The 72,089-nt window shown below is 42.7% G+C and overlaps 1 protein-coding gene across 1 annotated transcript; it reads left to right on the forward strand.

The window, feature by feature from the left end:
* Positions 1-21,141: 21,141 nt before the first annotated feature.
* Positions 21,142-58,856, forward strand: LOC131095427 (arrestin domain-containing protein 3-like). Its single transcript, XM_058043128.1, has 8 exons — positions 21,142-21,421; positions 46,307-46,388; positions 50,846-50,993; positions 52,236-52,338; positions 52,809-53,065; positions 56,048-56,210; positions 57,030-57,184; positions 58,800-58,856. The coding sequence occupies exons 1-8, from the start codon at positions 21,142-21,144 to the stop codon at positions 58,854-58,856; spliced, it is 1,245 nt and encodes a 414-aa protein (XP_057899111.1).
* Positions 58,857-72,089: the final 13,233 nt, after the last annotated feature.

Genomic DNA, 72,089 nt, shown 5'->3' on the forward strand with positions numbered 1-72,089 from the left:
AGAGAAAGTTTTACATTTCTGGTCATTAAAGATGTGGTAATTGAGGGAAGAAACTAAAATTTAGATGGGAGATGTGTTATTGGTCCCAGGGGCAGGTAGCAATTTATTGGGAAGAGTCTTACAAGTGCAATTAAAATAGGAGTTATATTAGAAAATGGGAAAATGACAGCTAGAGTTTTAAAATTAGGCCAAGAGGATGAAAAAAAAAAAAAAAAAACAACAAAGAAGTTTGGCCTGGAGAAAGAAATAGGGGAGGATTAAATATCGACCCCATAAGGGTTACAATTGAGAGAGAAGATTGTCCCATACGTGTACGTCAGTATCCTGTATCTTTAGAAAGATGAGAAGGTTTGAAACCAGTAACAGAAGGACTAATAAAGGATGGGGCATTAGAACCTTGTATGTCTCCTCATAATACCCCTATTCCCCCAGTAAAGTCTGATGAGAGTTATAGACTAGTACAAGATTTAAGAGAGCTTAATAAAAGAACTCAGACTCACTACCCAGTGGTAAAATATCTTAGACACTTAATAAATAAAAGTAGCTAGAAACCCAACCATGAGAAAATTGTAAGAATTTTATTCCTTCTCCCTCCCTCTTCAAAGAGGGAGATCGGAAAATTACCTAAATTATTGAAATTATAGATTGAGGGGTACACACATGTAGCAAAATTTGTGTAGGAAGAGAATAGACAGAAGGAGATTATATAAAACAGACCAAGGAAGATATTGTTAAATTAAAAAAGAATTAGGTTCAAACTAGCCTAAGTAACAGCTTTAAGCTTACCCTTTTTTGAAATATCCTTTATCATTTATACATAAATACAGAAAATGGAGTAGCTCATAAAATTTTAATTCAGGAATGAGGAAGAGTAAAAAATATCTAGTAGCTTATATATCAAAGATGTTAGACCCAATAAGCCACAGCTAGCCAGTATGTATTTAAGTTATAACAGCTACTGCAATCCTAGTAAAAGAAAGTTGTAAGCTTACTTTTAGAAGTAAATTAGTTAGGTTCACCTCATACCGTCTGAAGTGTGTTGAATCAGAGAAAAAAAAAAGTAACAAGAAAAGAAAGAGAGAAGTTGAAGTAGGGAGGAAGTTAAGAAACTCTGAGATGTTGGAATGTGGAGTGATGACATCTTGGTGCTAGAAGAGAGCAAAGTGTGAATGCAGGTGTTTTGCATGAAAGGCAGGGAAGTGTCTTAACACATGGTTGTTAGGAGGTTATTCAATGCCGAACTGAGGTCCAGAAAGGGTTTAGCAGAACGGGCCCTCCTTGAAGAGAAAAGAGGATAAGTTGCCTAGAGAAAGAAAAAGAATGTGAGGAGCACCTGGGGACGCCAAGTTTGAGGTTGACAAGGTTGAGAGGTGTCTGACCGCTCCCTACGAGCGGCGGGGTCTCGGAGGCTGCGGCAGGGACCGATCCATGGAGGTGACCCGCGGCGGTGCTGGGAGCAGATGACACAGTTTTGCCGGGCAGGAGCAGGCTGGCTCCGTGGAGGAACTGCCGGGGTGGCTCCCAGACTGTCGGGGTCCCGAGTCCAGGATGGCAGCGTCGGCCCGGTAAGTGGGCCGAGAGAGAGAAGGAAAGAGAGAGAAGAGAGAGAGGGGGCAAAAGAGATCCAGGGCAGGCCCCCAGGGTCCCCATGCCCGTGGCTGTTCTCCCCTGCTCTGGCCCTGCAGCGAAGTGGCAGCACCGGCGGTAGGGCGAAGAACGGTTGACAGCAAAGCTGTGAAAAGAGGGGGAGGGGGCTAGCACTAAAAGATAAAATCAAAGCAGAGATTGCTGACTCTCCAAACCTCACAAAGTGGTTTGTTTTTCTTAAGTAAGAAGTTTTTTGGTTTTTTTTCTTTTGTGTGTTTTGTTTGCTGTTAAAAAGTAGGTTTTTTTCCTGAAGAATAGGTTTGTAAAGCTAAAACAATTAAATGCTGCTGAAAAAGTAAAAAGCAATAGAAGTGATACATCTCGTGTTAAAATTGGTCTGGCTTTTCTTATTTAGCTAACTGTAACTCACAGAAAGAAGAATTTTCCTCTGCAGCTATTAGCACAGCTGGATAGAAGAAGAAGCTGCTGTGGAGAAAGCTTATAGCTAAACCCAGAAAGTTTAGAAGAAAAGCGAATAGTAAAAGTTAATGCAGTGTTATCTTTCTTTTATTACTATGCTATTAAGAAGTCCTTTCCAGGTACTACTGAAGCAACAATCAGAATCATGGAAAAAGGGTGAATTCATGCCAGCAGAATCAAAGGACTTGTGAAGAAACCTGGAAAATGGACTATCACATTTAAACTGGGTGATACTGAACTGACTTTCCAATGGGGACTGAGTGGTAATAGTTTGGGAAAACCCAAATGATCCAAGAAATGCATAAAGAATAACACTGAATTAAGAAATAAGATAACGCTTATATCCCTGGTTTCAAGCACTGCCTGAATAAAACATCTCCTTGCGGGAGGAATACTTCAGATCAGAGGATCAGGACTGGTTTTTTTTGTATTCTGACCTTAGCCTGAGAATTTTACAGGGGAGAAGGGGAATTACCATTTCCATTAGTAAACTTCATTTGATAAATTCCAATACTGGACATGCTAGCTGGGTTATAAGTAAATGCTTAAATTGTGAGAGTAATTAGTATTGTGATTCACAAAATTGATGCTCTTATTGCAAAAAGTGTTAAAGTAATAACTTTGTTTTGTGGATAGGAATTATTAGTGCCTGTTAAATGAGAGATACCTGAAGAATGGTAAGAGACCACAGTTAAAGGGTGTCAGAAACAATTTGCCTGGAAATTAGTTAAGAGAAAGTGACAAGGAAATAGAGGGCAAGACCAGATTGGCCTCTATATTTGCCACCAAGAAGATCAAATACACCTGCTGTGGGTTGCAACCTCACAGGCATGGGAGGTGGGAGTATAAGCCATACTGGACCTCTGTTATTCCTGCTCCTGGCACTCATTTGTTGTCTTTTCCCTTTCGGGATACCAGCAAGATCATGTCACAAATGCTACAGAAAGCATCACATAGAAAAAAACCAAAGTTCCTCTTTTATTACACACACCCATGTCAACAGCTACTGTTATAACCCATCCAAATTAAGAACCTGTTGGCAAAACAGAGTAAAATTATTGGATTACAAGAAACTTAGGAAAAAGTGGTAATAGATTTGGAATTGAATGTCCAAAAGGAGAGAGATGGATTTGTTTTAAATTTAATCTTGAAGATATGGTTCAAGATTTGGTAAAAAAAACAAATAATAAACTAAAAGGTAAAACCAGCACAGCAATCTAATTCTGTATTGACTCCAAATTTTCTGTTGAGTCATATTACAAGACTCCAAGCAGTTATAGAAATGATAGCAAATAAGGCTGCCCAGGCATTAGAGTTAATATCAAGTCAGCTAAGCCAAACAAAAACTGTAGGGTATCCAAATAGGCTGGCTTTAGACTATTTATTGGCCAAAGAAGGAGGTGTTTGTGGAAAGTTCAATATATCAGATTGTTGAAAATTGATCACCACAGAAAAGTCATTCTAAAAAAAAAAAGCAAAAGAAATCAAAGAAGAAATATATATATATATATATATATATATATATATATATGCATATAATAACCCAGGTACCAGTCCAAAAATTAGAAAACAATGTTAAAACCTTGCTGGTGGGGTAATGTATTAGAAGAAATTAAGATATTTCATTTTATGTGTTACAACTGTTTATATATTTCTTCTTTGCATGATCCCCTGTTTTATTTTGCCAGCATAGTCCAGAAGATGCAAATAGATAAGAAATATTGCTCAAGCCAAATGATTTACAAAGAATAAGAGTGGGGATTGTGAAAAATGCATGTATTATATGATTGGCTTTTCGCAAATATTAAAATGATTGTTATATGTGTTGTGTTAGAAAGAAATGCTGTATTAATTCTCTCAAGTTCTCTGTTAAATATAGTTTTAGGTTATAAAAATTGTTAAAATAAGAACGATGTTACTGGGGTTTTTTTAAAGAAAGGAATGAGGCACTCGCACCAGATAGCAGCCACAGGACACCTAAATCTTTCAGGGAAAAGAATTTATTGCCTTCTTATCAGAAGGAACTAACTTCTTCCCGCCTTGAAGGTGCTGTTAGGATTAGAAGGAAGAAGTTGACAGTAACCAGACAAAACCCTGTGTTTGAATGGAATTTATGCATCATGTATGAAGTGTATGAATATGCAACGGGCTATTGTTCCTAAGGGTTACTCCTTTGTTAGCAGGGGTACTTTTTTGGGCTCGTGATGCCCAGAGAGAGGTACCCGGACGTCCGTAACTCTTTGCTTTTATTGTCTCATATTGTCCTAATTAAATTTGTCCAAATTGTTCTTACTCTAATTGTGTTACTATTCTTTTTAACAATTTTATTACTATTAAACTTTTAAAAATTTTAAAAACAAGTGATTGGCGTTTTTCACAACATCACCACCGGTTCCCACTCAGGGTCTGCTTGAGCCGCAGTCTCCCATTTGTCCTCCTCCCCCTCCGCCTCCCTCTCCTCCCCGGGAAAATTCCCTTGTTCCTAAAAGGGAGTGGCTTCCTCCGGGACTTGGGGGGAGGTGGGGGTGGGCGGGCGTACAGGGGGGCACGAGATTCAGGGGAGGTTTCTGGGGATCCGGGTGGGGGGGGCAGTGGGCTCCTGCCCTTCTGCCCATGGGGAAAAGCCCTCAGTTGCTTGAGGGGGTCTGTAAGGGTGGGTGTTCACCAGATTCAGGGTGTGCAGCAGATTCTAGGTATTTCACATCGTATGTTGCTTTGTAGAGATCTCTACAAGCAGACAATAGCGCCCCTGCATTTGGGTCCTGCAAGGTGATGCAATCATATAATGTCATGCTAGCATCTGTCCATAAACAGGGTTCAAATAGATCTTTTTCTGTAAGAGCTGGGTAGGTTTTCTTTGGCCACAGCAGCAGAGATTCAAATTCCCTTCTGGGGACTTTACCTGTATGCTGCTGATCCACTTGGGATTTGCATTTTGCCTGCCATATTTCCTTGACACAGTCATTAATTGTGTTGATGCCATGTTGAAATCTTCTTTTAATGCTTTTCAGTATCTGCCCAATCAGTAGAATTGGGTGTGTCTCTTGAAAAATCTTTTGTGTTATTATTTGAGATGGCTTCTGGAATATGAGGAAAGGAGACTCTGTTTGTATTTTGTGGGTTTGAGTCCTGAAAAGATGCTCCTCCTTCAGGCTTCGAGGCTGATATAATTCCTTTTCCTTCTGTATGAGGAATTGGTGGTTGCATTTGTTGTTGCATATTATTAGAATTGGAGGGTGCAATATAGGAAGTGGCCAGGGGTGGCGCTGCAGCAGGTTGACCATCTTGTTGGTCGCAAAATGGCGTCGGCAGAAATACATAGGCATTGTTCACGGAAGCGCCAAGAATGCCGCCATTTTTCCGTACAAAAGACGTGTGCAAGGCGCCACCATTTTAGTGTATGGAAGATGGGTAGAGGACGATGCCATTGTTGAAAGGGACAGATCCTGCACACAATATCTGAGCTGAAAGAAAAGGTCTGTGAGGAATTTCTGCCGGACCACACCATGGTATGTAACAGACTGTGCGAAGGGAGAGGCCATCGGTGCTGCCGAGATGCCTGAGGGCATCCAAGTGTTAAAAAGAGAGCAGGCTCCTGGTACTAAAGTGATTTCAGCATTTATTGTAAGAAAAAGAAAGGCCTAAAGCATGGGGGCCCACGGGCTGAGCAGGAGCGTTCCCATCGAGGATGCTGCAGCGCCAGAGCTGGGTCTTCTTTTCAGCAGCGATGTAGCGATGTCTCCGATGGAGCTGCAGACCTTTAGTGGGTCAGAAGCCCCTTTTTATCCTGTTTTTTTGTCCTTTTGGATTGGTTTCTTTTTGGATCCTTCATTTGCATTAAGGTTTAAGGCGCTTGATTGGCCGATTACAGTTCTGTCCAGGCTGGCTTGTTTTGCTTGGGGGGTGGTGCAATTTACTTAGGTGTGTTATGGTACTTTGAGTACCATATTTCTAATAAATACCCTTGTAATCTTTTTACGATATAACAACCAAACTAACAGTACATGCTTTACAATTATCAACTATTTTACAACAGTTTCTAACCTATTTTTAACAATTCCCCCCTCTAAGTATTTGATCAGGCTTCCAGTCTGCATCAACCTTTTAAAATTCAACTTCTACTTTTCTCAGTTTCTCGCACTGTTCAAGCATATCTCTGGCATTCTGATTATTCTGTTCTTTTATTAACATTACCTTTTCGCCATTTTTCCCTTCTACATTACCTTGCAGCATGATGCTGCTTTGGACAATGCTGGTTACTATCCGGACTAGACATGGAATTGCACATGGTAGAAATAGTACACTTGCTAGTGCACACACCACAAAGAAGACCAATTTCTCCCACCATTTACTGTTCCAGGTGAACAGGTGAACAAGTTGTCCCACCAATCAGATTCTCCAAACAAGGGGGTCCATTTTTGTGTTCCAACATGGGTTAGTTTTCTAATATTTAGAGTAATGTTTGTAATTGCATGACTATGGTCATCGATCTCTAGGCAGCATTCTGAAGTATTAAATTTCCCACTGATCCCTCCTTCCCTTGCGAGGAGATAGTCCACTGCCAATCAAATCTGGTAAATTACTGATCGTGTTTGTTGTTGCTGCTGGTTTAAGAGTGGTCAGAGTTGTTGCATTGGACATTATTTTAAGTATTGCTTGTAAATGGATGATTTGATTGAGCATATACACTGGGGTTCTGTGCCCCCAGGATCCATCTTGAGCCCAGGTAGCCGGCCCATAAGTATCAATAATCCTTTCTGGGGTCCAAATTTCATTGTTCCAATTTTGGGTTCCACCAAATAAACTCCTTTTTTTTCTGGACAGATCATCATATACTGGGACTCCCAGGTTTGATTTCGCATTCTTAGGCAGTAAGAAAAAGAATTATTTTATTGCTCCAATTGTGCAACTCCTGCTCCACCCTCTCAGTAATTTCACATATGCCGTGTTACCACAGATCCAAAATAAATTTTTAGGTGCATCCCAGAAATTAGAATCTTGATTTGTTATATGTTTCCAGAATTTGGATAGGGTTTCTATGGCCCAGAATGGGTTCATATAATCTCCTAAGCATTCAAGCATTTTTTCTTTTTCACTGTATACACATCTACTTTCAGTTGTTTCTATTGACCAATATTAATGGGGAGTTTTTGGGATCCACCTGGTATGTGTCATTTGCTGCCAGATATCTTTTACATGGAGTTTATCTTACTTCAATAGTATACATTTTCCTTTTTCTCGATAGACACTCTTCCCCTGTTATTGTTGATTTAAGCTTCCACTCTCTTTCCCTTCTTTTGGGTACTACTATGTTTTTTCTTGATGTAATCCATTTAAAAATGTCTAGGGGACTTAAACTGATACCATCCCATGGCCTAATTTCACTTAAGTGTGTCCCCCTGCACACCCAACAATCAGATGAAATTCTTTTGTAATTGTTTCCACCATAACAATAAAAAGATTCTTACCATATATTTGTCCCTCTCTATCCCTTTGTCTTTTCAATTGCACTTCTTTCTCTTTGAATGTATCCTCTAAGTTGGTTTCACACTCTTGTTCAAAACATACCCATCTTTCTTTCATAGGGCACTCTCCTGACATCCTCTGGCTTGGGTCTGCAATATTTTTAGCCGGCCAATATATTTTATCCTCTTTACAGGTTGTTAACTGGGAGTGATCGATACATTTGGGATTCATGTTTGTGTGTACTCTGATTAATACACTTGCTGTATCTCCTCTATACAAGGGCTAGTAAAACTTCTCACAAGTGTTTCCTCCACTTCCACCAAAGTCGATGAGTAGTAGTGTTAGCGTTCAGAAACACATAATCATGAAAATGATTATGTCAGTGCTTTTATTTAGAGCTCTGGGAATCGGGGTATTTCAACCCAAATCTGATTCTGACTATACATTTGAGATGAACATGTTTTTATATTCTATCGTTATATAACTTTCATTTTAATTATTAAACTTATATTGTTCTATTGTATACATAGACTTCAGCCAAGCATAACCCTCTTAAATTTCCAACATAGTTTCTCATGATTCTTTTTATTATACAATAATTATATTTAATTACTAAACAGTCATCACATCTAGCAATTACATAATTTATCATACTGCTTACGCAGGTGCAACACAAAGCCTAATATTTCAGAGTCTATTTTAACATTTTCCAAGGGCCCCACTATCAGTAGCATTGCTGCCAGTGGGAGTCTGGTATGGGCTGGCCTCCTCACCTCTCACTCCACAGGGGTTTTCTCGGTGCCCAGAGAGTATTTCCCGGAGGTAGTTCCTGATCCAGTCTTGCCTCCCACCTCTGGTTTCCCCTTCTTCTGCAGACATTCTGCCATGACCCTTATCGCCCCGACTCCCTTCCCTCAATTTGCTCCCAATTAGGGTTGCATGGAGAGTGCTCTATGGAACAGAAGCTGAGATATTATTTTGACTGCAAATTCTTAGCTAAACAAAACTTATAGTATAACTATAACAAACATTAACAAACTTTAAGGATATACAGATAACAATGTAGATTTTTCCCGTGGGGGGTTGTGTTCAGGGTTGCGCTTCTTTCGGTGTCTTCCTCAGGACCAATTTCAAGTCTTTATCGTCTCTGTTGGCTATAGTCCATTCGCTTGTCTCAGCTGGGGGTTGTACTGGACCCTTCACTCGACTTGCATGAGTTCACCCCTGTAGCAGGCACAGGGCCTGCAAGGGCCCCATGGCGAGCAGAAACCTATGTATAGGAAATGCCAAATCATGGTGAATAAGCTAGAAGCCCCTCTTCTGCCTTTGGACCCCTGCTTATCTCTCTGTAAGCCTATAGGTAACTTTCCTTTAACCCTTGCTATTGGACAATTTCTGGTCCCTCTGTATCCTATATAATGGGCTCTTTTAGCCTATTTCGGATAGAAGAGCTGTCACTGGAACCCTTCTCAGACGACCCAATAAAGACATCGCTGTGGAACTTTAAACAGCTTTCTCCTCTCTCACCTTGTGTCTGCCTGCCTGCGGCACCTAGCAAGCTAAGAGCTGAAATCACAATGAGCTGATAATCACTAAAGAGCTGATATCACTTAAGCTTGCTAAGGTTGCCAGCGGCCAAGAACTGCTTGGCTATTCCAGCAGTCTGTCCCGTAGAGGACTGAGCTATCCGGACCCGTGCAGCCTGCTTGGGGACAAACCTGAACCCAGCAGGAGGCTGCATTACACACCTGCTCCTTTGTTCTTACTGTGGTGTTTGTCGTAAGCAGCACCTGGAAGGGGCCTTCAAAGCGAGCAGTTAGTGGAGGGTTTTTCCATGATTTAATCAATATCCAGTCTCCCAGGTTAATACAATGTATTTTACAGTCCAGCGGGGAAGTTTGGGGAAGGTAGCCCCTGTTCCTTAGTTCTTCTATGGTTGTTGTTACTGTTTCTATATATTTTTGCATTGTCGTCCCCCCCTCTAGATGTTCCCTAACTTTGTACGGGGTAAGCAAGAAAGGCAGCCCAAGCAACCATTTCATAAGGCAAGACCCCCTAGATCTGTTCTGGGTATGGTTCTTATTCGTAATAGGACTAGTGGTAAACATTTGACCCAATTCCATTGGGTTTCTAAGACCAATTTTGTTCAGATATTCTTTAATGTTTGATTCACCCTCTCGACTCTCCCAGAACTCTGAGGGTGCCAAGGGGTGTGTAACTCCCACTTTATTCCCAAGGCCCTGGTGATTTGTTGCAGAACACTGGATGTAAAGTGGGGGCCACAGTCCAAATCAATAGTATTTACCAGCTTGTATTTTGGAATAATTTCTTCCAAGAGAACTTTTGTCACAGTTTGGGCTGTCTCCCTTCTCATGGGGAAGGTGTCAACCCAGTGGATTAGATGGCCAACTATGACCAATAGGTGTTTATATCTTTGGGCTGGAATTAATCTTCCTACCCCCTGTCAGGGTCTGTCCTAGTGAACAGATGACCTGATGGTTCGTAGGAATGATCTCAGAGTGCAAAAAACAACATGGTACAAGGGGGTTTGCAGTGATAATCAAAACAAATGCAGTTTTATTGAAATAACTACAGCAAAAATGCGATAGAGGGATTAAGGGAGAGAAAAAGATAGAGAAAGAGAGAGAAAAGAGAGAGAGAGAGAGAGGGGGAGAGGGGATATAGCTACCAACGCAGAGACGAAGTCCTTTAGTCCAGTCCAGTCGAGGGTCCGCCTGCTACGCTGGGGAGATCTCAAAGGCTCTAGCTAACTCAGAGGTTTTTATTATTGAAAATTGTGAGGGGGGGGAAACAGATACAATAGGGAACAGATGTAACAGGTAGTCTATGTTCTCAGCAGTAAATGACAGCCATTGTGTTCTCGGTCCAGTGGTCACAACCTGCAAGCAAACATCTCGCTTTGGTCAGCTTGCCTCCCCCACACACCTCCCCTGGGCTGGGGGTGTCAGTCCCAGTCCTTGGAAGGAGCAGAGGGGCCTTTTCATGTCTCAGTCCTCAATGGTGAGGCTTCTTACATCTCAGTCTGTCTGTCACGGTGGTTGTAAAACAGATGAGGATCTTCTGTGGGAGACCACCTGAAACTCAGGAGAAGTCCAGCCAGGCTGAGAGGTGGGAAAGCTTCCAAAGCTGCTATTGTTGCAAACGGGGCACGGTGCCCCCTTCTTAGCATACAGCGAAAACAATAGCTTAACACTTAGCTTTCAGGTCTCAGGGCCCTTGGCATGTGACTTTTCTCCTTCAGAGACAGATATTCTAGACGGGGGGGGGTAGGGGGGTCTTCTCTTCAGTGGTCTCCCAAGGATGATCGATCATGAGGCAGATGAGGGAAAATTTGGACAGACTCTCACACCCCCCTACTTAATGGTGCTTCCCTCAGGGGATACAGCCTGTCATGATTTACCTCTGCCCTTACACTACTTTTTGATCTGGTATTACAGTAATTGCCAGCATCTGAATGGTTACTCAACTGGCTCACTTATTCTTTGTTATCACTTTGGGAGGGTTCAGTTGTTAGGTTGGAGGATATATCCAGGGTTTTTTTTCTCGGGGAAATATGTTGTATTCTGACTTACAGGTGAAGCAAGCTGCAAGTTAGTGGGGGTACAAAGCAGCAGGGAAAAAGCATCAAGGGGTGGATATATATGGGGGAGTGGGGTTGTTGGAGGAGGTAAAAATTACATGGAGATTCCCTGGAGAGATAGAGGAGAGGCAGGGATCACTGGAGGGGATAAAGATAAGTTTTGAGAAGCAGGAGGCTGGGAGTTAAGTGGAGGGTAGCTTGATAGGAGGGAGAACTGGTGGGGTTGCATAGTCCAAGGGATCCCACCTTTTTTGAATAACTCCTTCGTTTTCTTAATCTTTTTCCTCTGATTTCTGCTCTTTATCCTTTTTCAGTTTGTATACCTTAGAATCTCCTTTTAAGAATTTCACCCAGCAAGTAACATACTCTACTTCTTCTGAATTAGGGTTTTCTTGGTTACATACTTGCTGATATAATAAATTACATAACCACATATCTCGACTTCTGTGGTAGGTAGGGACAGGCGCTCCGGAAGATTACGCGATGTCACGGAAAGGCAGGACCCCCTGTTCCCCTAAGATAAGAGATTACCCTAGGAGTGTGGCCCCACTAACAGTAGTGCTAGTAACTTTCCATTCCTTACCCAGTAATTTTCCATTCCTTACTAACCATAGATAATAAGGACAGACCCCCTTTTGACGTAGAGAACCCCTTAGACTATAAAACCCCACGAGAAGAAGTAATAAACGCCTTTGACCGTCCACCACATTGGTGTCCGCGTGTTTCATTGGCCCGAACGACCCTGGGGAGTTTTGGGCCGCCGTGCTGATCCTCAGAACCAGGTCGCCTTGCCTTGTACCAGAAGGCAACAGACTTCTATACCAGGGCCACTGTCACAGACATCTTTTCATTAAAATCCTTTCGTTAGGATTTTTCCTGCTGAAGCTGAGAAATTTCAGCAACTAAGTGTAAACAATGGTTATCTGCTGCTGTGGAATGCAACAGGTGGATCCGTGATTGGTCTCCTGTGGATGTTTGGATTTACTGACCTCTCACGGCAGAGCTGGGTCTCGCTCTCTGCTGAGACACAGACCTTTGTTATTCATTCTTTTCTATTCTTAGCTTAGCTAGCCTTCAGAGAACTTTTCCTTCTATTTCTTTTAGTATAGTTGTAATATATATCATAAAATAATAAATCAAGCCTTCTGAACATGAGGTCAACATTCTCGCTTATCTTTTCACCCTGAGAACCCTTGTGACCACTGTCACAGGCCACTTTAAGGATTTTTGCTGTAATTTCCTCTTTGGCCAATGTTTCACACAATAATAAACCATCCTTACTTGATCTAACTTTCTAGTTGTTTCCCACTTATTCCAGTCATCCAGTAAATCACCTAGGGGGCTTCCAGGAGGAATCTTCTTATTTTTTCTCTTTGATCGCCCTCCCCGTGTACTGGGGGTCTGACCCATAGTGATTTTTAGTTACTATAAGCTTTCGGACTGGTAAATAAAACTACTTACTGTTACTGGTCCTTTAAAAGTTCTGTTTTACTCTTGTTTTACTTAGGAGAGAATCTCTTTCCAATCTCTTTCTGTTTATGCTGAAAGGTCTCCTTGTAGCAATTGACTTGGGTGCCCCTGGGCACTCTTATCTGGCTCCTTATCTAAGGAGTACTTACTCTTTTTCACTCACACACACACTGCAGGAGAGACACTATCTCACATTCAATTACATGTCCATTCACACATCAGACCTGTTCATTCATACTTCTCTGGTTCTTGGTGCTTTGACTTCTCAGACCACATAAGGTACTTTTTTCTGACACCTCAGAACCGTCTGTACTGACACACTAAGTTTCCCCACTGACCTAGGTTCAGCACTCTGGAGTTTCCCTTTTCCTTTTATTGAACAGGGGAAGGAAATATTAGCAAACCTCTAAGGCTCACACGAAGCAGATCCCTGTTGTCAGAGAATCATTGGTTCGTGTAGGGCCCCACCCTGACTCCTTCCACCTCCCCCAAGGCTTGGCTATCCCTCTTCCCTAGAGATAGTTTTGGAGTCAGGAGTTCGGACGTCCGCACCTTGCCCAGGCTGGACTTCCCACCTTCGTACCCTGAAGAATGTGCCACACAACTACTCCTCTCAGCCATGCTGCTAAAAAGTCCTATGATACTGCAGCCCTCCTCGCCTGGGGTCAGCCTCTGGGCTTCAGTATTGCTGAGTCTCCGGGAAGGACTCAAACTGATCGCCTCTGGTGTCAGTTCACTAAAGAGACTGATCTTGCAGATCACTCACACCTTTATGCCACAGCCCCCACCCGCCTGGAGAATGGCTTGTTTGCATGTGACTCACTCTCTCTCACCAAGGCCCTCTACATCCTAAGAGGGACAGTGGCTTGTCAGGCTTTAACGGGGCCTGCCCCTGGATGCCAGAAAAAGGAGGATTGGAGGGGAGTCATTTAATCTTCCGTTTTTCGCTTCCCTCCGTTCCCAGATGGTCTCCTCGAGGAGATCTGAAACCTCGGTATAAGAGGTCCACACTCCGGGGCTCCGTGCCGCTTGGGCTTCTGGCTCCGTCTTGTAGTATATGGTAGAGATAATTCATGCTATATATGTATAAAATATTGTAAAAGTCCAAAGTTATGTCTTTGACCACTCTGGCTGGGAGCATAGTCTTATTTTTATTCAACTAGTTCCTGGACAGCGTTAATATCAGGTCTGTTAACGTATGAATGGGACCTCATGTCTGGCCATCATCGATGACTTACCTGGCATCTGCACCTGGGCAGATAGCATCTAAACCAGCCTGGACCATGATTAATGGAATGTCTCAGCTACTCACAAGACCTGCACCTGAAATGATTTCATCTGCCCTGCTCAGGAACTGGCGTCACTCTACTACATGTGAATACAGACTCTGCCTAGATACTCAGACATTTCGTCTGGACCCTTGGACTTACCTTTGTCTGATCCTGCACATGTATAGATGCAGTTCTACATGTAAAGAGAGACAAAGAAACATTCGGTTATCCCTGCCTCAGGCAGAATAAACTGTATATAAGCGAGCTGCTCGAAACACTCAGGGTGAACCTCTTGGGGAGACGCTGTCACTTTGTCAGTCGAACCTTGGTCCACCCAGCGCCCGCACCCGGGGCTGACGCTGTCTTGGCTGTGGTGGTTTTTCAAAATTCTATTTTTTTTGTTATTGATCTAATAAATCTTTGTTAAATTCTTTATAAATTTGGCTACCAATTTGATAATTTATACCAGTCTCAAACACACACACACACACACACACACCCCCACCCCACCCCCCCACCCCGGTCCCCTGCCTGTGGATGGGTGATACTTACCAGCTCCACTGTGCCTCATGCGTGCCTCAGGCCTCTCCCCCTGGATACCTAGGCAAGGTCCCTCCGTGGAGGAGATAGGCGGGCATCCTGTCCTTCAGGTGGGTGAGGTCATATCCCAGCGAAGCCCCCAAGCTGTTAAAAATGAGATCAGGCTCTTGGTACTAAAGTGAATTCAGCATTTTTTATAAGAAAAAGAAAGTCCTAAAGCATGGGGGCCTGAGGGCCGAGCAACGATGTAGGGATGTCCCTGATGTCCCAGATGGAGCAGCACACCTTCAGTGGGTCAGAAGCCCCTTTTTATCCTGGTTTTTGTCCCTCTGGATTGGTTCTTTTTTGGATCCTTCATTTGCATGACGGTTTAAGGCACTTGATTGGCCCATTACAGTTCTGTCCAGGCTGGCTCGTTTCGCTTGGGGAGTGGTGCACTTTACTTAGGTGTATTATGGTACGTTGAGTACCGTATTTCTTACAACTACCTTGTGAAAAACGTCAATCGCTTGTTTTTAAAATTTTAAAAGTTTAATAGTAATGAAATGGTTATAAAAATAGTAATATAATTAGAGTAATACAAATTTGAACAATTGTGATTAGGACAATATGAGACAATAGAAACAAAGACTTACGAACAGTCCGGCTACCTCTTTCTGGGAAAAATAAGCCCGAAAAAGGACACCCGCTAACAGAGGATTAACCCTTAAAAACAATAACCTGTTGCATATTCATACACCTCATACATGATGCATAAATTCTATTCAAACACAGGATTCTGTCTGGTCAGTGCCAACTTCTTCCTCCTAATCCTAATGGTGTCTTCAGGGCTGAGCAAGGCAGGAAGAAGTTAGTTTCTTCTGATAGGAGAGCAATAAATTCTTTTTCTCTGAAAGATTTCGGTGTCCTGTGGCTGCTATCTTGCTGCGAGTCCTCTCTTTAAAAACAAGTATCTGACATAGCATAGTTTCTATTTTACATTATGTTATAACCTAAAGCAAAATTTACACACTTCTTAAGAAAATTAATACAGCATAACTTTCTAACATAACACATATAATATTAATTTTAATATTAGCGAAAAGCCAATCATAAAATATGGATTTTTCACAACCCTTTTAATCCCTTTTACAATATAATAACCAAACTAACAGTACATGCTTAACGATCAACTATTTTACAACTGTTTCTAACCTATTTTTAACACAAGGACCCGGGAAGACCGCGTCTATTGTCGTGCGGTCTGTTGGCATTTGAAAGAAAGCAGGCAGGGAAGGAAGAATCCCCGCCGCGGCGATGGGCATTAGTGAACCACCGATTGTGATTTCTGGGTCTGTTTGTAACCCTCGGTCTGGAATACGAACTGTCTTCCCGTTCGCTTGTTCCAAGTGGTTCCTGTTCTCCCGCAACCTCTGTTTGCCCCCAGCTTGTCCCCATCAGGCTCTGCGAACTTGCTGAAGGCAAAGCCGTGCTTGTTACATTTAAAAATTGCCACGGAGCTGCTGGGGCCACCCCGCTGGACGCTATCCTACCTGCACCGGGCTGCGCTAATTCCTTATTTTTCGCTGTTCGCGGTGGCTGCGCATTTTGCGTAGCCTGATCTGTCTGTGCAGTTCCTGGCTGCGCAGATTGCGTATCTTGTGAGCATTTCAGGGTTTTAAACTGTTGTGCACGGGGGAGCGATCCACTCGCTCTCGGGCTGGTCCCCAGTAAGTCAGGGAGTCCCCTGTCTGTGGGGAGCGCTTCCGCAGGTTTAAAATGTCCCCGTCCCCTGGGGGAGCTATGGTTAGCGACCTCTCAGGCTCTGCTGACGCTGCTGGAGCGGGATCAGGGGGAGCTAAAATAGAGATTTTTGGAGTTCACTTGAGTTAGTAATATGAATTAGGCATTTAAAATTTAGCCTGTAGAACTATGTGTTGAAATTTAACCTTTTTACTTAAGAAACCTCTGCCATGGTACAAAGGGCATAGGAAAACGCAAATTTCGGAAGCTTCTTGCATAAAGAACAATACCAGAGGAGACCAAGGGATGCAAAGAACCCAGATAAAGGGATTCCTCCGTCTCCAAGCTGATCAAGGCCGACAGACGTACTCAGATAAGCACCAAGGGACCAAAAGTGCACGCGCAAAGGAGGAAAGTTCAAAAGTTGTCGTGATGAAGACCACAGTCTTCAGCCTCAGAGACTACCGAGAGACCCCCGTGCGACCACCACAGCAAACAACGCATGCCCAGAAGGGCGTGGATGTAATTACCATGCGAGGCGAGGACAGGCAGGGCCAGGGCTTGAATATGCATGGAAAGTTGTGCAATGTATTGCATATGGAACACCTTTGTGAATAAACATGTGGGTCAGGCTGAGGCTCGGGGCACAAGTTTTCATGAGAGCTATCTCGCTTGCGCCGGGCGCTGACATACATACCCACTTCATAACTATCTCTGGTTGTGGAGTCTATTTATTCCACGTATCACTTCAGGCTACCCCTCCCACCGCTTTTGGCTGCGCGGGCTGGAGGGGAGAGGCTGCTCCAGGCCGTGGAATGACGTCCGACCCACTCGATCTGGGTTCCGCCCTTTGTGCCGTAGCCTGGGGCTCGAAGGCGGGAGGGGGTGGGACAAATCAGACGTCTACTGGGTGCGGGGCCGCCCCTGCTGACCGAGGGGGCTGGAGAGACCCTTCTGACGTCGGTTTTGGCGCTTGGACGCGGGCAGGAGCTATGGGTGGACCATCAGGTAACAGGGGGGTTGCCATCCCAGCTCCGGAGGCTGGCTCAGCCGTTTGGAGCTGCCCCCAAGGTGTCGAGAGGGGTGGGGAAAGCGATGGCTTCCCGAGCCCCTCCCGCTTCTATCTCCGAGATACGCGTAGATGTAAAGAATTCAAAAAATGCCATGTCTGCTTCGTCCACCTCCCCCACCAACAGTTTCATCTTGGGAAATCCCCCTGGTTCCCTTTCGGGCTTTGCCTGGGCTGCATCACTCCCACTGCGCACCTCTCCCGGACCAGGGGATGACTCCAAGACAGCATTTATAGGGATAAGACCTCCCTCTTGTAATTCAGGGGGAAAAGGGGGGGGGGGGGGACAGTCTTTCCTCCTGTGGGGGCCGCAGGTCCCTGGTTTCCAGCCTGCGAGGAAACGCCCTGCAGCCACAGAGATGTTTGCAAAGCAGCTTCTGCAAAGGGTTTCTTACATTTTGCCGCATGTAAAACTTCATGCACAACTCTACCAACAAAAAGCAGTCTCGCAGCATTTTTGCCTTTATGCATAGCCACGTGGTAAAGCTTAGTATTTACATCTTCCCACAGATTTGGGTCAAATAAGACATTAAAAGAAATTTGGGCACACCTCCCTCACCCAGGATGACAAAAGTTCCGGTTCCTGTCTTGAGACTCGAGTGAGATGCTATTTCATCAATATTTCTAGATTATTTAGGACATCCGATTCAGTTTGTGAGGGGTTACTCCCCATCCTGACTCCTTGACAGCTTACTGGACCCTAATGGGTCTGCTGTTCATGGGCCTGGTCTGTTCCGCGACCTGAATGTTACGGGAATTGGCTCCTTCCACCGGGTTTTCCGAATGTCCAAACACCAAGATGTTCATCTGCGGAGAAATTTTCCTGTGTCCTGGTTTTCATCAAGGGTTCCTGGCACAGTTTCTTCTTACTGAGCTGCCACTTTTACACGGAGGCACCAGTTATCGGTTTCTCTGGACTGGATTGAAGGCACTTGAGACAGTAGTTCATGTTCGGACTCAGGTGTTTATTATTTCTTATCAGTGAAGCAGTCTCACAACCATGAGTTCTGCAGCCTTTCATTAGCAAGGAACAAAATGGCTATCTCGTGTTACAAGGTCTTTTAAGACTAAACTATCCAAATAAGAAATGACATCTAGATTATTTTCCCTTTTAACCCAATAACTGATCCCTCTAAGCCTGCAATGCAGATTTCTCTGTCCAATTAAAAAACATCACCCAAACCCATGAAGAAGGAAGAAGGTAAAGAAGAACAACCTGCCTCCACCTTAAAACCTCCATTTTTCTTCACATTTATTTCTATATTCTAAAATCCCAAACTTTAAGTTTTCCACCCTGTGATATTACACACTTGTAACCAACTACACACCCGTAATCCCAGTGCAATCAATCAATTTTGGAAGTCTTCTCCACAGCCTCAGGTCAAATGCAGTGCACTCTTGTGGGTCTGTGCCTTTAAGCACAGAAAGTTGAAAATTCTCAGCATCCAGGGTCCCAACATAGAATATAGGCTTTTCACAAATATTAAAATGGATTTTATATGTGTGATGTTAAAGTAACTTTGTTATAAAGATATCGTTTTTATTTCTGTTGTTAATTAAGTTTAGACATAGTAGTGAAATAGCTATGCTTGTGTAAAAATGCCTGCTATGATGGAATAAAATCCAATGAACACAGGATGAGGACACCTGCTACAGATATGCCAGCTATCAGCTATTACCGCGCCTGAGTGGGTCGCAGCTGGTGCTAGAGAGACGGTGAATCTTGTATCTTGATCAGAAGGCTTGATTTATTAAGATATTATATATAATACATTATGACTATACTAATAGAATATAGAGAGAGGTTTGCAGAGCAGCTAGGCTAAGCTAAGAATAGATAGAAAGAATCCATAACAAAGTTGTGTCCAGGGACTCAGTCCCCCAGCCTGCACTGGTGATTGGCCCTCAATTATAAACATAGAAAATGAGCCAATCAAGGTGAATCCTATTGCATTCCACAGCAGCTGATAACAATTGTTTACCTTCCCTTCTGAGGCCTCTGCCTTCCAGAAGACACAGAAATCTGAAAGAAAGGATTTCTGTGGAAAAATGTCTGCGACAATCAGCACTCACCGTTTGAAGGCAGTGTGGACCAAGGCCCAAACTGGAATTGATAAAGAGGAGACAAAACCATAGCCAAGAAACACGCATGATCTAAAAAGACAGACCCAAGGAGGGGCCGTGTAAAATAGTTCCTGGAAAATGTAAACTAGTTTAGAGATATGCATAAGGATCTATGAATATGCAACAGGCTGATGTAATGGAAAAGGTATTTAAGGGGTATCCCTAGATGTAAGAGTGTGGTCTTGGCTAAGTGCCAAGATACACCTGGCTGTAATAACCTTTGCTCTATGATCCTTTTCTCCTATTGTCCTTTATTAAACTTTTTAAATTTTCACAGGAGTGTGAATGTGTTTTTCACAACAAGCCTGGGGATCCTGGCTTGCTGATTGGGAGGTGTCTCGGAAGAAGCTGGCAGCTGAAATCGGGCAGCAGTCGGTGGGCACCAGGCCCTGGATTCTGGCAGTAGACGGCATGGGTTCTCCCCCTCAGCCGGGGGTTGCCTGGCTAACAGTAAAGAACAGAACCATTGTGTCAGGGAATTGCTCGGCACGGCACGTTGCTCAGTTACAGACCTTGCCCAAAGCTTTTGTTCGTGAAGGGGCCAATCCTGGCAAAATTGTAGGCAGGCCTCGGCAGGTGAGCGGGGCATGGCTGCCTTTGCCGGCCTCCCCCTGCTTTGCAGCACCTGCTGCATTAACTGAGGAGTGAGGGTAAAAAAACATGGCATTATGCGAAAGTATACATTTAAATCTCTATCAAGTTTTCTATTTTAATACTTTTACATGTAATTAATATGAATCTTCCTTTAGGGTCTGGCTTCTTTGCTGCTGATGTTGGTTTTTGCCCCCTTTCTTCCACTTCTTCCATTCATGGAGTTCAGACAGGAGGGTCACAATTCCTGTCCTTCTGGTTCTGAGTTCATGGTCACCATGTACCTCTGTCAGTGTGGATCTGCACAAAATTTTAAGTGCATAGCAGTTACCTTTGATGCTTACCTTTGGCAGGCCCTTGAAGAACTGCAAAGTTTAAAGACCCAAATCTTGCTAGCCAAGTGGGTATTGCTATGGATTTTTTTTGTATATGCATTAATAAGGAAGGGAATACTCTCACATAATTTGGATATGGCTCTATAGTGTTCTCTCGTTTATTATTTTGATACAGATGATGTATTTTTAAGGTCGTTGCATTCTTTACTGTTAGCCAGGCAACCCCCGGCTGAGGGGGAGAACCCGTGCCGTCTACTGCCAGAATCCAGGGCCTGGTGCCCACCGACTGCTGCCCGATTTCAGCTGCCAGCTTCTTCCGAGACACCTCCCAATCAGCAAGCCAGGATCCCCAGGCCGTGACAGATGAGATGAGATGAGATTGAGATGACCCTGTGGACAAGGAGCCCTAGCGCCCCCTCCCCCCGACGTTTTTCTCTCAGTTCTTCAGTACGTATTTCAATACCATACTGCGAACTCGTAGCAGAGCCCTGACTCCACCAGGGAGTGCTCTCTCTGCATGAGATGAAAGCGATAACACAAAAAAAAACCGAACGCGGCAGGAAAGACAGGCAAGCGGTGGAGGAAACCGCCGCTACGACTCGCTTCGCGCATGAGCGGGGGTGGTTGTTTTTCACAAAGCTGTTCTTAAAGTGACCTGGCAGCGTGCGGGCCAGCTGCCTTTGTACGGATATCGTAGTGTTGGGCGGCTGTCGTTGTCTTCTCAGCAATTCCGATGAAGCGTTCGTAGGGGACACGCTGATCTGGTTGGCAGGCTCTACGCAGCAGAGGCGTTGTTCAGTGTAACGTGAAGGTCGCGTTTTGTATGAGACCTTGATTTTTTTTTGTTTTCCTTGCAGTATATTTTTATACATTTCGTTAAAAATCATGGTGCTGGGGAAGGTGAAGAGTTTGACAATAAGCTTTGACTGTCTCAGTAACAGCAATATCCCCGTGTATTCTAGCGGGGACACAGTCTCAGGAAGGATCAGTTTAGAAGTTACTGGGGAAATTAGAGTGAAAGCTCTTAAAATTCATGCAAGAGGACATGCAAAAGTACGTTGGAGCGAATCTAGGAATGCTGGATCCAACACTGCCTATACACAAAATTACACTGAAGAAGTCGAGTATTTTAACTATAAGGACGTTCTAGTCGGGCGTGCAAGAGGTAAGCTTTTTGCTTATTCATTCATTACATGCAGACATATTTCCAGAAAAAGATGTATCTTTGCTTGGTTTATCCCTCCTTAATACGCAGTCTCAGAGTGTTCACTATTTCTAAAGATGAGGAAATGCTGGTTACATTCTTAGGTTGTATTTTTGACTATTTGAACATTTACTTAAAAGCATGTTGAGGTGCATTTTCAAAGTACCTGAAGACAGGACTTTTAAGAAATACCTGCCTTTTAACAGTCTTTTCATAAGGATTTACATTGTTTTTTAATATGTGTTTTGTAATATAAAATTCCTTTTTTTTTTTAGCAATATTAGTGTGATTTGTTTCTCTATGGGGAAAATAGCTGTTGAGTCAAAACCAGATATGTAGTAAATAATTTTCTTGGTAGCATCCTATCAAATCATAAGTGTAATTAAGATGTACCATTAGACGTTTTGACACATAACAGATACAGGTCTGACTTGCAGAATTATTTTTGAGGTTGATTCATTGTTGGCAGATAAAAGATTTCCCGTGGATTACTTTGATATGCTATCACTACTGCACCCGTAATTTTCCATTTCTTCCTTTGTTCTAAACTAGTATACTTGTAAATTACTTTAATTTCTTTTATTCAACTCCTCTATGGGGGACCCAGATGTAAAAATCTGTCTGAAAGGCCAAATAAGAGGCCATGGTTGTATGAATGGAGCATCGCTTCTGAGTTGAAGAGTTCTGGAACCTGCATTCAATGAAAACCTGGTCTGCTAAGCTCCTATAGAAATGGAAAGTGCCCTGCAAATTCCCTTATTTTGGGGTATGGAAATGGGGTATTACATTGTGAGTGGGACTGTGGGTCTTAAATTTGCTAATCTATTGTTTGCATAGTTACGTTGTGAAAGTACAAGGGACTCTAAGCTTGTTATTTCTGAAGTTTCCACCCTTTGTCCTTTGTTAGAAGCGGTTCAATCCTGTTTGGGGCCTGTCCCGGGAAGAAGGGAGGGAGTATTCCTTCTCTCTGCATATTGGTTGCACAGTCCGGTGGTGGTAATGACTCAATTCTTAGAACGAGAAAATGTGTTGTTTTGACTTTGTTGGGGGCGGGGGGGGTTGTTGTTTTTTTGTGTGTGTGTGTCTTTGTTTTGTTTTTTTATTTTTTAAGATATTTACTGCAGAAATCTTCTACAAAGCAGTTGCTATTGATTTTAATTATGCTACCATGATGCAAGCAAGCTCGGGTCGCTCATGAGATGTCTTTCCAGTTGTCCTGGTTTAGGACAAATTAGGGGAAATCTCCAAAAGGGAGCCCCCCAAAACAAAACAAACCTCCAACCACCCCTCCCCCAACACCGGGTTCGGGAAGGAATTTCTCGGAGGAGCAAAGTGGAAAACAAAACCTATTTATTTACAAGTAACAAAAGAACACTCCCCAACACAAGAAAAGGAAAGAAACAGACTGTGTATGGTGAGGGCTTCAAGCTTCTCTTGCAAGCTCCAGGTGTCCTGGACGTCTCAGGTCAGGTCCGGAACCGGTCCAGTATCTTCAGGGGAGGGTAAGAAAGAGGGAACAAAAGAAAAGAAAAAAAACAGCGCAAAAAGCAGAAAGCAAGCAAGCAAAGCGGCTAGCCAAGCCAAGCAGCAAAAAGCCAAAAGCCAAAAAGGCCTGGTCAAACACTCCCCCCCTCTCTTCCCCGCCCCGCCGCAGCAAGACGGCCGGGGGGGGGGAAGAGAGAAAAGGCACAGCTGCCAGACACAACACACGATATTGGGATAAAGGCTGTCAACCCACGACACCAGTTCACATGTTCTTTATACTGCTGCCTTAGAAATAATTCTCTCACGCGAAAAATTCATTCACCTCTGGCTTGCAGATGACAGAAACAGGCAAGCATGCAGGAGTCACTCAAAGCAGGATGTATCCTTGCAAGTAAGAAAGAGATCCTATGCTTCTGTCAACTTAAGCAGACGCAATGACTTTCTATGTGGCCTGTAGATCCAAATGCTGACCTCGATAGTAGGTGCTTGGTTTTGTCTGGAAAGGGAACAAATGGTGGCAGGGAAGGGACAGATCTGACGCATTCCAACACCAGAAGCAAGACTGGTGCTGCATGTGCAGCACGTACAATCTTAAGCAGTTGTCCCGAGACACCACTGTCCTTCCCTTGGCTGCAGGCAGGACTGTGAACACTCGCTGCACAGAGTGGAGTTTAACTCTATGCCTTGTACCCTACCATAGTCTGGAACACCACTCCCTGTCCCTGCCTTGTCACTGGCCTGCTGGGGTTTGTTAGCCTGTTGCCAAGGTGATGCCAGCCGCTGATTGTAGGGGCCTGGGACATGGGGGAAGTTCCTTTGCCCGCTCTCTAGTGTGTGCTGGGAGGCGGAGCGAAGTGGCTGCAGAGGGCACATTGCCTTTCTTGAGAATGCCCACCTCTGGGGACAGACAGAAGTATTCAAGCTCCTGCCGTGCACATCCACTGGGCCAGCAAGGAGTTGTGAGCAGGGGCGGCCGTTGGGACACACGGCCCCACGGCCTCTTGCATCGCTCACTCAGTTATCTCTCCTGGCCCATGCCCCTGGCCAGCACGATCTGTAATCGCATTTCAGTAATGGTCAGCACATGCTCCTGAGAGAAGTGCAGGACTGGGGTGTCTACACGGGGCAAGCCAGCAGCATGGCCCTGTGGTATGAGGAGAGTGGATGGTGAGGCGTGGGTGATGGCCCTCCCCCTTTCTCCTTACCTCTGTGGTAGTCAGGCCAGACTGTGAGCAGAGTTGCTGAGCAAATGTAGTGGGGTGTAATGTAGATTGTATGTATATGAGTGGTTGGTAGGGGATGTGCTCGTGCCTGTTTAGGCCAGTCCTGCTCCAGCCTAGTCTGTGATTGACAGCTCAGTACTTGCTTACCATAATTCTGCTGCTGCTGTTCAGGCTCAGTGGGACTGCTGATCTGACAGGAAGTGAAGAAGGGATGAAAAAATGTATGTGCAAGGAAAACGCTATTATTTTTAATTAAAACCAAGCAAAGCCGTCCAAGCGTTTAACAACAACAGCAACAAAAAGCATTATACACATTGCTTTACTCTTTCAGTGTATTGAAGATTGTTATTTTGTGACATTACATGCTGCAGGGGCATTTACATAAATAGTGTTCTAGGGGTTTTATATTTTTGCATAGGTTTGTTTCAGCATTTCTGGTGCACTAAAGAAATTGGAGCATCAGCACTTTTGTAGAACAGTGAGAACTAACAAATCTTAAAATGTAGCAGCGTTCCTTCATGATACTTCAGACAATAACAACAGGAAGGGTCTTTTGTGTAATCCCACTATATGTGCCTTTATTATGCCAACCCTTTTGTATATGAGATGCTCAATTGTTTTATCTAAATAACTGTCTGTACTGTTGGAATCAGCAGGATTTTTTTTCTGGGTTCATGGTAATTATATCGGAATAAACCACAAATTTATTGGAGCATTTCAAGCAATACAAGAAATCATGACTCTAAAACAAGGTCAGCTTTCTCATTGAAATTAGGAAATGTTTGGGTCTTTGCTATCCAAGCAAAATCGAGCTAAACTTTGAATTTTTGATACATTAACTCTTAACAACATTAATTGGACAGCTTGCCACTTCTTGTGCCCCTGAATTTTTTTGGTACTTTCTAGGCGGTGCTTGTGCACTTTTTAAAAAAATCAATTTTTGGACACTTGCTATTTAGGCTTTAGGAGGAAGCTGAATTACTAAATGTAATCAATTAATGTAGCAGAAAATACTAAGATCACTTAATACTATTAGAGAGCTCTATTTAATTTTAACTAGAGGTCATATTGGAAAACAGTTTCCAGTACAGATCTTTAAGGCAGACCTTGAAATGGCAGCACTTACAGCTATGTTAGTACTTGGATTTAAGATTGTTAAAAATGACCAGATAATACTGGCTTTCACATTTATGTATTAGCTTTTGCATGTTGTTATTGATTATAAGTATTTAGTATAGTAAAAATCATAATTCTTTCTAGCTGCTTGTTAATATATCATAATCAGCTTAAGTATGCCCTGTATTGCTCATAGAAATAGTAGTGTAATGAATATAATATCTATGTATCTCTTATAGAAATAGTATGGTAATGAATGTATTGTACTATAGACCTTAGTAAAACATAAGATGTGAAAAGGGCTTTTTGTAACTTAGACGAACAGTGTAAGGCCATACACCGACTGACCTGTCCAAGTGATAAGATAACCATGACACAAACCAGAGCACTGGAGGACAATTAGAGAATACCATGTTAAATTTAAAGAGGACATAGTTATTGGAATAAGATCCCAATATTACCGGATGGAACATGCCTGGGCTCGTCTGGCCCCTGCTGCTTGGACAGAGGTGGCAGCTGTGGTATTTCACCACAGAGATTCCTCTGGCTGGATGGATGTTGCAAGTAGGCACTTGGAACAAGTCCAGGCTAATAAGAACTCAGTTTTACCTCTGGTGAAAGTCCTTAGGCTAGGTGAAGAGGAAAAGGAGACGGATTCTGCGGAGGGTTTAATCCAGATTTTTATTCCAGGGTCACAGATCTCTGAATCTTGTAACAGCTCCACAGAATAACCGACCGCATGGCCTCAATGTCCATTAAAGCCCACAGGGAGGGGGGAGGGAAAGGATAGGTGAGCCACCAACCAGGTGGGAGGGGGAGGGTCTCAGGGGACAATGACACATAGACAGGCCAATGACCCTAGGACTGAGAAGCATCTTTTGAACTTCTGCCTATCACACGACGCCCTTGCTGGAATGTTAAGATTGACGGACAGCACCTAGCAAGGGAGCAAGGTGGAGGGGAAAGGAGAGGTTGGCACACCTGGGGGACTGGGAAGTCTAAAACAGGAAATTGCAACACACTGCAACATCTCCCCCTAGTTTTGTTTAAAAAGAAGAGGACTGGGTTTGTGATGCAGAGTGCTCGCCAAACTATGGTTGGTGAATCGGTTCCTCCTCTACAGGACGGTCAGTGTTTTCCACTGAGGCTTCCATGTCATCCATTGGAGCACTAAGGGCTTCCAAATGGTAAACTTCAGGAGGGGGAGATGAGCTTAAAATTAACTTGAGAACCATGCGTTTGATTAGTCCAAAAACAATGCTAACAACTACAACAAGAACTAATATAAACAGTACTAAAAACACAGTTTTCAGAATAGATCCCAACCAGCCCGAGAGTCCCCAGCCCTTGAACAGTCCACTCAGCCAGTCGTCAGTTTCTCTCTTGATGTCGCTCACCATGGTTTTCATCTTGTCGATTGTGGCATGGATGTTCTCTGCTTTTGATGACAGGTTGAGGCAGCAGAGATCTTCAAATTCTTCACAGCAATGGTTGTGCAGAAGGAGCAGATAGTCTGTGGCTACCCTATTCAGAATGGTGGCTTGCCTGGTAATTTCCTCATCCGATAAGAGGTCACTCAGGGCAGTAGAAGTGAGATTTGCCTGTTTTGCAACCCAACATTCCAATCGGCCTAATTCTCCCATGCTTTTTGCTGCCGAGATCCACGGCAGAAGGACTGTAATTGCAGTGGCCTTAAGTCTGGACCAGTGAACAATTTCCGAATTACAGTCAGGGTCTAATTGCCTTAGGTCTCTTTTTTGGATAGCCAATGTATTAGATTTGTTCGATTTGGGGTTAACAGGCTCAGCTTGCCAAAGGTACGTGGACCTCCAAGCAAACGAGGAGGGAGACCTGCCCATGCTCTGTCTCCACATATTAAAAACACACCTCTTGGGAGTTCACGAGGCTTATAATCACCACCTGATGAGTGCATGACTAGGACTGAATTTTCACACCAGTTTTTGTCTGTGTAGTGTGAGTTGCTAGGGTCAGGATAAATGTTTTGCTTAGCTTCATTATATGCTAACTGGGAATTGAATTTAAAGTGAATGCAAAAGGTTGCATTCATGGAGCCTAAGAGATGGAAATCTTGTGGCTCCCTTTTTGGCACTGGCAACTTTCTCGCCCACTCCTGCAAAAACAGTAAAGGATTGTCAGCAGGGTAACGGCCAGGGGAAGGTGGGAGTAGGTTCACTTATTTAAAGCACTCCACATTTCATTTGGGAACTCTGAGGATTTGAAAGGAACTCCCACCAGGCAAGTTGACAGGGGTCAGAGGCTGTCGCTGTGGAGAGACAAATGTGATCTTGTCCAAGGGCTGAGGGACTATCCAGGAGATCGCTGGAGAAATGATCGCAAGTAGGACGAGGAGCAGCCTTGGTCTCATGGTGTCTCGAGACTGCACACGAACAGAGGGATCTAAACCGATAAAAGGAAACTTAAGACAAACATATATTATGAACTATTCCAGATAGGCTTAAATGGAATTCCCTCCAGAGAACGCGTGCGGCATTTCCTTCTCCAGGCAGCATTATCAACCTGGGGTGCTTCTGTAGATTTCTCTGAGACCTTGGGAACATAAGGCTTTACCCATTTGGAAGGAACCCACTTTAAACCAGAGGGGGTGGACACACAGGCATATCCACGTCCCCAAGTAACCAATTTGTAAGGTCCCACTGTTTTCCAAGACTCAGGGTCCTTTACTAAAACCGGAGGTTTTTCTTTCATCAACCTATGACTGCTCCCCCCAAAGTGGTGTAGGATGGGTGGATTCAGGCTGTCAAAAGAAAAGTTCAGAAAACTGATTGTGAACAGCGCCCTGGACAATCAGATGTGGGGAGGTTCCACCTTCAGAACCTGATGTTGCTGGTCCAGGACTCTTTTGATATCACGGTGAGCCCTTTCTACTATGGCTCGACCTGTAGGGGAGTAGGGGATGCCAGTTTTGTGCTCTACTCCCCATTGCTGCAGGAAGCTCCCGAATTCCTTGGATTTATAAGCAGGCCCATTATCAGTTTTCAGCTCCTTGGGGATGCCCATGAAAGAAAAAGCCTGTAAGAGGTGCTTAATGGCATCGATAGATGATTCTCCTGTGTGGGCAATGGCATAGACCGCTCCAGAAAAGGTATCTACACTAACATGAACATATTTCTGCCGTCCAAAAGACTGTATGTGTGTTACATCTGTTTGCCACAGTTCACAACTGTTCAGTCCCCTTGGGTTTGCTCCCGTACTCACTGTAGGGAGTGCATGTTGTTGGCAATTTGGGCATGTGGCCACAATCGCTTTGGCCTGTTCTCGAGTGATGTGAAACTGACGAACCAGGCCAGGTGCATTTTGGTGGAAAAGCTGGTGGCTGATTTTTGCCTGTTCAAAAACATTTGGGAAAGTGGCCATCACTGCAGGTGCAGCAAGAGCATCTGCTCTTCTGTTGCCTTCAGCGATAAACCCTGGCAAGTCAGTGTGTGACCTGACGTGCATCACATAAAATGGTTGCTCTCGGTGGGTGACTAACTTTACAAGTTTTGAGAGCAATTCGAAAAGTGCGATGTTAGACACTTCTTGCAGTATTGCTTGATCTGCCCTGGATACTACTCCTGCCACATATGCAGAATCCATAATCAGATTGAATGGTTCTGAGAACTTTTCAAAAGCCCTAACAACCGCAGCCAATTCAGCAACTTGAGGTGAACCTTCCACCTCAGCAATGTCCGTCTCCCACTGCTGGGTTTGAGGATCATTCCAAGTCATAACGGACTTGTGGGACTTCCCAGACCCATCTGTAAAAACAGTCAGAGCCTTTTTTAAAGGTTTCCTACTTAGAGCACTTCTCAATTTCAGAGTGAATTGAACATCTTGTTCGAACATTTTGTGGGCAGGCCTCTGGACAGAAATTTGTCCTGAGTAGGAATCTAGAGCAAACTGCAACACTTCATTTTCTCGGAACAATTGTTCCAACATTTGCATAGTATTTTGGCCCGAATATAACTCAACTGGAATGTGAATGCACTCAGAGTCACATCCTGCTAACTCCCTGATCCGGGTCCTTGCTTTCCGGATCAGTTCTGCTACCAGCTCTTGAGGCTTTGTCATTCTCTTGGACCTTTTGTGACTGAGGAAAACCCATTCTATGATCGAGAGAGGGTCCCCCTGGTCCTGGCCCTTTTGTGGTGTTTCTTTTGCCTTAGGTGTTTGTTTTTCCTCCCACTGGAAAATGATTCCATGGAGGTGTGACAACTTACCTAGGATGATAAATTTGAATGGCAGGTCAGGCCAACATCGGTGGGCCTGTCTTGTGGACATTGCAATTTGAACCTTTTCTAGAGCTTTCCGTGCCTCTGGGGTAATGGACCTAGGAGCACCCGGGTCCTCTCCCCCTTTCAATAAATTGAAAAGAGGGGCAAGGTCTTCATTAGTCAGACCTAGCCATGGCCATACCCAATTCAAAGACCCACACAACTTGTGGACATCCGCAAGGGTCTTGATCTTTGGATTGATTTCTAGTTTTTGGGGAACAATGGTCCTGTTTCCAATTTCTAAGCCCAAATATTTCCAAGGTGGCATCTTTTGAATTTTCTTTTCCTGGAGCTCGAACTCTGCAACAATCAATGCATTGATCATTAGGTCAAGCGCATGTGTAAGTAAATCATCTTTGGGAGCACACACAAGGATATCGTCCATATAATGATAGATGATGGCCTTTTCTGTGTCTGCACGCACTGGGGAAAGCAGGGAAGAGACATACCGCTGGCAGATTGCTGGCAAGACCTTCAGTCTCTGAGGAAGAACTGTCCAATGGTACCATTTCATAGGGGCTTCCATGTTGATGGTAGGGACCGAGAATGTGAAACGCGGTGCATTGTCAGGGTGTGGGGGAGTTTGGAAAAAACAATCTTTTATATCAATAGCAGCCAATTTCCAATCCTGGGAAAGCATAGTTGGGAATGGCATACCAGGTTGGGGAGAGCCCATATCTTTAATGACATTATTAATTTGTCGGAGGTCGTGGAGGAGCCGCCATCTCTTTTTGTCAGCCTTTTGGATGACAAACACTGGAGAGTTCCACGGGGATGTGGTCTGCACAATTTGACCCTTTTTTAGTTGTTCTTCCACTAGCTCCTTGAGCACCTTTATTTTTTGTTTACTGAGTGGCCATTGTTTCACCTCAACTGGTTTGTCTGATTTCCACTTCAGTTTTTGGGCGGGGCGCTGTTCAATGACTGCTGTGCAAAAATGCTGTGGAGAGTCTGGAATATCAATTGTGACACCCCACTGGGCCATTAAATCTCTCCCTAACAATGGTTCCAAATAATCTAACACAAATGGACAGATATTTGCCAATTGTCCATTTGGTCCCTCAATTTGGATGACGCTCTTGGATTGTCTCGCCAATTGCAGACCTTCTACACCTCGAACGTCACCAGCAACGTTTTGCAAAGGCCATTGTGCTGGTCAGTCTTGTACTGGGATCACTGTGCAGTCTGCATCTGTGTCTACAAGCATCTCAATGCGTTTGGACTCCTCACCCCCACTGACATTACACCAGATTTTGGGTTTGTCCTTCCCAATAACTTGGACCCGGGCGACTGTGGACCCTTGTTTTTTGTGCCTTCAGGTAAACACGGCACAGGGATAGCTTGGGCAACAATTTGTCCCTTGGGAAGAAACACGGGTGGGTTGAAACAGTGCAGCCCGAGAACGAATTGCTCAGGATCTGATGTTGTCATTCCTGGAGCAATTTCGATCTCTTGTGGTGTGTGTTTGGTGTCCCCAATGACGATGTACTTACAATGAATTCAGTGCCAAGTACCCTTCTGTTCTGGATTGACGGAGCCAAAATGCCAGTCAGTGCTTTTCAGGTGGAGTGACTCTGTCAGCTGCAACCTGTAAGGCTCATTGACAGAATATGTGGCTAACATGGGTTCACCTAAATCATAACAAAGGTTATTTTGTTTCACTTGCAACAATGGACCAGCAGACATGGTCTTTGAAGCATCTGCTTCACTTACAGAAATATTAACATTACTGCGTGCTTGGTTTATTTTGCTTCCCTTATTCCCTTGGCCTGCTCCTTTTGTGTCTGCATGCCTGGCAGGCTGGCGCTCCCCTTTCAGTTTTTTTGTTGTTGTTGACCCTGTGGGAGTGCTTGCAGTTCTTCTCCCCTGCTATTTCTAAATTCATCAAATTGTTTTTTCAGGGGGCACTGGCTACTCCAGTGCCCAAGGTTATTGCAAAGCAGGCATGGCTTTGTGGGGTCAACCATTGCTGGTCTTCGCTGCTGCTCAGGGTACTGCTGTGCTGAGGGAATGGGCGCAGGGCTGGACAACGGCGACATGCTGAGGTGGTCTTGGCAGCATCCTTGGTCTGGTGTCTTCAGCAACACTCATCAGAGGCACTTTCCTGTTACAGACTAGAAGCATATTTTTTAGTGGGGGGGGTTTCTAGGGGAAGACTCAAAATTGCCGCTCGACACTGCTCATTTGCATTTGTAAATGCCATTTCCTCTAAAACCTCTTCCCTTGTATTCTCTTTTTAAACTTGTATTTCAATAGCTCTAGTTAAACCTTTGTACAAATTTCAAGAAAGCCTCTGATGGTAGCTGCTTGATCTTACTATAAGGCTCAAAAGGCCCCTCGGGTTGGAGGGAAAATAATGCTTTTTCAGCTGCCTCTTTGACTTTCTCGAGTGTTTCTACAGGAATTACTGTTTTGCGGAGATATAGCCAAAAACTCCACAACTTTTGTGAAAGTTGTAAAGCCGGTATGTTTATTACAGCGCTGGACGCATGTGGGAATCGTTCCCCTAAAATGACATGTGTACTTCTGGGAACTTCAGGTCCCTTTTTCTCCTCCTCTCAAATACATATGCATATAATTTCAAAATAGGTTTATACATATTCATTTTTACAAATTTCGTGTGACATTTGCCGCTAGTTCTTTATCAGAAAGAATTCCTGGGTCAGGTTGACTTGCTCTCACAGCAGTCTCTCTGTCTCTCTTTATCACTTTCTGTGTCTCCCTCCCCGCCCCCTTATCTCTGTCCTTCACTGAATCCCTGAGCCTAGACAGCCTAGGCCTTGCAGTCAGGCTACATAGCTATGTTTCAAACTACAGACTTAACTCAAAGATGTACATTTCACCTAAATCAAAATGGATTTCTACTCTGAAAAATTTTCCACTTTGCCTCATTCCCCTCTTTCCTAAAAAGGAGGAAGTAAATTCTTTTACTTCATGCAAATTCTTATGACAATAAGAATACTTTAGTGCTTTGCCATTTACGTTTGATAAGGAAGTTAACACTGTTAGGTGCTGTAGTATTCTCCAATTCCAAATTAGCAATATAATGGATAATCCTAAACTTATTTTAACTAATATTAACAAAACTACAATGGGATGACACAACTTAATAAAGATTCCATTTGCAGTTGGTGACCACCTAAAGATCACATCCCACCAGTGGTGATCTGCATTTTGTTTTATTCTCTGTAGAATTCTGGTTATTTCTTTTGTATCATGTTGGACAGTAATTAAGGTTTTCTTTCCACTTCCTTGGATTTCCTTCCTGATCCCCAGTAGGTCTTGGTGCTTAATTAATTGTTTTACTAATGTAAGGTCCATTCTAATAGGAGTAGGTGATAGTCTGTGGTACATTGTGTAATTGGTTTTAATCAACTGGTGGGATGTCACTCGGGCTAAGTATGAAAACCCACACCTGATAATCTTAACAAATTACAAATACAAAAATTAAAATTATTTCTGCTTGACGAAATAACATCATTGTTATCAATCTTTATAGCAGCACAAGCAGATCTCAGGCACACACAACTTTTATCAGTATACACGAGCACAGTTCTCTGGTCAGTGGCTAGCTGAATTTTGAAGTGGCAAATACTCTGTTCAGTGTCTAGACACACATCCTGGGCATTAACAGTATTGCTTTCACAAATGAATTCTAGCTGTTCTCTAGTAATGCAGGACTCTAAGTTTACTGTTTGCTACTTTTCATTCACTTTTTGTGCCCACATTCTATGTTCTGAAGGGTAGAGCATTGTTTTTTCATTATTTAATCCTAGTGCAATGATGGGATGGATAACATAAACAGTGGCATTACGTATGGTAAGCAGAAAGGCAGTGGTCACATTAGAAGCAGGATCATAGGTGAAATTTACCATAGTCTACCAGGATTGAAACTTCCTTTCAAAATCTATCGCATTATCCCAGACAATTTTCTGAATTTCAGCTGGAAAATTACCTTCACCCCTTTCTCGTAGATCAGAGCTGCTGTTGCCTGCATCCATAACTGTGCTTGTATAAAACTGAAAGCTAAAGACACATTATCTTGAACTGTACTAAATGCTTCTACCATTAACTTGTGGTCTTGGTCCCTGGTCTTTCTCACTTTGGCAGTACTTTTGAAATCTGCCACTGGCTAGTTCCTAATGCTAATAGAGATCACTGTAAAGGCTGCTTCAATTTTGTTAGGCCACTTGCTGCAGTGGCCAGTTTATTCATCAGTATTTCTGAATCAATTCCATTTAAAACTCCTAATCCTGTCCCTAATATCCCAGTTAGATCCTTTCTTATTCTGCTCCTGAGGTATACCTGTCTTTGTAACTATGTTGTCCAGCCCTCAAAGGATGTTCTTAAGAAAGAGGAGCAGGCTGGTTGAATTTTGGAGATGTTAATTTGCGTTAGCAACTCAACACATTTGAGAGACCATTCTGGATTGAACAATAGTTGTTGTTTACTCACATTCTTTACTACTTAGGGACCTATTTCATGCACTTCAGGTTCAAGTTTGGGTTGAGTCTGAACTATTTGAGTCTCAGTGTGGGTTGTATAAGGTCCTGCCGTTGTAAAAAGTGCAGTGTCTACTTTGAATTTAAATGAGAGTCTGATAGCATCTTGAGTCCAAAGGCAAGTCACTTCTACGGGCTGTATCAAGGTGAAATTACACCAACAGTCTGATGCACTTAGGCTATCACAAACTTCCTGGTGTTTGTATACACCAGGAGAGGTGGAGACACTAATTGCATCTGGTCTCTCATAAGCCTTCCTATTGGCCACTAAGTACTCTTCTTTGATTTCTTCTCCTCTGATCCCTTGAAGTGTCCACAGTTCCTGTTCGTGCCATTCTTGTTCCTCATATACCTGATTCTCGTGGATTACTACAGTGAATAGGTTTAAATCCTTTATCTCAGAAAGCTCTCCCATAGATCCAGTATACTGATTAAAAGACTGGGACCAAGGCCATTCAGCATTGCTTTGGATAGAGGTACTCTCTAGTTCTAAAACTTCAGTTATAATTACATACAAAACAATTCTGTAAATCAAAGTATGAGCTACTCCTGACCGCAATATACTCGTTTTGCCTGAGTAAGTTTTAGTCTCAGTTCATTGTCTCCTGATGTCACTCTCCAAGGGGCTTCTGGGGCCTTCTTCACTCGAGAGTGATGAATCCAGGCATTCTGCTCCTTGATCTTGATTGCAGTGAAGGTGGTGAGAAGTACTTGCAGTGGTCCCTCCCACTGTGGTTCCAAAGTCTTTTCTGCAAGAGACTTAACATATACATAATCTGCAGGCTGTATGTTATGTACTGGTCTGTCTAGCTCTCTGCTACAAGTTCCAGCCACGTGTTTCTCAATTTCTCTGAGCTGTTTGCTTAAAGACACCATGTAGGTGGCCAGTGTTATCACCCCAATGTGGGTGGACATTCCCTTTGTATTCCATATGGTCTTCCATAAAGCATTTCAAAAGGACTCAGCTTTCCTTTAGCCCAAGGTTTAGTTTGAATTCGCAATAGTGCTAGTGGAAGAGCTTGGGGCCAGGGTAGATTAACTTCCTGCCCCAGTCTTACAATCTGCTGCTTAATCAAATGATTCATTTTCTCTACCTGGCTGCTTGATTGGGGGCAGTATGGAGTGTGAAGTTCCAAATCTATGCCCAGGTGGCTACCAATCTGTTGCACTACTTTGGAAATGAAATGTGATCCTCTATCTGAGGATATTGTGGCTGGAACTCTGAAGCGTGGTATTATTTCTTGTAATAATACCCTGGTCACCTCTTGAGCTTTGACAGTTCTGGTGGGGAATGCTTCTGGCCACCCTGAAAACATATCTGTCAATACCAATAAATACCGATACCCCCCTCTCCTTGGGAGTTCTGAAAAGTCAATTTGCCACTGCTATCCAGGCCCATGGCTTCTCTCAATCTGACCAAGTTTTGGCCTGGGGGTATTTTTGGGGTTAGTCTGGAGGCAAGGATCACACTGTCAGTTTACCTGAGTAATAGCGGCATATAAATTCCTGACGACAATTCTTTCAATCAGATGTGTGTTCTAGAAAGCCTGTGGAAACTACTACTTCAAAGTCAACACTTCATTTTGATGCACTCTGTATCACTGGCAGCCTTGGTCATTTTGGGAAAGGAGCCACACTATAAAAGCTTTTAAGTAATTAGGCCCCAGTGTGTTTTCTAGTGCTCCTCCTTCACTAGTGACCACAAAAATGGGAAGGGATTACTAGCTCTCTTTCAATGGTAGCCCACCCCTTGTGGTTGTATGTCTCTTTTGATTAGTATTATTGTATTCTGGCTTACCTTCGAGGAAAATCTGTCCATGATTACCTCACCTTTTGCTGCTTTCTTTGCCTCTCCATCCGCCAGCTCATTTCCTTCCTCCAATTCTGAGGTCACTCTCTGGTGTGCCTTAATATGCCTTTTCAGGCAGCTGAACTGCTTCCAGCAGCCAGATTGTCTCTTCTTTAGCAGTCCCCTCTCCTTCCAGATGGCTCCATGTGCATGGACGACTCTGAATGCATACTTCGAGTCTGTATAGATATTTATTTTGTTTTCCTTTTGCTGTTTCTAAGGCATGGGTCAATGCATTTATCTCGGCCTTCTGTGCAGAGGTACTTTTTGGTAAGGGTCCAGACTCTATTTCCTCTCTGCAGGTAGTCACTGTGTACTTAGCATGTCGCTTTCCACTGGCAATGTAGCTACTCCTGTCAGTGAACTAGGTCTCTGCATCGTCCAGAGGAGTGTTTTTCAAGTCTGGCTAGCTGGAGTAAGTAGCTTCAGTGGTCTCCAGGTAATCGTGGTGTACTGCTTCTCCTTGATTACACTGAGAAAAGAAGCTGGGTTGACAATATTAGTCACCACTATCTTTACATCATCTTGCTCTACCATGACGGCCTGGTATTTCAGGAACCTCTGTGGTGAGAACCAGTGGCTGCCCTTTACTACCAGTACTGCGGACACTGTGTGGGACACTAGCACAGTCATTTTTGTCCCAGGGTGTCGCTATAGGACACGAAAGAACACAAGCGCACACCGCTGTTCTCAAGGTGAAGGAAAAAAGGAAAGTTTATTTTCTGACTCCAATATTTATAGTTTTACAAAAGTGACAGCGGATTGGAGGGTGACAGTGACACCTCTCCAATGACACTGGTCAAACCAACAGTCCATCAACTCTCTCCTCCTCCATAAAGGAATGCAAAGCAATGAGTTATTTACAGAAAGTGTGTGAGAAAGTTCACTACAAGAATGTCAACATCAGAAGGCTTAGAAAATCTTAAAAAAACAGGGTGACACTAGGGTAAACTTGCGTGCCTCTTGAATATTCAGCATGACTGCTGCTACAGCTCTGAGGCAACCTGGCCATCCCTTTGCTGTTGCATCTAGTTGCTTAGAGAAGTAAGCAACTGCTCTCCGGTATAGACCCAAGTCCTCAGCCAGTAGTCCCAGGGCAATTCCTTTTCTTTCATGGGAAAATAGAAAGAATGGTTTACTTACATCTGGAAGTCTCAAAGCTGGATCTGACATGAGGGCACTCTTTAGCTGGTGAGAGGCCTGTGTGACTTCTTTGTCCACTGGAAATCTCTGTTTCCATTAGCAATAAGAGCATAGAGGGGTCGGACGAGCAGTCTATAATTATAAACTCACAGCTGGCACTATATTGCCATGCCTAAGAAAGTTTGGAGTTCCTTTGTTGTCTGGGATTTTGGGGTATGGCATATGCCTTCCCTGCCCTAAAGTCCATTGGCCAGCACTCACTTCATACCCCAGGTAGATTACTTTCTGTTTCACTACCTGTGCCTTTTTCTTTGATACTCTGTAACCTTCGAGTCCTAGGAAATTTGAAAGGCTTACCGTCTAGGCCACACACGCTTCTTTTGTCTGAGTGGCTACTAGAAGATCATCCATGTGCTCCAACAGCTTCTCTTCTTGTGGAGCTTCTCGGGACTCTGGGTCTTTGCAAGTTGTTCTCTAATCAGAGTGGGGGAATTTTTTAAGTCTTCATGCACATGGACCGTGTGAGCTGTGTTTTGCACTGCTTCTAGGGCTTTCTCATTTGAATGCAAAAATTTTCTGGCTGGCTTCATGGATAGGGAGGCAAAAGAAGGCATCTCTCAGGTCCAAAACAGTAAGCCAGGTTAACTCAGGTGTTAAACAAGTTAGTAAAGTATATGGATTTGCTACCACAGGGTATAAATTCTGTGTTATCTTATTGACAGCCCTCAATCCAGGACTATCAATTATTGGGCTGATTTCTTCCCTATCTTCTTTGAGGGGGTACTGCTCAATTCTCACTGGTTGTGTTCCTTAAGCTTGATTACTATGAGGGGGCATTTTTCACCCTCCCTGGTACAGCAGAAGCCCATACCCCCAAAAATACTTATTTACCTATTCTAATATCTCTTTACTAATGTCTTTCTTAATTTCAATGGCTGTTAATGTTAAGCCTAACATCTTTATATCATTTGCCTCCAGAGTAAACTTTCTCATTTGAGAATGTTTAGCGAATTGTACAAAAGCTTCTAAGTACACATAGTACACGTTACTTAACAGGTTTGCAAAAGTATGGCTTCTCAGACTGGCTAGTTGTTTCCCACACTACAACATAAACATTCTCCACAGGTACTAAAGCTTTATTTAAACCTGAATATATGGCCCCTGTATCAACTAAAATTCCATCCCTTTCTTTCTTTTGATCTCACTGCCTCTCGCAGAGGGGTTTCTTACCTCCTAGTTCTGGATGAAATTGGACTGCCAGGAGTGGGATGGGTGCGAATGGGTATGCCTTTGGAGCCTGAGTCCTCTTCCCTTTTGGGGAGGTCATCCTTATCTTTCCTCCCTTACCTTAGGAGGAGCCTTTAACAAATCATATGTACTCATTTTGTGAACTGTAATCGCTTTGTGTTTCAGCATGATAATCTTTGTCTGACTTCATGCATTGCTATCTTATGCTGCATGCTGAACAACATGTTTGATTTGCCTTCTCTTTGCCTTGTTTTCCTTTTCAAGGGTCAAGACCAGTGGATCTGAGGGAGATCTGATCCCACAGTCCCTTTGCCATTCTTGGTGATTTTTTAAAACAAAAAACATATCAGCATGCAAAACCTCATCCCATTTACCTTCCCGTCTTAAAAACAGCATTAACTGCAATGAGGTGTTATACATCTTTTTATTTTCTGAGCCGCCCCTACTGGCAGCCTTCTCCCAGTGAGTCCCTCCCAAAAGGGGCTCGTTCAGGAACCTCTTTGCTCTGGTCAGTTCTCATTATCTCCTTCTCCTTATGCTATCTTGTTTCTCCCCAAGCCTCACAGTGTCTTTTCTCAGTTTTTCCTCACACACAGATCTCCAGGTGGCAGATATCAGATGTGATTCTCCCCACACAAGCTTTAAGATCTCAGGTTCTGAATCAGCTTGATCAGGAACCTTTAATTTACACTTAAGACACAGAACAGCAATACCAGCTCCTCTCACAAACTCTGCATTGCACATAAGGTGCCAGCCTCTCAATGCACCAAAAACTCCCAGGAATTGCCTGCAGGCTATCCCATTTATCACTTCAGCGTTTATCACTTAACCTCTATGGCAGGTTGTTCTCAGTCCAAACTTACCATATTACCCACTGAAGTCCCATAAACTCATTCATCTCTTCTATCTAAACTCTGGTTTACAAAATGTCAGTCTTTTCTAGTTTTCTTCTTGCACAATCTAATTAAAGCATTGTTTCCACTGACACTCACTTTACTACCTTGCAAAAGGCTGTGCTTGTTATGGCAAAAACTCTGATATGCTGTCAAACACAGACCCCCCCCATCTCAAATTCACTAGAGCTAAGGCTTGAATTGCTGTGTGGGAGAAATTCTTGGAATTCCTTTAATTCACTTTTACCACAGTTAAACATAAATCACCATACCATAGTTCTTCTGTGTAAAATGCTACGCTTGTTGCAAACAAAATCTTAAAGTCTTCACAAACACCACTATACAATCTGAGAATCAAATTACCACAATGCGGTGGAAGAAAATCACCACACACACTCACTGGGAAAGGGCATATCTTTTAAAGTGCCCACTTTTCTCAACACAACATAGCATACAATAATTCAGCATTTACCCACATCAGCTTTCTCCTGACACAATCAAAATAACAGCACACAGTAAAATTCCAGAGAGCCTGCCTCAGCTGGCGCCTCAATCCTCACCCGGCCGCTTCAAACACAGAGAGAACTACCCCCCCACACACCATTGGTGAACTCACTTGTTCGCTCTCTCTTTCATACGCCACACACGCGCACGATTACAGACACATTAACATTAATTACACAATGCAATATCCATACAATAATATAGTGTCCAGACACCACACACACACACAGGTTCACTTGACCCACCCCCAGGGGCGCTAGCGGTCCACCCTATCAAACAGTGAACTCCCGTCTCTAGTCCAGCTCTATCAGCTGCATCCACAGGCCGAGCACTCAGATGTCTCTGAGTGACTTACTCAGCTGTCCTATCTTTACTCAGTTGTCCTATCTCTCTTTTCCTCCGGGAGCCTCTAAATACATACCATATCCTCCGCACGCCAGCAGGTCCTTGTCTGTCCATGCAGGAGGCAAGCCGAGATGAGCAGAGCCCCTCCAGGAAAATCCTGGGGCATGTCTTGGAGGTCCATCTATACCCTCTGCCTCTGCGGGGACAGAGAACTCCCATCTGGGGTGCCAAAATGTTTTGCGGAGATATAGCCAAAAACTCCAGAAGTTTGCGAAAGTTGTAAAGCCAGTATGTTTATTACAGCGCTGGACGCATGTGGGAATCGTTCCCCTAAAATGACATGTGTACTTCTGGGAACTTCAGGTCCCTTTTTCTCCTCCTCTCAAATACATATGCATACAATTTCAAAATAGGTTCATACATATTCATTTTTACAAATTTCGTGTGACATTTGCTGCTAGTTCTTCTTTATCAGAAAGAATTCCTGGGTCAGGTTGACTTGCTCTCACAGCAGTCTCTCTGTCTCTCTCTATCACCTTCTGTCTTCCCGCCCCCCCCCCCCCCCCTTATCTCTGTCCTTCACTGAATCCCTGAGCCTAGGCAGCCTAGGCCTTGCAGTCAGGCTACATAGCTATGTTTCAAACTACAGACTTAACTCAAAGATGTACATTTCACCTAAATCAAAATGGATTTCTACTCTGGAAAATTTTCCACTTTGCCTCATTACGGTAGCTTAGACTGAGGGTAAAGACCATTGGCCCTCACCGGAGAGATGCTCAATGGTAATTGGCAAGCCATTGGTATCTTTCGCTGTGTTTGGTTCAGCATGCAAGCCTGGGAGAGCTTCTTTTAGCAGTTGTTTCCATGCTAATTTCCATAATTTGAATTCTGTAGAGGTCATGAGGCATGAGAAAAGCTGTTTTAAATCATGCGAGACTACTACAGTCCTACTCAGTTCAGAATTTAAAAGGCCACGGAAATATGGACTTTGTGGGCAATACTCCCTGTGTGATTTTCACATCTCTTTAATAATTGTCATCCAAAAGAGCTCCAATTAGCAGTTTATGCTGCTTCCCCTTGTGCTGCAGGCTGATACGTAACAGGAGCGAATGACAAATTGAGACCCTGTATTGGGTCTGCAGTTTCCTGCCCTGTATCACTTGAATCGGAAGCATTTGGAACACCAATACAGTTGTGGGGAGAAGCAGTGGGCGTGCCCCCACCGTGGGGGCTCGGGGAGGGGGCGGGGACGCCTGGTGATGTCACATCGGCAGACGCCCCCTGGGAGGAGTAGAGGGGTGGAGCTGAGGGTACAGCAGGTAAGGGGGGGAGGGGAGGTGTCACAAGGAGCAGGAGGGGAGGGGGATGGGGAAGGAATTTTGGGATACTTAGGGGGATCTTGGGAAGAAGACGACCAGGTATGGGAAGGTGCCATGTGGCATCCTCCATCTTGTGGAGCCCCTAGGGACTTGGTGCCATTTTGGGGATCATTGCTCTCCGAAAAGCTAACACGTGCTCTGGGTTTCAGAGCAGGGGACACAGGAGTTTTGGGAAAGGTTCCATGCAGTCTGGCCAGGACCTTGTGGACAAAGGAACTCAGGCATTTTAAAGTGCTCTGGGAGTCGATTTCCCAGGGCATTAGCAGAGTATGCTCTCTTTAAAACTGTGGGATCTCAGCACCTCAGGACTGAGGTGCAGAGAGACCGAGACCACCCTTGGGGGGCTCGGGAGTCCTGGAATGTTGCCAGAAGTGTCTGGCGGCAGGACTTTGATCCTACACAGGAGATGACACCTGTATGAGGACTGGGAGGATTTCACTGGGGTGAATGGTGAAAGGATAAGTTAATTAAGGTGTAGAACACAGGGTTTAGGATTTCTGTACAGGGGGGTCTAAAGAAGTAAGATGGAGGAATTGGGGTGTGTCCTGTCCTTCTTCTTCTTCTTCTTGGCCTCCATCTTCTGTGGTGATGGTGGCACTTTGGGATTGGTCTTTACTAGAAGTGCACCGGTTAATAAGAGTAGAAGGTATTGGAGAAAAATCATAAATATTGTACACGTAACTTCGGGTATAAAGATAAGTGACCGCCCCAGGGGTTGCGGAGTGTGCCCATGGCTGACTTGCTGTGCAGACCTCTGTTGGGCTGAAAGAAAATCTTTTAGATAAACAATTAATAAACACTGAGACCGAAACAAGATCAGAAGTCTCTCCTCGTCCTTTGAAGCGCGGGCTGTCCAAGGCCACTCTGGGCCTTTCCAGGTCTTTGAAACAGCCGAGAAACCGAGCAAGTGGCATCCCTGAGCTATCTCCGGACATAAACCGGTCATAAATCAGCCAGCATAGAGAAACAGAAAACCGACAAGCATAAATCAGCCTAAAACAGCCAGCAAAGAGACACACTGAAAATCTACATAAAACACCAAGTTTTGGGGTAAGAGGTTTAGAGCTGCGAGGGGGAGAGACAGGGAGAGCAGGGGTACATTGATTAATATTTGGCTTTTTCTCCAGTTCCCTTTGAGCAAGGCTGTTCGAACCTGTAAACGCCAGAAAAGGAATTTAACTGAAGATATATCCCCAGACTGTCCCAAGGTTATCAATTCATTTCCTACTTTATCCCAAAATTTAATATTGTGGACTTCTTCAGGGGAAATTTATGGGAAGTGTAGAAAAAGCCACCGTATAAACTGTTTCAATTTTCCTTTAGAGAACTTTATATTTCCACTGACTAAAATCGTAACAATATGATAATACACTCCTTTTTGTGCTGTGCTTAACTTTGAGCCCATTTTAGATGTAAAAGGCACAATATAAAGTTCCGCGGACCGAAAACAAAGCCAAATCAACTACCGATTTCTAAAAAAAACCACAGATAAGAAGCGATAACTGTTATAGGTTAGTTGCGGTGGGGAATTAATCACCGACTAATAAGTCGAAATAAAATGAAATTTATTAATTGATAGAGCAAGTGATAATAGGCAAAGTCAGTGCCCCGGGCACACTGGCCGACAGGAGAGTCTCTGCTCTAACACTGCCGCACTCTTCTGATTTTCCGTGGAGTTCTTATACAGTCCTGCTTCTGGGTTGATGTGTAGTACTCTGCGTATTCTTCTTTTGTGTTTAGGTGGTCATAGTCCACCTCCCGGGGTCTGAAGATGAAGGTTGGTAATTTTCCTTTGTCTGATTCCTGGAATTTTAGGCTCAATCTGCTGAGTTCCTGGAATCTTAGGTTTACTGAGCAGATAAGCTAATACTGTGTTATCAATCATAGCAAGCCCATCACCCATATTAAGAGTTTACTAAGCAGATAAACAAGTGTTTGTGAAACCCATTGGTTTTAGTTTCACCTTCCTTATCCTTTTAAGTCCGGAAATTTACTTAAGCAAACAAATTGAGGTGGTGCAACAGTCTTACTGGAATAACTTTGTCAGCTTTGATGAACAAACTTAAAGTTTTAACCCATTACAATAACGAGCAGACGTTAGCCTTTCACAGTGCAAGAGCTTACACTACTTTTAAAATTGCCGTGGCAGCAGCATGGAATCGGAACCCACCCTGCTGCTGCGAGGGAGAGAGTAAGCCTCCCCTGCCGGCTCCATGTGGTGAAGCCGAAACTGGGGCCGCCCCGCACCGCGTCTAGAAAGCCGAGAAAGCGCCTCCCGTGCACCGCGCTGCAAAAGCCACCCCCAATCACCGAGAGAAGCAGCCCCCCCTCTCTCGCACCGAGAGAGAGCAGCCCCCCCCGCGCCACGTGTAGAGAGGCCCCCGCACCGAGAGAGCTTCCCCCGGCCGAGAGAGCTAAGCACGCTGCGCTGCTGAGCCGGAGGGAGGGGCAGGGAGAGCTCCCCCGCTCCTCCACCGGCGCCGCGAATTTAGAAAGACAGCAAAGCCACGCCGCAGTGAGTTATGTCTAACAGGGTATCACTCCCGCTCCGCAGGGCTGCGCAGGCTATACTGCAAGAGCAAAAAGGAACAGAACTCACAGCAGAGACTGTTTTTCAAGCTTCTACCCCCTCTAAGGAGCAGAAATACTCACCGAAATCGAAGCTGTTGCTGGCAAGGTCAGGCAGGGTGTCTCTTCACCAGAACAGGACCCCACGGGCAGGAGGGGCTCCCCTATTCTCCCCTGGAAAATTTGCTCGCCAGAAAGGAGCTGCACTTTCCAGAGGTGCTGAGCAGTCCGCGAAACTTCTTGTGGATTCAGTCCCAAAGTCTCTCTGGAGAGCTATGCAGCCATAGCTCTTCCAATGGGTGCTTAGCTGCCTAAAGTCTTTCCGAGGTTCTGAGATGACTTCTTGGGGCTGCAGATTCGATCAGCCGCACGGTTGGGCGCCAAATATTGGAATAAGATCCCAATATTACCGGATGGAACGTGCCCGGGCTCGTCTGGCCCCTGCTGCTTGGACAGAGGTGGCAGCTGTGGTATTTCAGCACAGAGATTCCTCTGGCTGGCTGGATGTTGCAGCTAGGCACTTGGAACAAGTCCAGGCTAATAAGTTAAATAAACAGGGCCAGGAGACTTCTTCTCCTGTGTAATGCCTTTATTAAAAAGTGATCAGCTCAGGATTGGGCGGCTCGACGGGTCTGCAGCGTCCGTCGTCTCCCAGGGCGACTCAGAGGAGGAGGATATGCGCAGCTCTGTCCACCAGGGGCAGAGCTGGGGATCAGATCCTCTTGGGAGCCTTCAGGGCTTGATCCCATAAGATGTTGCCTCGGTCCGGGTCTCCAGACCCCCCAGTCCTGGCTCGGGGGATCTCGAGGACAGGGTGAGGAACGATGAAGGTTTCCCGCATCTCTGCAGGCTCAGCACTTGGTTCCTCACGTCCAAACATCACTCCAGTCTCTCAACTCTTAGGTGGCTCGTTGTTTTTGGGGTTTCTCCATGAGTTTGGAGATGGGGGTCCCACAAAGCATTCTGGTCTTGCGAGTCACTTTGCATAAACCCCCCCCACCTTCTCAGGTGTCTTCCCTATTCTGAGAAAGGTAAAACTTAGCTTCGGGCAAGGTCCCCACCCAGGAGAAGGGCCATTACCTCGCCCCAGCCAGGGCTTTTACTAATACAAAAACAACCATTAACGACAACGACCCGTGATTACAATAACAAAACACACAGAACTTGGGCAGGGCCAGTGGTCTGGCTGCCTTTTTGAAACTTTTTCTCATAAAAAAATATTAACCGAGTTTTTGTTCATAACAATAAGAACTCAGTTTTACCTCTGGGGAAAGTCCTTAGGCTAGATGAAGAGAAAGAGGAGACGGATTCTGCGGAGGGTTTAATCCAGTTTTATTCCAGGGTCACAGATCTCTGAATCTTGGTAACAGCTCCACAGAATAACCGACCGCATGGCCTCAATGTCCATTAAAGCCCACAGGGAGGGGGGAGGGAAAGGATAGGTGAGCCACCAACCAGGTGGGAGGGGGAGGGTCTCAGGGGACAATGACACATAGACAGGCCAATGACCCCAGGACTGAGAAGCATCTTTTGAATTTCTGCCAATCACATGACGCCCTTGCTGGAATGTTAAGCTTGACGGACAGCACCTAGCAAGGGAGCAAGGGGGAGGGGAAAGGAGAGGTTGGCACACGTGGGGGACTGGGAAGTCTAAAACAGGAAATTGCAACACACTGCAACAATAGTAAATCCTTATCAGAGGATGTGAAACAGCAGAATGTAGACACAAGAAGAAATAAAATATATTGACCTGACACCCAGTATGTCATGCATATAAGCTGGAGTGAGAAGAAGCCAAACAAAGAATTTCCTAAAACATCAGAAAGGTCAAAAGAAAGTTTGAATAATGTATGAAAAACACATGAATATGCATGTACCCCAGTCAGATGTAAAGGTATAAAGATAACACTCTATGTACTGGTGTGTTCTTTGGCTGTTGGCCAGGAGCACCCCAGCGCTGGAAATATTGTCCCTCTTTATCCTATAATTATTAAACTTTTAAAAATTCCAAGGAGTGAACTCTGTTTTTCACAAGATCATAAATTAAAACAAGTTAACTTCTGCTTTTATGTCAGACAAGTCTTGGAATCTCACCTAAGGTTAAAAATTCTGCAGCTATACATCTAGCAGTTAATACAAATGGACTGGAGAGACTTAAGTGTTTCTGAGACACTGTATTCTTAGTATTGTAAAGAATGTATAAATCCCTCCTATGCTGGAAAAGAAACCTATATAATATTTTGTGCTGTGTAAAATGTTCACAGGTGGAATAGCATATTGGGTTTTTTCCTCCTAGATGATGGCAATTTGGAAGAAGGCTTTCACATCATTCATTCAGGAAGGCATGAATATGCATTCAGCTTTGAGCTTCCACAGATGTAAGTACTTACATGCAGTACACAGCTTGTGTGAGAGAAGGCTAAGATACATGCCTGCTTAAGAAAATTTCTTGTGGGGGGAGGGAAACCTTTTCAGTGGTAGTAGGAGTTGTGCTCAGACATGTAGTAGAGGACAAAATCTCATTAAACTGAAGAGGTTGCTTTTAAACTGGTTAAGAGTTGTTCACAAAACAGAAGCTCATTTTTGCCCACTTGGTTACTCTTTCTTTTGACTGAGGTATGTTGGCTCCTTATGGAGGATTGGACCCCTTCACAGGAGAAGTGAGGGGAACTGGTGTCATTTGAGTCCTGCAGAGGGGCTGAGGTATCTTCTAAATTAAACAAGATTTTACTGGAGCCATGCAGGCCATCAGAACCTAGTGATAACAGTTTAACTGTTCAAGCTCAGTCTGAAAGAGATGTGGCAGGCTTAACTGCATTTGAACTAAATAAGAGTTTGCTTGGCTTTTTTTCTATTTCAAATAGTATGTATGTACTCAGGCTGACCTCTAGACAAAACAGCCAGGATGGAAAAAAAACCAAATGGATGGGTGGATGAAGCAAGAAACATTCCCATACCTAATCCCGCTTTACTCAGAAAGCAAAGGTGAAGCAAGAGTGATAGCAGAAGTCTTAAGATAAATTGCCACACACACACACATTTGAGGATTCTAATGTATGCATTGTGAAGGGAAGATTTATACATAGAGGAGTTACCAACATGGAAATTAGCTCAAGCACAAGTTTCAGGAAAATTAAATATGAAGGAACAGAGAGAGTCTGGAAATAGATGAAAGAAAGGAGGTAGGAGGAGCCTTCTACTGTAAAAGCCAGGTACCAAAGTCATTAAGGTTAAAAAAAATAGGCAGAATATTAGACTGATACCTAATTTTAAAGCTAATAAAATATCTGCTTGTTAGAGGGACTGGCTTTAACAGAAAATAAAACATCTGCTTGTTAGAGGGACTGGCTTTAACAGAACTTGCAGATGATAAATGCTTTTACAGATCAGTTTCCGCAAATAGCGCAGGGCTTTACAGTCGATATTATTAGAATGCTGAAGAGGATGCATATATATGGAAACTTAAAAATCAATTTAAGGTTCAAATGAAAAACTCTTCTATAAGAAGTGATAAGGATGATACTGATATTCCCTTGAGTTGGAAGAAATGTTCAAATATGACCACTAAAATAGCACAAGAATTGATTAAAACACTAAAGGTCTTGTCAAGTGACTTGAAAGAATAACTATGAAGCCATCTTTGATAATACAGGAAAAAATGAAGGCTGGTAGGAAAAGGCCTGAAGAACACTAGTTTGACACTGCCTCCTTACCATTTCTTACTATTTTGTATCCATGGAATATTTCTAAAATTTATTTAAAACAAGACCAACGTGGTGATTTGACCTCACTTGCCTGCCAGCCCTCCATGCAGTTGCTCTCTCATTCTTCTGCATCAACAGGCCAGGGAGAGAAAATAAGATGGACAAGCTTATGGGTCAAGATAAAGGCAGTTTTAATAAAAAAACACAAAAGCTGTATGTGGAAGCAAAGGAAAAATAAGAATTAATTCACTAGTTCCCATCAGCAGGCAAATGTCCAGCCACTTCCTGAAAAGCAGGGCCTCAGTATGTGTAGTGAACGCTCCATGATATGGGCTATTATGAGGCAAGTTTTCTCCATCCCAGCCAGACCCAGTGCAACCAAATACAAAGCAATAGTGAAAAGAACAAATATGCTGACTGGCCTTACTGGTTTTTGTTTCTTTTTTTTTCTTAAGGATACTGCAGCAGGATGAAACACTGAAAGTTGATTAGAAAATCCTTTCATTTGCGTTATTAAGAAAAAAAGTAAACATTTCAGATATGCAAATAGAGATGTCAAACTTGTAGCAGAATGATTCTTTCTAGTAAAGTAATAGCACAGCTAATATTATTTGATATAGAAATTAGGGAGGGAAGCTTTGCCCATTACTTATATTTTATTATGATGCATTTCAAACATAGTGCAATATAAAAATTCTCCCTGGAGACTAAAGGATGAAAGTGTTAGGAAAAGACAAGTTACAGTTAACGGGACATGAAGGGAATATAAAAATCTTATGTCCTCCATCTTATGATGGGGGGGTGGGAGGGGGAAGAAGGAGGAAGAGGATAAAAGGGTAATGCTGAAAGGTTTGACATCCCTATCTGCATATTTTTTTTTCCCTCTCCAACTCCCTAAAAGGATTTTGTCATTCAGTGTTCAGAGCAGAAGAATAGTCTTTATCTTCTATGTGTGCGTGTATATATATTAAGATGATGTCATGAGGGTAAAGGAAAATTAGATGATGCTCAAAAACTCTTCAGAACTTTACATAGAAATTTTTAACTACTGTACTTAAAGGAAAACAAACTACAAAAGCATTTAGTTATAGTTAAACCACTGAGATACCAGCCAAGTAAATAATACACAGTTATTTACAGAATACAATGTCCAAAATAATAATGGGATGGTACTAATGCTAATTTTTCTTGGTGGCCTTAATTTGACCTTAAAAGGGCATGCTTTATTCTACACTTGAAAATGGCCTGTAAAGGAGATGTGTATTCTTCTGGCACTTTTCTTGCACAATTCCTTAATTGCTTCTTAGAACTTCTACAAAACTACTGTTGAATGAATCGGGGATGATATATTTCCCTAACTTTAACATTACGTTTTTCTGAGATATGGGAATGTTGCAAATAAGTTATGCTTATTATGATACATTAAAAATACAGTTCTTCATATGTCTTGGTTTGAAAGGCAAGTGTCTGCCAAGGAAGGCAGGAACCTCCCTTGGAATGGAGAATATGACCCCCTTCCCTCCGAATAGCTTTGAAATTAAGGGGCTTTCAGGGAAACATATGGGAAAAGGAATACCAGTTCTTTACTAGTATGTATAACAATGCAAACGAACAACAACGACAGCAACAACAAACAAAACCAGAAACCCAGGAACAGCCTTCTCTCGGCTGTCAGGCACCTTCCCCTTTGGTGTAGTTATGGTCACAGCCGGCAGGGGCACTGATGGCTCCTCTGCTGGGAAGGGCAGGTGAGATGATTTCCCCACGGCTGCAGGGGGCGCTGTGGCGTGACATCAGTCGTCTCTCTGCACGTGGACAATGGCGGGCACAGCCGGCAGAAGGGATGGGAAAGGGGCTTCCTTTACAAACCCCCAGGGGCAGCTGATCCTGATGCCCCTCTGCATAGCAAAAGGAGCTGTAGCAGGGACCTCGGAAGCAGCAAGCTGGAACAACAGGGACGAACAAAATCCCGGAGTGGTAGACGAGATGTATCAGAAACGCTGTAGCTGGAGCCGCCGAGCATCCTGGCAGGCAGGAGGTGTGGGCTAGAGTGTAGCAAAAAACCCGGAGCAGAGGTAAAGAAACGGTGGGGGCCAGGCAGTGGCAGCCCGGCTCCCAAATCCGGCAGGGAGAGGCTCCCTGGGAGGGGGAAAGGGCTCGGGATCCCGGGGTTTCCCCTGAGGTACCCAAGCAGATGGTGAGAGCCCTTTTTTTTTAGTGAGGTAGGGTGTTAATAATGTGAGAAATTATACTCACTTTTAAAAAAATTTAAAAGGTTTATTAAAACCTTATCAAAACTACAACAGAAGACTGAATAGAGAAAATATTACGGCGCCGAGAGCAAAGGATTTTTCCCGCCATGTGCTCACCCAGACAATGGAGGTTTTGCCTTTTAACCCTTTAGCCCCTCCCAAAGTTCTGTCCATCGATTCCTTCTTCGCTGTCCAGTGGTGGAGTTTGCTTCCTTAAATCTTGATTGGAGGTCAGATGTTGCCATCGTAACAAGCCGACCCTCCCAAATATCCCGAACCCAGGCCACTTCCTGATAACAATGCAAGAGAGGAGGGGTAAAACATGAGTCTTTAAAACTTCTCTTCACATATATACATGATATTTGCCTTTTAATTGTGAGAGTCAACCATCGCATTACTCATCTGTGACAATAACGTCCCAGTTCAGTGGCTGCTTTCACGATCAAAGGCTCACCCACGGCAGAAGAAGCAGGACAGGGCTGGGTTACGGCGGCAGCAGCGAATTCTCCTCCTTCCCCCCCCCCCCCCCCCCCCCCCCAGTGAGCAGCAATCACCCGACTCCGAGAGAGCTAGAAGCTGCACCCTACCCCTTCCCTCAGCCCAAATCTCACTATATCTCTGCCCTTTCTAGGAGAATGCCCCCTCAGCTACGATAGTAAAGCCAGCTGCACTCCTCCCCCTTCTCTGTGGTTACTTCTTTTGTTTCTCTTAAGTACCGGCCGTTATTGTTTCCTAGCAATAAAAATGGGAGAATATTCCCTAAGAGAAAGAAACAAAAGGAAAAATCCTAAACCTCAACAACATACTAATTCCAAATCTGATCAATTGGACTGGAATGAGAGAAAAACTTTACTCGATTTTGACCTTTGTCCTGCACAGACCACTTGCTACCTCATTCGAAGGCAGACACGGCAGTGTGCGGTATTGGGTGAAAGCTGAATTGCATAGGCCTTGGCTTCTACCAGTAAAATTAAAGAAGGAATTTACAGTCTTTGAACATATAGACATCAACACTCCTTCGTTACTGGTAAGAACTGACAGAAATACTCATTCCTTTTCTGGCATAAAAATAATGAAGTATAATAAGTGAAAGAACATCAGCATGTAACTATACCTAATATTTATTTGCTAGTTTAAGTACAGCTCTTCTTTTAAGTATTATATCAGTTTAACAACTCTTTAACTGCTGGTATTTTGAAGGCTAAGTTATGCTGTACTTGGAGTTGCTTGATCTTTACAAGATGTAAAATGCATTTTTCAGTCTAAACTGATGCTACCAACTTGTAGACTCTCATTAAGGAAGAAATTTGGTGAACTGGTCCTCTTAAATTATAAATAATGAATAATCTATGATGGAACAATGCAATGCTTAATATTTTAGTTAGAGACTGCAAACTTAAAAATGCAAAGGAGAAATGTTACTGCAGTGCATAATTGGTAATTTCCATATGGATCGTTTTCCACTGATGGGGAGGAAACGATTGCAATTCTGTATAATCCTTTTCTGAAATATCATTTCATTAAAATGACTTTAATATCACAACTGCTCTCAGTGAGGATTTGATTTCAGTCTGGCCTAAAAATCCTTTTTTTTTATTCCCTTCTCAAATTTTAATCTAGAGGGGAAAGAAAATCAGAAGACCATTGAAACAGATTTCTTGTGTGTATGGGTGAAAAATCAGCTTGCAAAGGGACGTTGTAAAAACTCCATGAAAATGGAGGGTCTCTCATTTGACTTTAGTGGGCTTTAGTTCAAACCCTAAATCCTGGTGTTGTGTAAAATATGTCTTTTTAACATAGATGAAACAGGATTATTCAGAAACTGAGGAAATAGCAGGAGTAAAGATTACAGTAGTTTAGCTTAGTTATTTTGTTTTGGAAATGCAGCATAATGGAAAGTGTGAAGATGTTCTAATCTGCTGTTAGTTAAATTAAAAGCTCTGCAGCATTATGTTGGGATGTGTAGGCTATGAAGCCTTTTGTTTTAACCTATACAGTATTTTCTTTTAGTATTGTTGTAATTGTAGCTGTAGTATGGAGGATCACAGAAAAAGCAATACAAATACACCAGTGGAATTAGGACAAACACTGTATCTGTATAATGTTGTTTAAACTGCTTGAGACTTTTCCTATGAAAGCAGCTTTGTTTATCAAAATATGTAATAATAAGCACATTATGAAAATTATTATTTTCCTGTGTTGGTTTAAATACCCGATGAGATTCATGGAGCTCGTAATTTGATGGACAGTACTTTTCTTCTTCTTGCAGTCACCCCAAGCAGGCACAAAAGAAAAGACTCTATGTTGTTGGCTTTGTACCTCAGGCCCAATATCTTTAAGTGTGAAAATTGAAAGAAAGGGCTACACCCCAGGTATGTGATCCTATAATCAATTCTGTGTGATTTTCCTTCCTTTTTAAAGCTGGAGTCTGTACTACTGTTTTAACATAAATGAAACATTAAGGATATTTGTACCACATCAGTCTGCATTTAGCAATCTTCTCTGCATACCCTGTTAACTAAGAGAGCGCAACTTGTATCTCTAGATGGTTCAATGACCTCATCTGTTAGACTGGCATGTTTTGGGTGTTAGACTGGCTTTTTTTTTTTTTTTTGAATGTGTTGTTTTCATTTTCCTTTTCAAACAGCTCATGAGGATCTTGTTTCTATTAGCATCAGTGGATGTGGTTTTTGTAAGGTAGAGCAGTGATAGCAGCATTGTTATAACAGTATAAAGAATGTGAAAGTTTGCTTAAACTGCCTTGTAAATGTAAGGAGAAATTGAAATTCTGGTGTGTTTTGTTGAGTTTTTGTTTTGGTTTTTTTTTTCCTTTTTGTTTCAGGTGAATCAATTCAGATCTTTGCAGAGATTGAGAATTGCTCTTCCCGTATGGTAGTGCCAAAGGCAACCATTTACCAAACGCAGGCATTCTATGCCAAAGGGAAAATGAAGGAAGTCAGACAGCTTGTTGCCAACCTCCGTGGGGAATCCTTGTCATCTGGCAAAACAGAAACCTGGAATGGCAAACAGTTGAAAATTCCGCCTGTTTCCCCTTCAATCCTTGACTGTAGTATAATCCGTGTGGAGTATTCACTGATGGTATGTTGGGCAGTCTGTTTCACTCGTGAGAATGAGTAGCTTCCAACATGCCATACAAATTTCTAGCACAGCATTTTGTGATGATTAGTGTTATAAATGATCAAATTGTGAGCCAAAATTATCAAAGATTTATTAATTTGTCTGTGAGACCGAAATTCGGTCTTTGAAACCACCACAGCCAAAGAGACAGCGTCGAGCCCGGGATCAGCGCCGGGTGAACAGGGATCTGACCTCCCGAGTGTCAGAGTTCCCCCGGTTCACACTCGCAGCTTCACACAGCGAGGTTTCATACAGTTTATTCTGCCCGATGCAAAGATGACCAAATTTCCTTTGTGTCTCTTCACATGCATCACTGTTGCTTTCCATGTACAGAGGTGGACAAAAGCCTCATCCAGGTGTGCCATTGGTGTCAATCGGCTTCGGAGGAGCTGTGTATTCAGATGTATCAGGGTGGCACAACTGACTACCTTGATAGATGCAATCGGCAAGGCGATAATCGCTTTCTAATCGCTTTCAAGTGGCTCCGGAAACCAACGATCATCGCCCCGGAAGCTTCTATTCTTACGTTAAGGCATCGATTGTTATCTAAACGTGCATCCAGGAACTAGTTGAATCTGAATTAGACAGCTGCTCCCGGCCAGAGTAGTCAAAAGACATGGTTTGGATTTCACAATATTGTTATACTATACATTAATAGCATGAATTATCCCTACCATATATTACAATTAGTTATGAAAGAAATACATGTTCTGGTATTAGTGTCATGACAGGAGGTCTGGTAAGTAAATTTAGTTTAAATCATGCAAGTTCTCAAAGCAGTTGTCTGTCAACTAAGCGAGCATTTAATGAGTACACTGCATTTCCATGTGAGGGCTCATGTTAAGACTCTTCTTAACTTGAAGAGCTCATGTCTTCATAGGGGCATGGACCCTAAAAGGGGCTGTGAAAAATGTGTATTTTATGACTGGCTTTTCGCAAATATTTAAATGACTATTACATGTGTTATTTTAGAAAGTTATGCTGTATTAATTTTCTTAAGTAGTGTGTTAAATATAGTTTTAGGATATAACATAATGTTAATATAGAAACTATGCTATGTCAGATACTTTTTTTAAGAGAGGACTCGCAGCAAGACAGCAGCTACAGGACACCTAAATCTTTCAGAGAAAAAGAATTTATTGCTCCCTTATCAGAAGAAACTAACTTCTTCCTGCCTTGCTCAGCCCTGAAGACTCCATTAGGATTAAGAGGAAGAAATTGACACTGACCAGACAGAATTCTTTGTTTGAGTGGAATTTATGCATCATGTGTGAGGTGTATTATTGATATATTTACCAATATAGCCGGACGGGATGTGCCTTAGCTTATCTGGCCCTTGCTGCTAAACCAAATAGCAGCAACTGTGGTGTTTCATCCCAGAGACACTTTTGGCTAGCTTTGTGTTGTGGCTGGGCATGTGGAGACTGAAATACACAGGGCCAGGGCTCGACGGGTCTGCAGTGTCCATCGTCTCTCCCAAGGCAACTCAGAGGAGGAGGATATGCACAGCTCTGTCCACCAGGGGCAGAGCTGGGGGATCCAGTCCTCGTGGGAGCCTTTAGGGCGTGGTAATCCCCGCCAAATGTTCCTACCACGGTCCGGGTCTCGCTTCCTGCCAGACCTGGCCCGGGAGCTCTCGAAGACAGGGTGAGGAACAATGAAGCTTTCCAGCATCTCTTCAGGCCTACCACTCGGCTCCTCTCGTCCAGACATCACTCCAGTCTCTCAACTCTTATTTGGCTCGTTGTTTTTGGGGTTCCTGCACGTTTGGAGTAGGGGTCCCACAGCATGCTGGTCCTTGGAGTCACTTTGCATATCCCCCCCCACCCTCTGAGGTCTCTTCTCCTCACGGTTTGGGAAGGTCCCCGCCCTTCACTGTCTCAGAGAAGGGCCATTACCTCGCCCTAGCCAGGGCTTTTACTAATACAAAAACAACCATTAACGACAACGACCCGTAATTACCATAACACAGGCAGCAGCCCAGCAGTAGTGGTAACTTTTTTCTCACAGAAAAAAATCAACTGAATTTTTGTTCATAACAGAGACAAGTCCAGACATGCTGGAGCTCTGGTGGTGGTGGGATGGAGCTTCCTCATGAAGAGGGTCAGCTCCTCAGGTTTTCCTCTGACGCACAATCTTTAAGGCAATGGTGAAGGAAAGGAGTCGGTTCTGATGGAGGGTTTTAATCCAGAGCTTTATTCTGGCCCGCAGGCCTCTGAATCCAGCAACAGCTCCAACAGAACTCCCTGAGCCATGTGGTTGCCTGCCCTTTTAACCCGGGGGAGAAGGGGAGAGAAGGGGTAGGAAGCCCACCAACCAGGTACAGGAGAGGAGGTCTTAGGGGACAAAGGACACCTGGATGGCCCAATGCACCCCCCCCCCCTCCCTCGGGGGTAGAAGGAGGCATCCTTTGAATCTGCCAATCACTCAAGGCCCTTCTGGAATTCCAGGATTGACAGACAGTTCTCGGCAGGGGTCAGGGTGAGGAAAGGAATGATGATTGACAAACCTGAGAGGGAATCTTCAGGGGAGGTACTCGGGTTTCTGAGATAAACCCTGAAATCATAACGCAACAGTGTATGAATATGCAGCAGGCTATTGTTTTTAAGGGTTAATCCTCTGTTAACGTGTGTCCTTTTTCAGGCTTATTTTGCCCAGAAAAAGGTACCCAGACGTCTGTAACTCTTTGTTTTTATTGTCTTATATTGTCCTAATCCAAATTGTCCAAATTTTTATTATTCTAATTATATTACTATTTTTATAACCATTTCATTACTATTAAACTTTTAAAACTTTGAAAACAAGTGATTGGAGTTTTTCACAGGGGCTATTAGAAACAATCTCCTCATGAAAAATTTCATAGAAAGATAACTTAGACTAATACTTATGAAATGCTGATAAAACCCCACATTCTAATCATATACTTGTTTCATTTTTCTTCAGGTATATGTTGATATTCCAGGAGCTGTGGATTTGTTCCTTAACTTGCCACTGGTCATTGGTACCATTCCTCTACATCCATTTGGTAGCAGAACATCAAGCGTAAGCAGCCAGGGTAGCATGAGCATGAACTGGCTTGGTCTGACTCTGCCTGAAAGACTAGAAGGTAGCATGATAATACAAATCCCAATCAATTTGCTGCTCTCTTGATTTTTGTCTGCTTTATTCATTGTAGTCTTGTTAACAGAGTCAAATTACATGCTTTTATAATAAAGCTCACAGGAGATCTATTGTGGATGTTTTCTTGCCACCTGCTTGTTCTGTGTAGAGCAAGAGATTTTTTTTCCCCTCCCTGCCTTTCTGTCTCTAGGACAGGCAGTGAAATCTAGCTTCTTTGGAAAGCGGCAGAAAAAAAAGCACAGGATACCATTGTATCTGTGCATAACTTCATTGCTTCCACTTCCAGTATCCCAATTGCATGCTTGGTTATAAGGCATTGCAACCCATAATAGCAGTTTCTGGGCTTTCTCATCAGCCTTAGTAGCCAAGGCTTTGTGAAAAGATAATATTCTTTTCTATGGGAGATTTCTCATGGCCAAAGAAAGAATTATGTATTTCCTTCCTTCTCTTTTTGCACATCTAATATCTTGCTTTTTTTAAGTGCAAATCCCAGACCTGGAGACTTCTGGAGTACAGAGGACTGCAGTGTTCTGTCATTTCTACTTGTACAGAGAATAAATTATCTTTGGTCTGATTTAAATTTTAATGGGATAATTCAGCCACAATAAACAGTGGTCAGTCTGTCTTTGAACATAAACTTAATATCAGAATAGAACAAAATAGTCTCTCTTTTTTGTTTAACAATTTTAAAGTCGTTTATCTGCTGGTGAATCTTTCAGTGGTTGAAGTCTAATATTTATCATGTTGTATATTTTGTCATGCATAAGAACTTGTTGTTTGAACTGTATGTACCTTCTCCCTCCAGCACCTCCTAACTATGCAGAAGTGGTCACAGAGGAAAACAGACAGTCTGGGCTTGCTCCTGTAGCTGCTTTTGATGATTTTCAGAGAGCACTGCAAGGACCATTATTTGCATACATCCAGGAGTTTCGTTTTCTGCCTCCTCCCCTATATTCAGAAGTAGGTATATCTGTCAGACTATGATGATTTATATCTTGTTTGTGGCTGATTTTTTTTTTGGTCTGATGGAATAAGTTTACAAACCTGTTTCTCCTTCCTAAAATTGGAAGAAACCATTAAAATTATGAACATGGAATAAGCTGGTTTTGAGGAGTATTTTTGTTTGTTTGCAAGATGCAGATGAATTGCATCATGAGTTTTCCATGCCTGTTTTACATCATGGGTTACCCTTTCTATAATTTTTTCCTTTTTTTTTTTTTTTACGTGAACTCTGCAACCTTAAATGTAAAATGTGCTCCATGAGGTGCCTTGGCTTCTCCATCATGCTATGTCCTGGAACTGCCAACAGGGGGAGGTAATTCTTCTTGGCAGCACTCTTTCCTAGTCTAATACTTTCTGGAAATTTTCAAAGTGGTGTTTGCCATTTTAGAAACATAATTTTTAAAAATTTGTGTATTAAAAATAAGGTTTCAACTCTTTCACCTCTGCCGCTTCCTAACATTTTATAGCAACCACTAATCTGTTTTGCCTGTATGTGTGTTTAAATTCTCTGAACGTAGGCCTTTCAGAAGTTTCACGTAGAAAAGTGATGTATTGGTATTAATTTATGACTTAAGTTTTCTGAAGTACACAGTTCTTCAACACTTTTGTCCTTCACAGAACTAAAAATGCAGCCACCGAATAACCATGAATGAGATGCAAATTTCCAAGCTTTTCATGTTGTTTTTTTTTTTTTTTTTCTTTTTCAAGAAAAAGAAGTGATGTAGGACAAATGAAAAAAAAAAGTGTCCTCTGGCCATATTTGGTCTGAATTGATCCACTTTAGGAAAATAGCATTATGTAACACGACGTCTCCCCCCCGGCTTGAAATGCAAATCCAATGGGCTACATGACGTTAACTGATTCAATGTCTAGAAGATGCAATGTACGTGTAAACTATTCTTTCATCTTTTTTTGAGACCTAAGTTAGCAGGCTTGTACCCTTTAATTCTCCTGTTGAGAGGAAGAAGAGGTAAAGTTTAGAGCACATGAACTTTTTGAAACATCCCATAGGATATTTGAGTATTAACTACTTTAATTTAAAAGTAGAATGATTTTTTTATTGATACATTTCTACCATTTCAAGAAAAACTTCTTTGCTTCTCTCAAGTAAATATTTCTTAAATTATGTTTCCAGTGGTATGTGTCAAGTAATCTTTTTTGTATATATCAGATAATTCAAAAGACTTCTGTGTGAGTAAAAGAGAAAAAAATTTTTATAGCAGTTATTCATGCTTAAATTGCCATCAACCTGTAGTTTAAAGTCTTCCACTGGATCTAATATTTCTATTACTGTTTATCCAAAGTTTTGTGTAACTAGAAGTTTTTCAGTTATTTCAATAACACCTGGACTGGAAATGCCACATATTATAATTGTCTTAAACTTGTGAATTTTGATTTTTATGCCTAACAATTGATGCTGAAATGCACTAAGTTGTTATGGCTTTTATTTTTGTTTATTTTTGTTTTTTTTTTTGTTCTGGGTTTATTTGGTCAATTGTTTGGTTGGGTTTTTTTGTTGTTTATTTTTTCTTGCTGTTGTTGTTTTGGGGTTTTTTCTTTTTCTTTTGGTTAGATTGATCCAAACCCAGATCAGCCCACAGATGAGATACCGTCTTGCCCCTCTCGTTGAAGGTATCCATAAAAACTGACTTCACTTGGGTTTTGAATCCCACCTTCTGTGTTGAAGATCAAGGTATCATAGTGGAGACTTGCTTTTAAAGGAAATGATATTGCTCTTGCCCGTATGGTGAATAAATGAAAAGAACCTGTGATCATGCTTTTGACACCTACAGCACATCATAGGACTGCTCCACATGCTTGAAAACTTGCGTCCCCTTCCATTAAATAGTAGCATATACTAGGAGCAGCCTTATTAGCATGCAGCCAGGTATTTCAAAACACTCAAACCATGTTGTAATGTTGTAAGAGAGGAATGGCTGCTTTCTATGATTCTATGAAAATTTGCATATGCTTATTACTTATGTTATACAGCTAAGTGTCACTACAACTTATTCTCATTTGTGATGGACTGTTGTTACCAATCCCTCCCTGTTGTGGTGTGCTGTAATATCCCATTTTGGACTTCCAGGTCACTTCCCCAGGTGTGCCTATACCTCTCTCCCTTCCCCCTTGCCCCCATGCTGAGTGAGTCCTGTCAATCAGGCTTAACATTCCAGCAAGGCGTCGTGTGGTTGGTCAAGTTCAAAGGATGCCACTCAGGCCTGGGGGTCATTGGCCTGTCTGGGTGTCATCTTCCCCTGAGACCCTGCCCCTCTCACCTGGTTGGTGGCTCACCTGTACCTCCCCTCCCCCTGTCCCTGAGCTTAAAAAGGTGATCAGACCATGCGGCCAGGTTTATGTTGGAGCAGTTGCCTACATTCAGACCTCTGTAAGCATGGAATAAACCTCCGGATTTAAACCCTCCAGCAGAATCATCTCCCTTTTCTCTTCACCATCGCCTGAAGCCATTCCTCCTAAGGTAAACGGGGTTCCTAACAAGCCTGGACTTGTTCAGTGCCCAGCTGCAATCTCCAGCAAGCCAAGGTATCTCTGGGGTGATACACCGCAGTTGCTGCCTTTGGCCCAGCAGCGAGGGTCAGACTGGCCCAGGCACAATCTAACTGGTAATATTGGGAGCCGTATTCCAATACCTCCCCAGTTGTTTGTGATCTGTACAACAAGGAACAAATGACAGCTTTACCAAAAAAAAAAAAAAAAAAAAAAAAGAGATGAAGGCTGACAAATTGACAAAATTGACAAATGCCCTGACTTTTAATTTGATGTAGCCTGCACTTTGCCTGCATATGCACATGCTCAGAATTGTCCTTGTAGGCTGATCATGTATCACCTCTTCAGCTTGGATCCTATTGTGGATTTATTTACAAGCATTACATGCCTTCAAAGTCAATCCTTGATGTATGTTTTGCAGCCAAATGTAGTAGACAAGCAACAGATAGGTGGGAGAAGAGAGAACAGAAGGAAACTGAGACGTAATCAAGATTGTATACCTTCTTGATTTCTTAAAATAATTTGTTGCCTTTGTGCTTTTATTGCAAAGCAATGTTTTGTTACAGACTGCCTATAGATCACTAAATCTCAGGTGAATTAATCACTTGCCAAACTGTTAGAATACTATTTGTTTCATGTTGCACTGTTATTTATATCTGTGTTTTGGTTTTGTTCTTTGAGGGGGATTTTGAACAGGGACATGCGCAAAACTTACAAAGTGAAAGCAGCATCAGCAGACACTAGCAAAGTGTGAAAAGAAAGTGTGAAAAGGGGATAATCAAATGCTGTCCAGGGTTCACGGGCAGCAATAATGTTAACGATTAGGGATGGGAAGGAGAAGGTTTGTTGGTTGGTTTGTGTTTGGTTTCATTTAAATAATATGTAGTTCCCTAATAATCAAAAATTATATATAAAATGAGTCTCCAGTAAAAAGCATATTTCAGACTGTAAGAAAAAATTGAACTATGGCAACTAAGCAGCAGCTCAGTTTGCCCATTTGGTATTATCTTCAGGGTTTATGATACTCTGTCACAGAATCATAGAACATCAGATTGGAAGGGAGCTCAAGGATTATCTGGTCCAACCTTTCTTGGCAAAAGCATGGTCTAGACAAGCAGCCCTAGTACACCTAAAAAGTGTCCAGTGTTGGGGAATCTGCCACTTCCCTGGGGAGATTATTCCAATGGCTAATTGTTCTCATTGGGAAAAATTGTTCTCTCGTGTGCAATTAGAATCTCCTGAGGAGTAACTTGTACCTATTACCCCTTGTCTTTTCCATGTGACTCATTGTAAAAAGGAAGTCTCCATCTTCTTTGTAGCCACCTTTTAAATACTGGAACATGGTGATAACGTCTCCCCTTAACCTTCTTTTCTCAAGGCTGAATGAACTCAGTTCTCTCAGCCTTTCTTCACATGGCACCTTCCCAGTTGTTGAATCATCTTTGTGGCCCTTCTCTGGACCCTCTCCAGCCTGCCAACATCTTCTTTTGTATATCAGGGACCAAAAGTGAACACAGTATTCCAAATGTGGCCTGACAAGGCACTGAGTAGAGTGGGAGAATGACTTCTTTATCTCTGCTGGTGGCACCCTTGTTGATGCAACCCAGCATCCTGTTGGCTCTCTGCCACAGCAGGTCACGTTCACTCGTATTCAGCTTGTTGTCCACCAGGATCCCTAGGGCCCTTTCCACAGAATATCTTCCCATTGGGATAGATCCTACCCTATGCTGCATTCCTGGATGATGTTTTCCAGGTGCAAAATGTTTGTCTTTGTTGAACTTCATAAGGTTCTTGTTAGTCCACTCTTCCAGCCTATCCAGGTCTTCCTGCAGGGAGGATCTTTCTTCCAAAGTGTCCGCTTCCCCATTCAGTTTGGTATCATCAGCACACTTCATCGGGGTACACTTAATTCCATCATCCAGATTACTTATGAAGATATTAAACAGCATTGGGTGTCATAGACATCTTTTGTGAAAAATCCTTTCTTTAGGATTTTTCCCCCTTCTGGGAAGCTGTGGCCCCAGAAGGGGAATGTAAACAATGGTTATCTGCTGCTGTGGAATGCAACAGGTGCACCTGTGATTGGCCCATGTTGGGTGTTTACAATTAAGGGCCAATCAAAGGCCGAGCTCTCTCTGGGACAGAATCAGAGAGAGCCCCTTTGTTTATTCATTGCTTTTTTATTCTTAGCATAGCAACCTTCTGAACTTTTCTCTCTATTGCTTTTAGTATAGTCATAATGTAACATATATATCATAAAATAATAAATCCAGCCTTCTGATCATGGAGTCAAGATTCTCGCCTCTCTCTTCGCCCTGCAACCCTTGCAAGCCCGGCAACAATTGGGGCCCAATATTGATCCCTGGGGGACCCCACTTGTGACAGATTTCCAGTTTGAAAAGGAGCTATTTACCACCACCTTCTAGGTGTGGCCTGTCAGCCAGCTCCCCACGCACTGCACAGACCGCTTGTCTAGACCATAACACATTAGTCTCTGTAGGAGGAGGCTGTGGGAAACAGCATCGAAAGCCTTGGAGAAATCCATGCAGACAGTGTCCACTGCTTGCCCCATATAACCAAGCCAGTTACTTAGTCATAGAACGTGATCAGGTTTGTTAAGCATAATTTGCCCTTGGTGAGTCTGTGCTGGCTTTTCCCAATCCCATGTTTCATTTGACTTCTGATAGCCCCAAGGAAGATTTGTTCAATAACTTTCCCAGAGACTGAATAAGACTGATGGACATATAATCTCTGTGATCCTCTTTTAATCTTTCTTGTAGATGGGGGTGATATTAGCCTTCCAATCTCCTGGGCAGTCCCCCGATCTCTGTGAGTTCTCAAAGGTTATGGAGACCAAGCAGCCTTGCAATGATGTCAGCCAACTCTCTTAACACTCTTGGGTGGACAGTGTTAGGGTCCATCGATTTGTTGGGGTCAAGCTCCTGTAACAGTCCACATGCCAACTCTTTCTTCATTGACAGTAGGTCTGCATTTGCATCAACCTGGATTTTTGTTCCCAAGGCCTGGGGCCCAACAGTGCTGGGTGAAGAAGACAGAGGAGAAGAAAGTGTTGAGAACCTCTAGCCTCTTCAGCATTGCTGGTGACTAATTCATCTCTCCTGTTTAACATCAGGTCCATATTTTCCTTCTGTTTCTTACTGTTTACATACACAAAGAACCCTTTCTTCAGATTTTTGACATCTCTGGACAATTTCAATTTGTTCTGAACTTCTGCTTTTCTAACTGCTTCTCTGCATGCCCTGGCAGTGCCTTTGTAGTATTCAATAGCTATTTGTCTGCTTTTCCATCTCTGGTATGTGTCTCTTGGTTTTGAGCAGACTCGGAGGCTTGCAGTTTAGCCAGGGGGTCTCTTGCTCTGCCTATTTGGCGATGAATTACTTTTGTGCTTCCAAGAAAGCATTCTTGGAAAAACTCCCAACCCTCACTAGCACCTTTATCCTCTGTGGAAGCTTCCCATAGAATCCCTCCCAACTGAGCTCTGAGCAAGCTGAAGTTTGCTCTTCTAAAATCTAAAACCTTTGTCTTAATACTAACCTTTAGCATGCTCAGCTGGCTCTCCAATTCCACAATATTGTGATCACTGCAGCCAAGGTTATCACTAACAGATATTACAAAGCAGATTTTCTTGATTTGTGAGAAGCAAGTCCAGCAGTGCCTCATTTCTGTTTAGCACATCCAACGTTTGTATGAGGAAGCAGTCCTCTACGTATTCCAGGAACTTGATGGCTGATATATGAGCTGCTGTATTGTTCTTCCAACAAATGTCTGGGCAGCTGAAGTCATCCTTGAGAACCAGGTTCTGTTGACCTGAAGCTTGTTTAAGTGACTGAAATATTGCTCCATTTGCCTTATCATCTTGGTTTGGAGGTTGATAGACTAAAATTATTATAAAACTGAGCCAGAGTATCAATGTTACCAACCATACTCAAATTAGTTTGCTGAGAATTGCTCTGATTGCTCCTGGGCTAGTCCTGAGAGCTTTAAAACAAACAATTTATAACAAAAAATTTCCATTTTAGGGCCAGTTCTCTTCAACATCTTCATAAATGACTTGGATGCAGGACTCGATGGTAAACTAAGTTTGCTGACAATAATAAAATGGGAAGAGCTGTTGACTTCCTCAAAGGCAGAGAGGCCCTGCAGAGAGACCTTGACAAATGAGAGGGCTGGGCAATCACCAACCGTATGAAGTTCAACAAAGGCAAGTGCCAGGTTCTGCACCTGGGATGGGGCAACCCTGGATGTATGGACAGACTGGGGAACAAGAGGCTGGAGAGCAGCTGTGCAGAAAGGGAACTGGGGGTCCTGGTCAATGCCAAGTTAAATATGAGTCAGCAGTGCCCTGGCAGCCAGGAGGGCCAACCATGCCCTGGGATGCATCAGGCACAGCATTGCCAGCCAGTTAAGGGAGGTGCTTGTCCTGCTCTGCTCTGCACTGGTGTGATCTCGCCTTGAGTCCTGGGGGCAGTTTTGGGTGCTGTTTTGCGGAGAAAAGAAGAAACCTCACAACTTTATAAAAGTTGTAAAGCCCGGTATGTTTATTTACGACGCACGCGGTACGCAAGTCCCCCCACAAGGCATGCGTGCCTCTGAAGACCTCGGGTCTTCTTTTATCCCCCTTCCAAATGCATATGCATACAGTTTCACAATAAGTTCATACATATTCATTCCGCGTGACATTTAGCACCAGTTCTTCTTTATCAAAGGAATTTCTAAGTCGGGGGCAAATCGACCTTGTGGTCTTTTCTGTTTTTCTTTGTCTGTCTCCTTGCTGTCTCGGCATGCGAGTTCTTCCTTCAGCTTTGGCCTCACAGACTTTTCACCTCTCTTAGACACTTCACCTAATTCAGAATGGATCTTTACTCCGTCTCAGTGCCACAATATAAGAAGGATATAGATCTATTAGAGAGCATCCAAAGGAGGGCTACAAAGATAGTGAAAGGTCTAGAGGGGAAGCTGTATGAAGAGTGGCTGAGGTCACTTGGTTTGTTCAGCCTGGAGAAGAGGAGACTGAAGGGAGACCTCATTGCAGTCTACAGTTTCCTCATGAGAGCCAGTGGAAGGGCAGGCACTGATACTGATCTCTTCTCTCTGATGACCAGTAACAGGACCCGAGGGAATGGCCTGAAGTTGTATCAGGGGAGGTTTAGGTTGGATATTAGGAAAAGGTTCTTCACCCAGAGGGTGGTTGGGCACTGGAATGGGCTTCCCAGAGAAGTGGTCACAGCACCAAGCCTGACAGATCTCAAGAAGTGTTTGGATGATGCTCTCAGGCACAGGGTGGGATTCTTGGGACTGTCCTTTGCAGGGCCAGGAGTTGGACTTCGATGATCCTTGTGGGTCCCTTCCAACTCAAGATATTCTGATTCTATGAAGCAAACAAAAAATCCAATGGCTTTAATCATACATTCATCTAGAATGCGAAAACTTATATAGAAAAAGCACTGACTCCTTGAACGTATTCTGAAGAAGAAATGAATGATGGAGCTATTAGATCTGATCAGTGTTTTTATGCTAGAGATTTGTAAATGTAAGTTTTCTTTTCAGAAATCATGTAAAAAAAATAAAACCAACCAACCACAAAAAACCCCACCCAAAACCAAAAACCACCAACAAAAACTATTGTCTGAGACATGTCTGATGTTGACTATTTAAAAACTAATTCATCATGTGAATCCTTGTGCAATGAAACAGCTCAGAAGGGAGGAGAGGGGAGGGAAAGCTGATGTTTCTGTATTGTGCTCATTCTTACAAAGTTATGCCTTATTTTTAAGGCTTCATAAATATAATAAAATAGGCTTTTCCATAAGTGGCCTTTAAAAGAACAAGAAAGATATTTTATGTTCCAAAAATGATGACAGGATGATTAAATGAGAGTCATGTCTTAAGTGATTCAGTTCAAATGTTTGGACTTTGATAAGCAACAATTGGAAACTGGGTGATGTCTTATGCTGCCATTTTTGTGACTGTCCTTTCCTTCAATCCTTTACAACCAGACAAAATTGTACAAGTTAAAATTGTTGACATAAAAGGGCATTTGATGATTTAACTTTTTTTTCTTTTTTGTTAACAGACTAGGGAACAATTGTTGATATATGTAGCATTGAAGCACTTATCCCAGTATATTGGAAAAACTATATATGAAGCAAAATTGACCAATGTTGTCATAATTTATGTTGCATCACAGGCTGTGATCAGAGTGAAAAATTCTTAAACCTTATCAAATAAAGATTTCCCACTTAAACTTTTTATTAGTTGTTCAGAGGCATTATAGGTTCATAATTGTAGCCCAATATTTGATATAGAATCTTGATCTGAATTAGGAAAAAGTAAAATCCAAGCATTAGAGAAACAAAGTGCAATATTAAATGTTTGCTTTACAGATTCTATTCTATGGCTAGGTTTTGGCTGGGGTTTTCTGTTTGGTTTTTTTGGTTGTGTTTCTTTTTTAAATTAACTATTGGTGCTGAATATGTCCTTATGGACTTCGTTTTAAGAGAACTACGTGGAAAGCAATTAATTTTTTTCTATTGTTCTTCTTTGTGAAAAAGAAACTCTAAAATTTTGTTTAAATGCTTTAATATGCTTTAATTGTAATCTGTAAGATTGTTTGTGACTTCACCATTGAATATGTGTCTTTGTGTAAGACAACAGCCATAGGGATCAAATTGCTATCGGAAATGCATATGCTATGTATCAACTACATAGGAATAAACTATTTCTGGAGCTACACCACTGATTAGTACAAGAGCTGAGTTTCAGCACCTTCAGTTCCTTTGCCTTGTTTATATCAATGGTTTCTTAGGGCTAGATTTCAGTTGGGAAGCTATAATACAATCTCCTAAACTTAGAAAATACCAATAACTTACAGGATATTAATGGTTTTTTCAGGACACTGCTTAAAAATTACTGTAACTCGTGACCTCTGATCAAGTTATTTAGTGTTTTCCAGTACAAATGGTGGGGGCGGGGACTGCACATTTTTGTAGGGGTGGGAGGAAACTGGGGAAGGGGAATTACTTTAAAAGCCAGATAACTCAGTAAATGAGCCTTGCTTGGTCTTATCCTAGGCAAGCTGTTACAGCTCCAGAGCTCAGTCCCCAAGGGGACTGGGTGCTAGGAGCCAGCTCGCTCTCAGACCAAGGCCGTGGGACAGCCCTAGCAAGCAGGGAATATTCAGCTCTTAGTGATTAGGCAGCTCTTATGATTTCAAGCTCTTTGCTTGCTAGGTAGCTTTTCCCTTGGCCTAAGGCTCCAGCAGACGGTAGAGAGAGGAGAAGCAGAAGACGCTGGCTGTTCCACGAGTATGGCTTTATTGTAGGGATTCGTGAAGGGTCTCAGCTCTTCTTCTTCCGAGTTAGTAGGGGTACAGTATGCTACTTTTATACCCTTGACCCGGATCCAATCCTGACCAATGGCAAAGGTGTTAGAGTGACCATAAGTGACCAATAGTAGGGTTAACAAGATATTGCCTTACATGGCTATAGGGATAAGGTACAAGGCGGATGTCCCTGGAGACAGGAAACTTCTTTGCCGCTTAGGCAGCATTCTATTCTCCAAGGGGCCCTGGCTAAACCTGAGGGGTTTACTACAACTCAGTGATTTGCAGTTGGGATCTGAAGGTTGGTTTATTGAACTGGGGTCAATAAGGTGTGTCTTGCTGTTTACTTAGAAGTCTAATGTTACCAGATGTTGAAAACCACTATCTGTGATTTGTGTTTTGGTCAGTAGAGCTTTGCAAGATATTAATACAACTCCTCAGCATTCCAGAAATGAAGCACTGCCATAGCATCTTGTTTCTGTATACTGCACACAGCTGAACCTCTGAAAGAATGGACTATCATCATTGCTTAGTATCAAAGTGTCTTTTGACCTAAGGCAAGGTTCACTAGGCTAGCAGCCGGGACTCAGGAGTCCAGTAAATACTGTTCCTGACTGTTGGTGTTGAAGGTAGCGAAGACCGCTAAATTATCACGGTATTGTTACAGGAGGTTTTATGGTATATGCTACTAACATAGACAACACAAACATTGGATCTAACTCCTTGTAGAATGCAAACAGTAGACTTCCTAAATGTGTGAATTATTGTATCAAATATAGCATTTTTATTTAATTTTGAATTTGCAACTGCCAAGCGGGGAGAATCCAGAAAGATCTTTTAGGTTTTTTTTTTCCCATTAATACCACTGTGAATCATTTGTGCTTGAGTTTTGATTGAAACCAATAGGAAATGTAAAAAATAAAGTTGTCTCTCATTATGATTATAGACTCAGAACTCCTTTATAGCTGAGTGACAATGATTAGAATATTTTTTCTAAGAAGAGCATGACCCTTTTTAATAACTGAAGTTTGTAATGCTATGTGGTAATGTCAGATTTTAAATTATCATCAGTGTCATTGAAGGGACAGACACTTTGAGCATTTTTGTGCAACATTTTCTTGAAATTACATTTTTAGACCACAATCACTACTCATTATTTTTTTCTGCCTTTAGGTTTATTGCTAGTGATGCCTTAAAGACCTAGAAATTTAACAACACACTTTCCAGACAGTATTAGTATAGGAGGTAATATAAAGGGTGGTCTTTATTGGAGGGCTTCAGGGGCAGATATGGAAAAATGCAAAACCCACATGGGGTGAATACAGTTTTATAAGCTTGGCAGATTAGCATAATTGGCAAGAATCCCCAATTAGAAGCACAAGTGATGAAGTAATTCCCCCCTTTTGGTTCCACCTCTTCTGTAGCTCCCCTTTAGATAGGAACTAAACTTTGTTTATGAAAATGTGTCTTGAAGAGGTGATTTCAACCTTGGCTCCCAGGAAGAACCAAGATACGATAGGGGCTTTGGACCCCCCTGGGATTTGGAGCCTCTGGAATGTGTTTTGTCTTTCTGCCTATCAGGGTAGGGAAAAGTACTGGAGTGAGCTAGGAACTATATAACTGTTCAACAAGAGCCTACAGAGCTATGAATATATATATATATATATGTATATATATATATATATATATATATAGGAATTATGAAAGCAAAAATCATTCTGGCAACACTAGTATTAACAAAAAATTGGAAATGAACCAGTTTTATTCTTTGAGATATGGGGAGTTCATTTAAAAAAACCCAAATATTTTGTATTTCTGAATATTAAAATACGTGTGCATGCATACAAATCTGTGCTATACCAGGATATAAAACTAATGACTCTTTCATATCAGCTATCCATAAAAAAATATAAAAGGATGATGAATCATGAAACTCCAATATCTGAGAGATATTAGGCAACATTGCAAAACTGATCAATTTTTTTTCCAGTTATCTAGTTAAAATAACACTTATTGATAACTTTTTATAATTAAGCATTTCATGTTTTAGGAAAATCAGCCAGTAATTTACCATAAACTACAGCTACCTTAGTTTTTTTCAGGACAGCAGCACTCACAAAAGTTCAGCTACAGAATCAAAGAACATTCTTCAGAACAGATAGAGTAAGCTTGTCTTTTGTCTAGTAATGAACTTTCTACAGGGACACTTCTTTGCTAATGTGAATGCTGCTGCTTTGAACCGAATCCTGTGAATCAAATTATATGGCTATATGCAACTGCAGAGTCGTGTCCAATATGATTTTTCAGTAGGCTTCTGTTACAAGATGACAGCTATTCCTAGGAATATTGATTTGACTGGAGAGTCCAGCCTGACTCAGTCTAGTCACAGACTTTCCACATTCCATGAATTTTGAGCAGAATCTTCTTCAGAGACTCTCAGAACTTTAGGAGATGCCAAGGACTTATACTTGCGTGACAGTTAAAAAGGAATTTTTTTTCCTAGTGAAAGCAATGTACAAGACATGTCATCAGGTGTGTTTCAACAGCCCTCTGAATGATATTCTTGAAATAGGAAAAAAGTAATCTATTTGTTCTCTAAGTAATCATTCACTTCCTGTCAGCTGCAGCTTGCTCTTTTTAGAGCTACGTCTCCATATCTCCTGACCTAGTGGTAGCTTCTGAATAGAGGCTAGATGATGCTGTGGCTTACAAGTTGAATAGTGTACCTTTAATCCAGTTTATAACATGAAATATTTGGAATTTAGAAGGACATTGTATTTTTAATTTGTTTCAAGCACTTTGCTATAAATGCTTGGCACATTTGGATGAAAGACGATAACTTAAAACAGGGAAGGTGAGAGCCTGCAATTTTTAAGGGGGTAGAAATATACAATCGCAAAAAACCAAATGAACCCCAAACTCATATCCAGGAACTGATATTGAAGTGCAAAACCAGGTATTAAGCATTAAGTTTGCCTCTTTGGCAGTAGAGTCTGATCCCTTATACAAGAAAAACAAAAATCTAAGATGGTGAATCACCACACATGACAGCAGTGAGACCTGCCATGAAATCCCTCTACTGGTTCCCACTAAGGACAACAGAGGGAATTGTGAAGTGAAAGATGATTCCCTTCTTGTTCCTGTGCATCAGGCTATTCTAAAGTATGCCTTTGACATGCCTGCTCTTCAACAAATGTTGGGAATGGGAGAACTCAGAACCTGTTAGCTGTTCATTGATTTAATAAATGTTCTGTCTAAAATGATTTTATGAGGGAGATGTCATTCAGTCTTTCTCAAAAGAGATATGGCACTTGTTTTCAACTGCATAAAATGGGAAAACATAAGAGGAAGGAAAAATCACTACAAAATCTAGTATTATTTTTTTATCTGAAAGGGCATGCCATTATCTAAATATAAACAATCCCTTAGAGTCATCAAATTGTCTAGAATCCAAATTAAGCTTCCCACTAGACCTGGTCATATTAATGTTCAAGGTGAATTTGTCATGCTTGTCCATCAGTCAGCAAACAGAATATAATTTATTTTTCCATGTTTCATTCAGCTCTGAAGATATATACCATTTACTGGTGTGGTGGGTTTGGTGTTGGCTAATCACTAATATACTTACTTTTTGTTGTGAGATAGGATTAGGAGAAAGGCAAAGTAGGCTTAAAACTTTTAAAGGGTATAAAGAAGATTTTATTAAAAGTAACTAGAAGGAAAAAAGTAGTAAGAATCAAAACAAACCTTCTAGAACACTTCTCTTCCCCCTACAACTTTTTCTCACTGAAAATGTAAAGAAACTACACTTAAGATTTCTAGTCCGTTTACTACTTCTAAAATAGTCTTTTTTTAGTTTATTGAAGGAGAGAAGTCTTTTTTGTTAAGGTTATGGAGACTTCTCCACAAGAGGAAAAATAGTTTTTTTGTGGTTCTCAATTTTGTTACAAGTAGCAGCCGTCCAGGGAACTCTGCTATTGTGAAATCTTTCCCATTTCTACAAGCCTTCTTATAGCTTGTTGATGGGCTATGTTGACTTATGTGGTATTGTTTTCAAGATGAGTTGTTTAAAGGTAAAAGTTTTCATTACCTATTTCTAAAATCATCTTTATCTCTGGGAACAGAGATTTCTTTCCTTCTTCTGGAAGCACAGGACTACTCTTCTCTCTCTCTCTCTGTTTAAACTTCTCATGGGATTACAGTTATTTTAACATCTACTTATTTTACAATGGAGGCTTTTCCTCGATAATAATTTGAACACTTTTATCTCTCTATAGTTTTATGTGCTATAAGGAAAAAGAGTCTTTTCTCTATAGCTTACAAGAGGATTTCAGCTCTAAAAACAAGGCATCTCCTCACCCCTCTCATCTGGGACAACTTTTTTTTTGGATTACTTCGATGACTTCATGTTGTTCTGTTACATATTTGTCAGCGATGGAGAGAGACGGGGAGACTGATTTGGTGATCAGAATCCGATTTTATTGTGGGATACAAAGGCTTATATACTATTTCAGGGAGATTAGTAATGTGTACTACAATGATTAGGTTGAAATCACATACACAAACTTATGCATATAACAACATCTCTTGCTTGCAGAGTTTAATAGGATTTTCTTTTTCTGGTAAACCTGTCTGATTAAATCTTTGCTATCTAGATCTAATTTTCAAAGTTCTGTTTGCTTTTGCCAAGGCATCCTGTTATCAAATCTCTTATGTTAACCAGGTCCAAAGCCCATCATCTGTCTTGTGTCCCCCAACATTCCAACGCATATTTGCATCTTGGTTTTTTCTCTCACTCGAGGGAGGATTGAAGTATTGAAAGGGTTAACATTACGTTTGAGGTCGACTTGCTGGTAACTTGTGGCAGGGAGCTGCGGTTTGCTTGTGTCAAGATCGCCTTCATGGTTGTTTTTTGTTTTTTTGTATGGGTTGTAGAGGTCTCAGGTCTCAGCTGCGCTGGGAGAAGGGGATTTGATGATGAGATCTTTACAGCTGTGGCCAGACCTGCTCTTG

This window comes from Melospiza georgiana, chromosome W (assembly GCF_028018845.1).
Source record: "Melospiza georgiana isolate bMelGeo1 chromosome W, bMelGeo1.pri, whole genome shotgun sequence".
In the NCBI taxonomy this organism is placed as follows: Eukaryota; Metazoa; Chordata; class Aves; order Passeriformes; family Passerellidae; genus Melospiza; species Melospiza georgiana.

Excerpts from the sequence above, each read along its gene's own strand:
- LOC131095427 (XM_058043128.1), top strand. The coding sequence starts at position 21,142 with ATGGTGCTGGGGAAGGTGAAGAGTTTGACAATAAGCTTTGACTGTCTC. Across the intron at positions 52,339-52,808 it reads AAGAAAGGGCTACACCCCAG|GTGAATCAATTCAGATCTTT; the intron begins GTATGTGATCCT and ends TTTTTGTTTCAG. Across the intron at positions 56,211-57,029 it reads TCTGCCTGAAAGACTAGAAG|CACCTCCTAACTATGCAGAA; the intron begins GTAGCATGATAA and ends TTCTCCCTCCAG.